Consider the following 60,948-nt stretch of genomic DNA (forward strand, 5'->3'; position numbering starts at 1 on the left):
AAATCCAATCATGATTCTTCTACCTCAAGATTATTGCAAGGCAAGAAAAAGAAAATTACTATGTCAAACAACAAATCTAGGCGATGAGTGAGATTAACAGGGTCCAGTCTTAAACTAGCTCCCACTGGAACTAAATTCAATAATACATTAAAAAAGTGGAGGGGAAGTTAGAGCAGGAAAGAGAAACTAAATAGGTCCTTTCCTCCATCTACTTTCAGACTTTCAGTTAACTAGATTCTTTTTGAAATAATTTGTTATTTTGATAATCCGAATCACTATAAAACTGCATTTGGGGTTACGCGTTTCTTTTCCTTTTTAAAAATATTAGAAATACTAATTCTGTTTTTTTTTTTTGGATTTTTGAAAATAGAAATGATATTTAGTATAACTATTTTTTAACAACAAATAAGAAAGTATGTTTGGCAGCGACTGCCCCTTCTCAAAACCGGCCTTGAAATGCCGAAAGGGTTCTTCGAAGCCGGCTAAAGACTGACGATGGCGAGGTGAAGAAGAAAGGAGAGACAATGAGCTTCAATTAATAACATAAGATCCAGCGGTTGTAGCCATCCAATTAAAGGCGAGGTGAGGTATTGAAATGTTGGGACCAATTGTGAACATGTACATGGCAGTAGAATCTAGCGGTGTTTGAGATGGAAAGGTTGGGACTGGTTGTGGACGTGTACATAAGGGTTGGGATCCAGTTTTTCTGGGTTGGATGATGCCTTCTCCGATCATCTAGATCCTTTCCCTACTAGAAAAATAATTTACAAAACTTCAACTTTTTATAGATTCATCATAAAATAATCGCCAATAATTTATGATTCTTCACTTAGCTTTGTTAGAAGGTAACCACTATACTTTGCTAACTTAACTTCATTCTTTTGATAAAGTCTTAATGCTAATTATGCCACACCCACATCGAAGAGTTTCCATATTGTTGCGGGATTTTCACCCCGACAACAGCACCCACCTGCGGGCGCGGAGCTCGCACAGGGAGCTTGGGCGTCTCTCACGATTTTGTCCCCAAAAGGCGCCTCGGTGAGAAGAGGTTATTGAGCTCCCCATTTAAGACACAGACCTTTCCGCTAAACGGTCGATGTGGGACTAAATTCGGTGCACCCCCCACAACACATATGGTACTATAATTGCTTATGTCTATATTCATGGCTATGCAAGCATTAGTTAATAACACACATATTATATAACCAATGGCTATACTACTTAAAATTTCAACAAGAAATTTTATGATTTTATTATCCCGCATGATGCAACTCAATTAAAATTTATCAATACTCATAAGCCGAGTGCATGCGTATCCAAGTCCGCGAACATGTAAAGAAGGTGACATCCCCACCGAAACGCTTCATGGGTAGGGGCATAAATGCGTTAGGGCCCCTACACGTCATTAAATCACAGCCAAGTCCCCAGAAAATTGGTGCGATTTGATTGGCCGCAAACGATGTCGATAAATACCTAGGGTTCTCTTCCTCTGGAAACCCTAGGGATCCACTAAAACCTTAATGGAGGAGGAAGCGGCGATCCTGGGGAGCGATCTGGAAGAATTCTCCGCCTCTGCCACCGTCGTCCCCTTCGATCCACCGCTCCCTCTCCTGAGAATCCCCGTGCCGGCCGGCCCCTCCGACGACCCGTCTGCCGGACCCTTCGTCCTCGCCTTTCGGGACGCTGGGAGCTGGCATTCAGCTTTTCGAGCCACGGAGGCTAAAATCATCGAGCAATGCGAGGTTCCTTCCTCCTTCCCTCACTGGATCGGTTTCCGTCTCGTCTCCTTAAACCCCAGATCGATCTAGGTTTCAATTTCTTCAGTTTTTATGATATGCTATTCCAGAATAGCTTATTTTCGCTGGCTTTTGCATTTGAATCCATCTCATTGAACCCATAACTGTTCTATGGAGTGCTAGTTCTTCTTTGGACGGGACAAATGTTTATTTTTTTTCGATTAAAAGGTTTTTAAATCTATATTATTCATAAATCCATTGTAAGATCTCAAGAGTCAGATAAAGCCGAAAACATTAAGATGGAGAACAATCAGAAAGAGCGACTTTGGATGGTAACACTTCAGATTATGATGCGAGTAGTTGATGTTGGATTTGGGGTTGAGAGACCCGTCCGTAGAATTTCTTGAAAGTGCAGAACAGCGTCTAGTTTTGTGGGCGAATCAAATACAAAATATATGGCACCGAGCTTCTTTATTATGGTGACATTGCACTTGAAGGCATGGGAGAGTAACTCCTCCTTGCATAGAGATAGAGCTTAATATTTATTAGGATACTTTGTTCTTTGCTTTTATTTGAACTTTTGTTTCCGCAGCTGGCCGAGCTGGCTGGCTGTAGAGTTGCCAGGCAGTAAGTTAAAACAGCTGCGCAAATTAAAGAGCACAAACCAGCCCTCGGCTGCTGAGCTTTTGTAGCCAGGATTGACAGTGCTCCACAATTCAATGCTGGTCGAATTAATGGTGTATATAGCTCAGAGTTTCTGTTCTGAGTGAAATAATTATGTATTTTGTGCAGAGTGTGAACTTCTTATAGCTTGAGCTGCATGGATATGCCCAAAATTTTGTGAAGGTTTGCTGAGAGGGTTGTTGATCAAATTGTGTCTGTAGTAACAAGAGAATAAGAAAAGCTAATAGAAATAAAATAGAGAGGAACTTTGAGACTTTTAAGTTCTTGGAACCTCTGAAAGAAGATATTCTGGAAGAAGATCTAATTATAGCTTCTACTTTTCTCAACAATATTGCAGCTTTACATTCTCCCTTCCTGATCATGCTATGCATAGTATCTTATCTGCACCTAGTTTTAGTTTCTAGATTGGAATTCTGTAGGACTTCTTTTTACTGCAGCTGACCAAGCTGGCTGGCTGTACTGGTGCCGGGCAGTAAGTTTAGCAGCAGCACAAATTAAAGAGAACAAATTTGTTCTTGGTTGCAGAGTTTTATTAGCCAGGATTGATAGTCTTGCACAGATATTGGAGCCAGGGTTGGTGATGTCAGAAGTCATGCCATACAAGTTAATAAAATCATAGAACCAGACTTAAGTATAGGCTGACGTTTTGAGTGCATACTGCAATTATTTTTCCTTACTTTAGACAGTTTTATCTTCCTGAAATATTTGGGTTCTTTAGTATGGAAATGTCATAGAAGTTTTTATATCTTTATGGATGTATAACATCAGGCACCTCCTTTTATAAGATAAATTAAACCAGACTTAGAAGAGGACTCCACCTCGTATGAGAAGACAGATTAATTATTTATGTACACACTGTACTCTCTCACCTGTTAATATTGGTGCAAATTTTTAAAGCATTTGGCTAAGTTCATTGAACCATATATATTTTCTGTTGCACTACATATATATGTAGATTTGTAAATTCAATTGCTCTAAGTTGGCTAAGGTTTGCTTAAGAGATGTTGGATATTTTTGAACTTTTGACTTTCCACTAAACACTTTGAGTTAATCTATATATTCATCATCAGTTGACATTATATATCTGTTTACCAATTAACCTGTGATCTTTATGGGTAGTATTTTGGTATTAGAATGTTGTGCAATTTTTGTGTTAGTGTGATAGCCATCTATTATCATTTGTGGGTCATGCTGTGTGTCTTTTGGTTTTATTTTCGGTATATCTGCATGAGTTGTATTTCTTGAAAGAGGGATCGCGCAGAATTAAGGCAAGAAGGGCAAACCAGCCACACACATGATATCAGACCTACATATCAAATAGATGCATCATGATAGCCTTTTTGTTAGTGTGAGGTGGAAAAATGTAGAACTTATATGTAACATATAATTCTCTATCTTGCAAATCTTGACACCTTGCCTACATTCGTATGAGAGACAATAAAACAGTGACAGGATTTTATTTCATAGACTGGAGCTCGTGTTGGATGCTCGATCAGTGCATCAAACAAATGCAAACCCCCATGGTCGAAAACTCTATTTGGAGTCTCGGCGGCAGATTTTGCAGAGAGAGAGAAATGCGAAGAGCGTGAGATGGCTTCCTGTCTCGCTGCATCTAAAGAAGCATGCATTCAGTTTGCAAAAGAGAGATGCTTACCTCCCTTCCGAGACGCAAGAATTGCAACAATCGATCTCAAGGGAACCATGCAGCTTGATTTTGGTGCTCCTGAAACTGCCAAGAACACATCAGAAGCCAGGTGTGCAGAGCCCAACTCTTTTTGTTTTCATCAAGAGACTTCCTATGATCCGGGAAAATTCATTCCTGAAATTACGAATTATCGAGGAAGCATCCTATTGGAGAAATCAGCTTGCTGAACATAGTTGAACAACGATGTAATGTTTGTATGGCTTTTCTATAGGAAAAGGTGAATAACCCGGGGCCAATGGGCTTGGGGAAATAGAAGCAGGGGACCCCCGTGAAGATGAGATGAATAACAATTCATGGGGAAAATAGTTCATGATCGTATGAGGTTTTATGTATGGCAGGCGATTTGTTTGCCACCAGCCCATAAACTGCATATACAACACAGTATGTATTGTACATTATTGTATATGTGTTGGAATGAGGGAAATCTATTAAAGTTTAATTGCTCAACATGGCGATCAAAAACTTCACGGCTTCAGATGTTGAGTTGAACTAGTTGATTTGCTCTCTTAGTTAGCAATGTAATTAGTAAACGTCATCAAAGATGTTTAGGTTTCGAATAATATTGTGCAAGTGGATCAAAATTGGGAGATGTAAGGATATGGTATGAATTTGAGTTGTAATAGATGTCTTCAAGGATGTTTAGGCATCTAGTAAGATTTCCCAAATGGATTCTAGCATGTCTTAAATGGATTCTAGTTCGGGGGATGCAAGAACATCATGTGAATTTACCAAGATTGTAAAACTATTATTTTTAGATATGGGGGTGCAAATGGGTCTGGTTGGGTTCTAAGTGACTTCGATCTGATCCGGTTTTTTGTTCAGATTCTAATTTTGGACTCAGATCCGATTTGGTTGAAGATCGGGTCGGATTTGGATCCGAACCGGAACTCTTTCTTTGTGCTTTTGGGAAAGAATTTGGACAAATCTAATTTGGTCATATCAGAATTATGAGGTGCTGGGTGATCCATGACTTTGAAAGACTTGCAATTGACCTCCAGTCAGAACAGATGACCTATGACTTACTAACTAAATCGGTCTACAAGCCAAATTTCATATCACACTATTTTTTATCTATATGACTGATTGGACGGAACTTGGTGTCTCCCAGCTCCCCTCTCACGAGGACAAAAAAAATTCCAGACCTTCCTCCAAAATCCAATTCCATTGCAGAAAACTGGCACATGACCCATATTCAGTTCAGTGTTCCCTCACTTTCTCCCTTCAAAAGTTTAAAAGAAACAAAAACCAAAAAACAGAAGGAAAAAAAAGAAGCCAGCTACCGAGACACCAGGGGTATCAACAGTGTAATAGATCGAGAGAGAATCCTGACGGGCCGAGGTTCCTTTGGATTCTATGAACCTATGCTTGTCCCTATCCTTCCACGCTTGAACCCTACTCCAAAATTGGGTGCAAAGAGAGAACTTTGCACATGCCACCAAATGCAGCATTCATAGTCAAAAATTATATAATCTCTAATCTATGCATTAAGTCATCTCAAATATACAGCTGTCATGCAACATTATAGTACGTTGAACTCGGGATGACATGATAAGGCCTGAAAAAGATATGACCATTTTTGTATGATATTTTAGGCATTCTATATCATCTTATAGCGTACTTTTTCTTATTTTCACCGCCAATGTTGAATTTGTTGGCGGGTGTAGGTCCTTTTTCTTACACCCTATGTGTATTACAGCGGCACCATAAATATATGAGTGTGTGTGGGGGGGGGGGGGGGGGTGCAATTTTGTTACATGCAAGATGTAAAGAAGGGACTTTACAGCCACAATCAAATTCAACATTAGTAACTGAAAAATGGAAATTTAAATTACTGGATGTAATCTAGCAGGTCTATGTATCAAGTCATCCTAAGTCTATAGTTAAAATGAAACAATATAGTTTGTTGATTTCAAGATGATTTGATACATAGACCAAATATCTCCAAAATATATAATTTTCCTAATTAGGCATTTTGGGATTCTAAAAGAAAGTTAAAATTTTAGTAGTCTAGTTTTGTTTGAACTCCAACCTGTAAGTCATTCGGGGCAGGACTACTGTATCTTATTTTGTTTAATTAAGGATGAAGAGTTGTGATTATTTTTTCTAATGGATTTTAATGGATGTTTGGAAGACTGATCGTCTTCTATAAATGAGGTGTGATTAGAGCCGAGTTAACAGAAGAAATCTCTCCTCTCTTTTAATCACCAACAAATCAGCAAAACTCTTTTATAGTTGACATTATTTCTGTTCTTTCTCATTTCATGATGGAATCGCGCTTGCCAAATATTTCAATCATTTTGATTGCCTACCGCTTGGCTTCCTTAATTCCACTTGTTCAAATTATCCTATCCCACTACAATTTATTAAATATTCCAGCAAAAGAGATGATACTTACCTTTATTAAGTAGAGCACATATGATATCTTTTTTCAAGCTTTAGTTCAACTTGTCATAATGAAATCCATTCAAATGTTCCCTCTAATATCTGAACCTTTAATCTAGCCTGGCGAAGCACTATTCACAAAAATAAAATAGCGCTGCAAGGTCGTATTATTGGGTAAACTGGTTAAGCCAAATAATTTTATGCTCATTCAAGTTACGAAATTTTGAGTAAGACATCTAGGTCTCATGCTGTTCCTTTGTTGGCAAACACATATCTAGCAATGTGATGCAATATATATTAATCCATGATATATTTTGTGGACAAGATTAGAAATTCAATAGGGACTGGAAGTCATATTTGCACATTAGATTGGATCAAATTAACCTTTGTTTTTTTTATTGAAGCATCAAATTGACTCGAAATAGCTCAAGGATGCATTGCTCACAAATAACAGTTTCCGAGCAAAATGGATTGCCGAAACTTTACTTAGCATGACATGAGTGGTGGTTTGGTGCTAGGGGACCTCCTTTTAAAAAATTGGTTTAGATTTAAGTGGAGAGTTGAAGTAAACAAACTAATATAAATTTCTCCCACCGAAGTTTTGAGGAGTATACTCCTCTTACATCCTCCCGGGCCGAAATCCTCACAGAAATTGAGGGTTGCGGCTACCTCCAATCTCCCCCGAAGATATGACCATCCAAGTCACGGAAGCGTTTAGGCAAATACTGCCGCTTCCATAGGGATCACGGCCACTACACGGAGGATTGCTATCAGCTCCGTGATAAAATCAAAGTGATCGTCCGCCAAGGCCTTCTGAGCCGGTTCGTTGGCGGGTCAACCAACAGAGTGGAGCTCGATGGGCAGACTTCGGGACCATCTGACGGACCCGACGATGGACGCCCCAGTGCGGGTATTATCAATACCCCGTCTATGAGTCTCACACGTTGATGCCTCCCTGGCCCCAAGGGGCCGAAAAGAGGCCACACTCACCGGCTCGAGGCTGGTGACCCTAGATGTAAATTACTCCCCCAAGAAAGGATCTTAGCCTCCTTCAGGTCAGGGCTTTCTCCCTCAAATCGTAATCTAATGAAGTTATCTTCCGAAATTTTTCCAAGGCGTCTCTGAAGTGTCCTAGGAAGCTCGGCGCACATTTGATGTCCTGGCAGCGCGAGTTATATACCGACAACTTTATAAAGTCGTCCCTGGAGCTTGCCTCGGGGCGCTCTGCAAGACTTAGCGAGAGCCCGAGGGTCTCGCAACTGCAGGTTCTGTTTATAAAGTCGCCTCTGGAGCTTGCCTCGGGGCGCCCTGCAAGACTTAGCGAGAGCCCGAGGGTCTCGCGACTGCAGGTTCCATCTACAAAGTCATCCTTTGAGCTCGGCTCGGGATGCCTTGCGGCGTCAACGGGGAGCCGAGGAAGAGCACCCCCGTCCGCAGAATTCTACAAGTACGCCCCTGATCTGAGTGGGGGGCATCTACAAAGTCATCCTTTGAACTCGGCTCGGGATGCCTTGCGGCGTTAACGGAGAGCCGAGGAAGAGTACCCCCATTCGCAGGATTCCAAGGATGCACCTCCTATCTTAGTAGGAGGGCAATGGCAGGGTTTGTTTAAACCTCGCCGTCCTCGGATGAGTTTCTAAATCTCGAGTTGGCCTCGGCCCTCGAGTGGATTTCTGCTCTCGGGTAGATGTTTATCCCCGAGCTTACTATTTCCGAGTTGGCTTCGGCCCTCGGGTGGATTTCTAAATCTCGAGTTGGCCTCGGCCCTCGAGTGGATTTCTGCCCTCGGGTAGATATTTATCCCCGAGCTTACTATTCCCGAGTTGGCTTCGGCCCTCGGGTGGATTTCTGAATCTCGAATTGGCCTCAGCCCTCGAGTGAATTTCTGCTCTCGGGTAGATGTTTATCCCCGAGCTTATTATTCTCGAGTTGGCTGCGGCCCTCGGATGTGTTTCTAAATCTCGAATTGGGCTCGGCCCTCGAGTGGATTTCTGCTCTCGGGTAGATGTTTATCCCCGAGCTTATTATTTCTGAGTTGGCTGCGGCCCTCGGATAGGTTTCTAAATCTCGAGTTGGCCTCGGCCCTCTAGTGGATTTCTGCTCTCGGGTAGATGTTTATCCCCGAGCTTATTATTTCCGAGTTGGCTGCGGCTCTCGGATGGGTTTGAAAATCTCAAGTTGGCCTCGGCCCTCGAGTGGATTTCTGCTCTCGGGTAGATATTTATCCTCGAGCTCATTATTCCCGAGTTGGCTTCGGCCCTCAGGCAGATTTCTAAATCTCGAGTCGGCCTCGGCCCTTGAATGGATTTCTGCTCTCGGATAGATATTTATCTCCGAGCTTACTATTCCCGAGTCGACCTCGGCCTTCGAGTGGATTTCTGCTCTTGGGTAGATGTTTATCCGCGAGCTTATCATTTCCGAGTTGGCTGCAGCCCTCGGATGGATTTTTAAATCTCGAGTCGGCCTCGGCCCTCGAGTGGACTTCTGCTCTCGGGTAGACGTTTATCCCCGAGCTTATTATTCCCGAGTTGGCTGTGGCCCCCGGATGGGTTTCTAAATCTCGAGTTGGCCTCGGCCCTCGGGTGGATTTCTAAATCTCGAGTTGGGCTCAGCTCTCGAGTGGATTTCTGCCCTCGGGTAGATGTTTATCCCCGAGCTTATTATTTCCAAGTTGGCTGCAGCCCTCGGATAGATTTCTAAATCTCGAGTTGGCCTCTGCCCTCGGGTAGATGTTTATCCCCAAGCTTATTATTTCCGATTTGACTGCGGCCCTTGGATGGATTTCTAAATCTCGAGTCGGCCTCAGCCCTCGAGTGGACTTCTGCTCTCGGGTAGATGTTTATCCCCGAGCTTATTATTTCCGAGTTGGCTGCGGCCCTCGGATGGGTTTCTAAATCTCGAGTTGGCTTCGGCCCTTAAGTAGATTTCTGTTCTCGGATAGATGTTTATCCCCGAGCTCATTATTTCCGAGTTGGCTTCGGCCCTCGGGTGGATTTCTAAATCTCAAGCTGGCCTCGGCCCTCGAGTGGATTTCTGCTCTCGGGTAGATGTTTATTCCCGAGCTTATTATTTCCGAGTCGGCTTCGGCCCTCGGGCGGGTTTCTATTCTCGGATGGATGCTTATCTCCGAACTCATCTGTACTCTCGAGTTAACAAGAGCCCTCGGGCGGGCTCCTATCCTTAAGTTAATCTACGGCTATTTGTTTTTCCTTCTACGATTTCGCTCTCCTGGGCAAGGCCTAAAGCGGCCCACACTATTGAATGAGAAGCTACGAGCTCGCCTCACGTAAGGCTTATTTTTAAATTGGGGGTATACCGAACCCGGAGATTTCTACAAGTACTAAATGCAACCGCTGCTATATGAGATGGGTCCGGATCTGGGCTACACAATTCGGATCTTGATGTCCGAGCATGGAGCAGAACAAACTCAAATATTACTGAAAGAGAAGAAATTTTATTGATAGTAAAGGCCGAAGACCGAATACAAGGGTGCTCGACCTTGTGGTTGGGAGAATTACAAAGGGCCTAAACGGCCAGCCTTACAAGAACAAAAATAAAAATTAGTCGACGTGGACGACCTCCACGTTGGTGTCAGCTACGGCCTCTGACTCGGTTGCGACCTCGGGAGTGCCGTCTCCGCCTGCTTCAGCAGCTTCAGCTCCAATGCCGGCGTCAGAAACGACTGTTGACTCCATCCCGTCGGCAGCTTCAGGAGCAATCTCCGGCCTGGCCTCGGCAGTGGCTTCCACAGCGTCCCCACCCGCCTCGGCAGCTCCATCCAGGTCTGGTTCGAGACCGCTGAGGTCGACTCCAGGGCAGAACTGCAGAACTTGGAAACGACAATTGTCGAAACCTTGGACCATGACAGCAGCAGCCCCTTCCTCCAGTTCAGCGAGGTACTTCTCCGACTGACGGAATTTCTCAACGGCCTCACGGGCGGACGATTCCACCAGGCTCTCGAGCCGCCCGACCTTCAGCTCCCGCTCTTCTGCCTCGCCCTGAAGGCTAACTAGAGCGGTTTCGAGCTCGGAGATATGGCTTGCAGAGGAAGAGCGAGCCCGGGAATGCTCGGCCTCCATGTCTTGGATCTGAGCCAGCCTATCCTTTATTATGGCCTCGGAAGCACGTACCTTCTTTTTTGTCTTCCGAAGCCGCTGTGCAGCGGCTGCAGCTTTCTCCTCGGCCTCACGCCGCTGCTGCTCAATGGCGGCCGCCCGATTTTCGGCCTCCTGCTGACGTTGCGCAGCAGTGTCTGCTCGGGCTTCGACCTCTTGCTCTTAGAGCTCGGTGCGCTCCGCCCTCAACCTGAGCGCTCTCAGCTCCTTCCGGTCGGCGAGTATGCTGGACATCAACACGTCGACCACGTGAAGAGACTGGCACAAAAAGAGAAGAGTGTCAGCAAAAATTGGGCATTCACAAAAGAAATAAACAAGAGGCAGAAGGACGGCATTACTTACCCGCACGCTCGCCGAGTAAACGTGATGGACGAGGTCGCCAAGGTTCTCCTCCATCAGTGCGCGGTCGCATGGAAGCATAATGCTGCGCACGAGCCCACGAGCAACCTCTTCGGATTCGAGGGCCGAATTGCCCTCAGGTGTACGCCGTGGTTGTTCCCCACCGGACTCGGGAAGCATCGGCTCGATTCTCGCCAAGGTCGGAACTTCGGAGAAGGTCGCAGCCTTGGCGCATGATGTAACCATGGGGGGGACCAGAGTCCCAGGCCCATACCCCAGCTCGAAATCCAGTCCGGATGGCTGGGTTATCGCGACGATCTCCAGGACTTGGTCAGCAGGTGCGACCGCCGTTCGATCGAGAAGACCCCCCCAATCGTTGACTGGGGCACCTCAGCTTCTTCTGCCGGCCCCCGGCTAGGTCTGGCCAGAGCAGGGGCGGCAACCTCGGGCTCACCCTGCTCGATCTCGAGGCCGGGGGTGACTCTTGCCTTCTTCGACCTCCCCTCAAGCTGGACCCCTTCGGGGGCGGCCCTCTACTTCCTATAAATGGCCATCAGCGTTTTGGTGTTGAAGATCATCCCTGCGATATCTGGAGGCAAAAAGTCTTATCAGCATATCCAACATAAAAAGGAAAAGAAGGAAAAGCCAAATTACTCTTACCCTTGGAACGAGCCGGGCTCAAGCCAAGATTCACTAGGGCCTTCTCGCTGAGCAGGTCAGGGAGCCGAGGAGTTTCTTTCAGTCCGAGCAAACTATCTAAGGTCTTCTGCTCGGACTGCGACAACTGCGGGAGCCTATTGTTCACCGAGGCCAGCGTAAAGCTACAGGTCGGATTAAATCTCCACGACCGCTCGGAGGAGATAAAGAAAAAATTATCCTTCCATCCGTGGATGGAAGTAGGCAGGCCCCCGAATAGCTTACAGCCTCCTCGAGGAAAGAAGTACCACCACTTTTTATCCACAGGGTTGCCTTTTAATATAAAGCAACTCCTGAAGACATTCACTAAGGGGGGCAGGCCGTGTGCCAGGCAGAGGGCGAGGAAGCCGATGATTAGCCTCCACGAGTTCGGAGCAAGCTGCGCAGGCACCAGGCCATACGCCGTCAGGAGCTCACCCACAAATCCATGCAGAGGAAACCTTAGCCCTACTTGGAGTGTATCTACATACACTCTGACCCAACCATTAGGTGGGTTGGTGACTCGGCCTCCGAGGTCCGGGAGTTCGAGGACAAACTTCGGAGGAATGAAGAATCGGGCTCGAACCGAGCCTAGATCCTCGTCGCTCATGAGCGAGCCAATTCCATACGGGCTCGGGCCCACCTCGAGTTCAACTTCTTCCACTTCGGAAGAGGCCTAAGCTCGCGATGGACCTACATCAAACATCGATGCCCTCGTCGGCGAGTCCATTGCCCTGGTCTTAAGATTATAAAAAAAGGGGGGAAGACGAAAGATTCTCCGAGCGATCGAAAGGAGGGATAAAATGCCTACCCGAAAGCTCGCCGGAAAAGGTGGATGGGCAGAGAAGAAGAATATTCGCCGGAAGAAGAAGGCAACAGCCGGCGCGAAAGCTGACAGAAAGCCCCCAAGAACGTCCGGAAAAAAGCTCCAACACTCCGGCAATGGCGGCTAAAGAAAGAGAATCAAGAGCTGGAGAGGGTCAAGTAATGATCCTAAGACCCCCTTTCTAGGCTTTATATAGGCCACTACAACGGCTCTGATCAGGCAACCTAAATAATCAGACGACCCGGGATTCGCCGCGTGGCGAGCCGTAAGACGGCCTCAACAAATCTCCCTGAATCGCCCTACTAAATGCTGATCATTATGGAGGGCGCTTCGAAGCTCGAAATATTGATGCTTGACCTCTTGCATTCCGCCAGACGAGATGCTTCGGAGAAGGGAGCATTAATGGTCGGCTTCTAATGTTCCGCCAGACGAAGTGCTTCGGGGGATGGGAAATTAATGATCGAAACCCTCCTCGTCCTACTCCAGCAACCCCCCCCCCCCCAGAAAGGAACGCCCACGTGGAACGCTGAAAAATTTCCACGGCGGATTCTACTCAAAAAAATATGGTAGCTCGAACCTCCGAAGTCCGACATCGAGCTCTCAGCCAAGAAAGGTGCCGAGGCATACCTAGTTTGGTACACACCTCTTTTTGCCTATGTGATTGAAGCACTGGACGATCAGGAGTCTGCCTGCTTCCATCGTCCGAGCAGCGAGGCAGCTCAACCTCAGAAGTAGGGGGCAAATGATGGGGGGGAAAATGGATCGTCCAGCCCACAACTAAAAGGCCGCCCAATTTCGGCTCAGTAAACGTCAACGACAATCAGCTGAATCTTCACTTCGGCTCAGAGTCAACTCGACTTCGGGACTCCGCCAAAAGCTCCACCAACTTCAGATATTCGCCGACTCCCCCGACCAAGCTCGAGGTGCGTCCAGACATTCTCCGACCCGCCCCGACCAAGTTCGGAGCGCCTACCCCAGCAGTACGCCCCGACCCTCGAGCTCGGGGCGCTCCACCGAGCACACCTCGGAACCCGGGAAGCCAAGCTACTTCTAGCACCCGCCAAGCCGACCTCGTCAAACACATGATGCGACCTCTTAACGAGCTCGGCCTCGCCAACGATTGCACCCATGTGCGGGCCTACGCCCACCTACGTGGCCGTACTTTACAACACTACCGTGTCACGTCTCCATATCCGGCATTCAGCAATCAGACGGCACCTTGACTACTCCGGCCATACCCTACCGTGATTGCCAACACCCTACCACTCTCAAGAACGGGCAGTACTGCACGCCACCAGCCAGCCTAAGCTGCGCGCCATCTGGCTCAGAGCCACGTCCCCCTCATAATGAGGGTTGATAGTGCCTCAGCCACCTGGGCCACTCCATCGAGACTATAAATAGCTCGGTCAGGTAACTTCTAAGGAACTTTTTCGGCTAGACTAAATTTACCCCACTCTAACTTGATCGTCGGAGGGCCCTCACCGGAAACTCCAGTGAGGTTTTGTGCAGGTCCGCGGCCATCGCACAGGAGGTGGCTCCCGTCTTCTCCTTCCGATCTCCGGCGGCTCCCTCGACTCCACCGGCGTGGTCACCCTCGGGCCAAATTTGAACCACAACAATAGCATAATAAGACATGATATAATATTGTATTATTAATAGTACAATATTACTACAATATAATATATTGTAATATAATATTATAATATAATACAACATATTAGAATCTACTCTAACAATATATTATATAATAGCATGGTATAATAATATTATATTATTATAGAATGTTATTATATATATTTAATAATAATATAATATAATATATTATCTTGTTATATTATTAATAGTATATATTATTATTATATATTATATTATCATAATATAACTATTATTATAATAATATAATGTTATGATTGTAATAATATGTTATATTATGCTTATAATATAATATTAGAATATATTATATTATAATTATGTATTACTACAATAATGTAATATATTATACTATTATAATGTAATAATATAATATTACATAATCTAATATATTATTATATTATATTATATTTATAGTATAATATATTATGATATGATATGATATGATATAATGTAAGATGTAATAATGAGATTTGTTAGTAGGTGTTTTGGTTATTAGAAAATTTTACTAAAATTAAAATAGCTTTCCAATATTGGGCAGAAAATATTTTTGGGGTGAAGCTCTAAAATAGAGTTTTTCCTTAATAGATATTTTCAGCTTTCTAACAAACCAAAACAGTTTTTCGATTGTTTATTAAAAATTATTATATCATTTAAAAGTATTTTTGAAGAGTTAAAAAAATACTTTTTGGTCCTTCAAAAATTTTGTCAAATAGGGCGAAATTTTTTTATCTTTTTTTTCTTTGAATAATTGGTGGTGGCTGGGTCTTGCCGTGGTAGCGATGACTTGTTTGCCATACGCGCCACCAAAATAGACCGGAGGCGATGACTGACTTGCCATGCGCGCCACCAAAATAGACCGGAGGTTCCATGTGGCTGGCAGCAATAATTGCATCCGGGACTGGGTCGTGTCTTTCGCGCGAAAGAAGGACTCGCCCTCCGTCTTGGGTTTTGTCGTGGTAGCGACTTATTGCCATCTTCGCTTGCACCGGCCACCAAAATAGACTGGAGGTTCCATGTGGATGGAAGCCAATTGCATCCTATTGTGAAAATCAAATATTGTGGAGGGTATTCATTCGCGTGGCTTTTCTGAGCCGACGCGATTTACCCTGGTGGGGGTCAACCGGAGTCAAGAAAATAAAAATAAAAAAAAGGACTTAACAGTGCTGGAAGCCTCGCTTGCAGCGAAGCGGCCGGCCCTTTTTATCAAGCATTATTGCAGATCCAGAGCATAGAGGTAAGAGTGATAGAGAAACATAGAGGAGAAAAAGAAGAGGAGGATGGCAGAGATAGCACTGAGCGTGGTGAGCTTGCTTCGCGAAAGCGTGATGACGATGCTATCGGAAGAAGCTCATCTCCTGGGAGGCGTGCGGGCGGAAGTACAGGGCATGGAGAGTGAGCTGGGGGGCATGCTGACCTTACTGACGACCGGCGAAGCTAGCAGAAACAAGGAATGGGTGGACGAGGTGAGAGAGCTGGCTTACGACACCCAGGACTGCATCGATAGCTACAGGCTCAGCATTGCCGCGGAGACAAAGGAAGACGGGAGCAACGGTTTCTTGGACAAAGCTCTCCACTTCCTGAAGACGCTACCGCGGCGCCGCCAAATTGCCAAGGAGATCCAGGCGATCAAAGAGAAGTTGGAGCGTCTGCACAATATAAGGTCACGGTACGAGACGCAGCCGGGCTTGTCGACCGGGCAAGACTCCTTCCAGAGGCGAAATGATGCCCGATTGGCCGCTCCCTGCTTCGACGAGGACCAGCTCGTTGGCATGGAGGAGAGGAAGAACGAGCTGATGGAGTTACTGCTCGGAGAACACCGCCAGCTCACCGTCATCTCGGTGGTCGGCATGGGTGGCTTGGGTAAGACCACCGTGGCCTGGAACCTGTTCGAGGACGAACGGGTGAAGGAGAACTTCCAATACACCGCTTGGATCGGCGTCTCCCAGCAGTCCGATTCCCGGGTGCTCCTCGGGTACCTCATAACCCTGCTTTTCCAGCAGGGTCATCAGGTCCTTCCCGAAGGGCTTAGTTTTATGACCGAGCTGCAGCTGGCGAACAAGCTCAAACGATTCCTCCTTAAAAAGAAGTACATGATAATTCTCGACGATGTCAGGGAGGATAAGGTCTGGGAACGCATCGCATGCGCATTTCCCGATTCCGGCAATGGCAGCAGGGTGATGGTAACCGCGCAGCGTCGCAACATCGTCTCTTACACCATCGGCAGTTGTGGCTACCGCACCCATGAGTACCTGCTGCCGGATCTGCGAGAAGATGAGGCGTGGCGCCTTTTTTGCAGGAGGGCCTTCCGAAACGACGCTGGGTTCGGCTGCCCGCCTTATCTGGATGAGGTAGCCAAGCGCATCGTCGATCGCTGCGCGGGGCTGCCTCTTGCCATCGTGACGGTGGGTGGTCTTTTGGCAAACAAGCCTCCGACCCTGTACGAATGGAATAGATTACACGACAGCCTCATCCCCGAGCTCCAGAGCAACAACCGGCTCACAAGCGTGCGGAAGATCCTGTCTCTCGGCTATGATGATCTGCCAGCACATCTCAAACCCTGCTTCTTGTGCTTCGGCGCCTTCCCGGTGATCAAACAGACGCGGCTGATGAGGATATGGATGGCCGAGGGATTCGTCCGGAACGTCGAGGGCAGGACGCAGGAGGAGGTTGCCATGGACTACCTCAAAGAGCTCGCCGACCGGAGTATGGTTCAAGTGTCGGAGTTGGGCCCGCTTGGACGCCCCAAATTTTGCCACGTTCATGGCTTCATGCGTGAAATCCTCGAACGCAAGTGCAAGGATCAGAACTTCTGCAGCCTCCTTCACGAGCAGCACGGCGGGACGCCGCCGGCAAACGGAAACAACAACCAGCGTGGCCCGGCATCACCGGAGCCAAAGTCTCGCAAGATCCGGCGCCTGTCAGTTCGTGGCAGCAGTCCGCAAGCGTATCAGTCCATGGCGTCTCTGCTGCGGCGCACCAACTGCGACTCCAGCCTCCGCTCCCTCATTATTGCAATTGGAGCTCGAACTCCAACCCTAGGCACCTCCCCTGACGTCTCTTACAAATTCGTGATGCTGAGAGTGTTGGATCTGGAAGGTACCAACGTCAGCGGGCTTTCAGATCAGATCACTTCCTGCCGCCTTCTCAAGTACTTGAGCCTGAGAAATACTAATTTGGATAGTCTACCAAAGTCACTGGACAAGCTCCTCAACCTGGAAACGCTGGACCTCCGAGGCACCCGGATCAGAGGACTGCCGGCCGAGGTCATCAATCTCCACCGTCTGCGCCATCTGCTTGTCCCCTGTCCGACCTCCTCCAGTCCAAAATCGAGAGACGCTATGCATGCAGCATGGTACAAATTCGCGGCGCGGCCGAGCGTGACGGTTCCCCCTGGAGTCGGGCGATTGAGAGACCTGGTGGAGCTGGCTCTGTTCGACATTGGCCACGGCGATGGCGTGGTGGGGGAGCTGCGGAATTTGACGCAGCTGAGGAAATTGGGCGTTAGATGCATCAGGAGAGAAGATGGGGAGCAGCTGTGTGCTGCTATCGAAAAAATGAGCTACTTACGCTCCCTGGTTCTTCACTCGGTGGGTACCGATGAGCCTCTCGATCTGCAATCCTTGTCCTCTCCTCCTCGGCTTCTCGAGCATCTATTTCTAGCAGGGCCGCTGGGGAAGCTGCCAACTTGGGCTCAATCGCTTCACTCCGTTGTGAATATAGTCCTCATGGGATCTAGGTCGAGGGAGGACCTGTTTGATGCCTTTCAAGGCCTACCGAATCTAACGCTTCTCTCCCTCACTGAAGCGTTTGCCGGCAGGCATCTATGTTCTACCAGTGGAGGATTCAAACAGCTCAAGATATTACATCTTTCCATGTTGAATAGGTTGGAGTCGGTGACAGTGGCCGAGGGAGCAATGCCAGCACTTGGATATCTGTCGATCTGGTATTGCGGGGCATTGGAGCAAGTTCCATCAGGTATTGAACACCTCTCAAGTCTCAAGGAGCTTCACTTGCTTGGAATGCATGAGGAATTTGTCAGCAAGCTGAGGAGGCATAAGGGGACAGACAGGGGGAAGGTCGAGCACATCCCGATCATCAGATCGAGTACCTTGATCAAATCGCAAGGTGGTGATCAGAGTCAATGGATAGACGACGATCTTTCGTCCAACATAGCAGCGGGGATGGAGGAGGAGGAGGAAGAAGAAGAAGAAGAAGAAGAAGAAGAAGAGAATGACGATGGCCGCATATGCAGTGGGCGGGAACAGGGACAAGGACACTGAGAGGGACTACTAGAGTATGGGGGAGCCTACGCAGAGCTGGGATATAGTTGCTTCTTCTATCTGTTATCCGTTCTCTGAAGTATAGTAGCTGTTCTCTTTCAGATACTTCACACTCCATCCATCCATCTGCTTCGGAAGCTGTTCTAAAGCATCGCACTTCAATCCGACATCTGAAGTTTCTAAACAGATCCTCTTCTCTTTCTTTAGCTGGAAATATCTTCTGAACACTGCGCCTACTCCTTCCAATCTATATCTCTTGCAGCAGACCACTGGTGATGCTTACCGTATGTTTTCCTGTCTTTTTTTTTTCTAGGTCCCTCATCGAATAGAAGGTGACCCCCTGCTGTACTCTTTCTTCCCTAGTTTGCAATAAAAGCGGGTGGCTTTTTTGACCTCCCTTACCCTCAGAGAGAGTAAGTTTTAACTACGTAGAAGCTGCCAAGCTTTAACTTGTGCCAGAAGTTTGAGTTTAAATCCTGCTTTCAACAAGGTTTGGGTTGAAGAATATTCAGGGAAGGCTCTGGTTGGTATTTATTTCATTGGCATGTCTATGTATATTTACAATTAACATGCAGGATTTAAAAATCTATTTAGCTTGGATCTATTTATCAGATTTTACACTCCCAAATTGTTAGCAAAAGTTTTCATTAATATATACATTTTTTGATGCATAGATTCAACATTCTAGTTAATGGGATTTGGCTCTCTTGGTTAGCATCCTTCCCCTTCTTACATACACTGGGGCAAGTTCCCGATTCGTAACCAAGTGATGATATTCTCAACCTATTTATCAGCAAATCTATACTGGAGACACAGAATCCGAGGAATGTGTGTTAATTCCCAATTTTTTTGGTTTTACTTCTTTGTACACAAGCATTTGCGAAATTATAGATTCAGTAAATACAGAGAGAAAGAATGTCAGGAGCTGAAGTATGCATATGTTTTAGAAAGAACTTATAGATAAATGCATTTACATATTTAGTGATTGAACAAGAGCACTTGTTGATCTTGGAGAGAAAATGGACAAGCCAGCTTAAAACAAAGCAGTAGGACCCCTAATTTGTTCAAAGGTCATTACTTGATTCAGCTTGGCTCGATTGCACCCCCTAAGTTTTCTTAAGTATCATCGCTTTGATAAAGAAGCATAAAAAAGTATTATTTTGGACTCTTGACTTGTAGTTTAAGCTATTTCTTATTTTCTAATAAAGGGGGGGGGAGGGAGTCATCAATTTGCTCTCCTACCCAAAACGAAAACAAAAAAAACCCGGGAGATATGAAAAGAATCAGAAATGGAAATTTGGAGCTCTATTTTTTTTTTTAAGGAAAAAAAGGGAAATTGAGAGATGTTAAAGTTAAAAAAGATTCAGCTAGAGGACTAGCAGCTGCAATGACCAACAATGTAGAAAGTTGACACCTCTCCTCAATCTATTGATGTAAAAGTCTAATATAAGGTGAGGACTGGTAGACACCCTTCTACTGTACTTGTACTTTTGTTGTTCGTTTATTTCCTTAGTGAATCGATTGGACTTCATCTATTTACCTCAAAAAAAAAAAAGATTCACCTAGAGACTGTCGATCAAATTCCATCTATAATAACAAGAGAGAAAAAGGAAATTTAAACTCAAAGTTGGAACCTACGAAAGTTAATTATATTTTTTCTCCAGAAAATATAATAGTTATTCATCCACTCACATCTGAGCATAAGACCTTTTTTTCTAAGAAAAAAAAAGGTGCTAACCAGCTGGCTAACAACTATTGGCTGCAATACTCCGAAGCAGGCAATTTAAGGGCTGTTCAAATTAAATAGCACAAATCAGCTCTTAAAATTCTAGAAGGTGACTCCAGAACAATGATATCATGGCCAATACTTAGGCACTCATTGCTCTGTGCATCTATTATCCAGCATATGGTTGGGCGGCATTTTATATAACAAAGCAGCTACCTCAGCAGCTCCATGATTTGATTTTGGCGGACGTTGATCGATGTATTTATTCTAGGGCTCATTAATATAGCCAACCTCGAAAAAAAAGAATAAGTGTTCCACATCAAATGGATCTAAGGCTGTCAATTAACAGAAGTCCAGACTATCTAGATTAGATCTTGCTTGGAAGTTTTCTTGTTTGATTATCTACTATAATATTTTCCTCGCTTTTTAGGTATATTTCAAATATCAAAGTTCTTTAGCTATATAGGGTGATGCACTAAGTGTACGGTATAGTTTCTCATGCTATTAACTTAATTTATCTTCTACTTTTTATTTTTACCAAAAAAAAAATTTGGGCTATATCATCATAAAATTTAATTATTTGGCATGTATCAATTTTTTTATTGATACTTCGGTCTCTTCTTTTGTATCCATATCTGTTCAAAATATATGAATTTTTATATTAAATTAACATCTATAGCCATATCTATACCTTCAAATAAAATAAAATATCTATATTTATATATATAATTATCACATAAAATAAATATGAATTTGGATATATTAGTATTCGATGTACAGCAAAAAAAAAAGCCATTCACAAACAATGCTAGTAAAGAATCGCCACTTATTTCTAGATCTATTATTCCAAACAATATTTTCTCTACCAAAAAAAATAAAATTATCACATATTTCTAGATACATTACTCCAAATTGTCACAAGCATTAGATTCGTGGGAATGATGAAAAAAGGTGCAATAACGAGGAATATTAAATTGGTGAAGCAATTGATGAAAAAAAAAAGGGGGTATGCGCTATCTTCTCCAAGAAGTCTACGATATATTAACGGAAATAAAATTGATGAAGACAGAGGTACGCACGATCTTCTCAACGAAATCTACGCATTGTTTCCTTTCGAATCCTACTTTCGGGACCGCCCAATCCAGCGGAAAGGCCAAAAAAAGGTCAAATCCATTCTCCGGCCCTTTCATGCAAAGGATCAAGAAAATACCCTCCTTTTCCACTTCATCCAGAGCCGATACGTCGACTCATGACTCCAAATATTCGAGCCAAAATCCCCAAAAAGATCGATAAATAATATATATATATATATATATATATATATATATATATATATATATATATATATATATATATATATATATATATATATATATATATATATATATATATACAATATAACATAATGAACTGCCAAATAAGTGATCATCAAGTCCCAAAATTCTCAGAGAACACAGCTTTTACTACCTTTTAATAATTCTTCATTGATATAAAAAGCGTAAAAGGAAAGATAAAGAGATAGAGAGAGAGACAGAGAGATTATGCAGATCTTTTTATATGTCTATTAAATATATTCTCAATTTTTCTTTGGAAGATATCGAGCTCGGAGCTCCGCTGCATCGACTTCATCGAACCGGTTTTCAGGGATCCAGCAACCAGTCTTGGGGTCTCTCATCCAGAATATCTCCTCCTTAGCCGGTCCACCAGACTCCATTGCCGCCGTCTCCGCCGCAGCCGCCGCCCTCCTCGCCACCCCAGGAACGGCACGTGCACTCGCCGCCGCCGCACTGTGACACCTCCGGCTGCAAAACAACATATAAAAAGATTAAGAAAAGAGAAGAGAACAACGAGTTAAGGTGCAACAACTACCAGTGGCTTTTAGTTACCTGAGAGAGAGGAGAGAGAAGACCAAAACCTTAGACATCGTGAGAGAGAAGAGAAAGAGAGTTAGGGAGCCACGAGGAAGGAGTGCAGAGGCTATGGAGAGGGAGGGGGGGTGTTTATAGAGGGAGGGGCGGGGTTTATCCGACTTCTGTTAGGAATGAGAAAAAGGAAAGGAGGGGGGAAGTTGTAGCGGGATTCTCCCGATCTTTTTCAAACTCTCTCTTCTCTGTTTCTGGTAATTTAGCTCGCGAGTCCTACGCATCCTATGTTAATGATTATAGATTGATTAGGAGAAGTATAAGATTAAGATAAGCATAAATCTTTTCTGTCTCCTGAGATTTATTTCACCATGTGAATCCTCCACACACCGTGTATAGGATTATATATTGATTAGATTCACTACAAAAAAAATTTTAATTATTATTTTTTAATACTCACGTGCTTCGCACACTTGGGTCCACCCTTAACCATTACATCAAGATTACATAAATCAAGTGCTTCTGATAAAACTAAAACCTAGCTAGGCTTGGTTTATTTAGGCTGATAACTGATTGATTTAGTTGTGGTGGTGAAAGTTCATCGCGGTTTAGCATTGAATTTCTTGAAATGTTCATAGCACCCGAGATATAGTAGAATACAACAATAAAATTCTATGATTATGGAAAAAATACTAGATATCATATATAGTATAATACAATAGTAAAATCTTATGATTTAATATAAATACTAATTTTGAATATAACAATCAGATCTAATGATTTTTGGAGATTGATTTGAGCTGATATATTAAGATTGTGCATGCAATATATGGCAACCATGATATTATACCAAAATTATGCATGTAATATGTGGCAGCTATGATATCTAATATCGTATATATAATAATAGGTGAGATTATGCCGGATTCTAAACTATAATAATAGTAGCTTCAACTTTTCTTTTTGATGAGAACGAAGGATCCAAAGAGATGAACCTTTTTTTTGGAAAAGCTCCAATAAGTTGGCTCGTTTTGGTAATTTGTGCATTAATTACATGTTGAGAAGTGGATTATAATTTACATACAAACATAGCCTTTTGTTTTTTAATGACTCCGTTTTAGAGGTCTAAATCAACCCATGCTAAGTTTTATATACATAGATATACACAAGCACAAATTTAGATATCTCTAAGTATTGTATGAAAATTATTTTTCATAGTAAAATCCTAAGGTGAGAGTGGCTTGCTTGTTAGCTGCAATCAAGATGCATCGAGACAGACTTTAACATGACAGCATATAAAGAAAAGTTTCAGGTTAATATGTTAATCCCAAAATATCATATCATTATTTTTACATTTATTAATTAGCAAGGGTATCTCATTCCTAGCATGAGAGTGTTGTTATGTTCTTTTGCCACAATGATCAAATTGCAACATCCATGAGAAAAGCCTCATCCTGGCTGTTGCTGTACAATCTTTTCTATTCAATTATCCTATTGAGTCAATTTCAATTAACAATTAATGAACGCAGGAGCCATGCCAGAATATGTGATACATGTGGGTGGCTAAGAAGACTTATCCATCATCAAGTCCCAATATCTTATAGGGAATTAAATTCTAACGTTGGCACCTGGTTTCCATCTAACTAGCCCGGCCTTAACTATAGAAAATGATTGCAGGAAGGAAGGAATTAGATGCCGCGAGGGGAAAAAAAGGAACTTTCTTCATGTTAAGCTTTATTCTCCATGGTTTTCATGGCGACCATGGTTTGCGGAGACCAAGTTGTTGACTCCTCAAAAAATTTGAAGTCACATTAAAGTTAGAAAGAATCTCTTTCTCGAAAAGAATACTACAGTGTTGCTAAATATAAATGTGCATGTAGGGTCTACACGAAACACGAAGCACACCAGTGCTAATTACCTGATATAGCACCCAATGTATTCCATTGTTGCCTAGTGATTGAAGGAGAATTTTATTGGGTTTTACAGGCTAAGTATGCTTTTCGTGAAACTAATAAAGCTACGGACTGGATGGCTGCTTATGCAGCCAGTCACTCTGGTAATATCCTGGTAATATCCTGTGGGCTGAAGTATGATCCATCCGTCTTAGCAAAAAAAAAAAGAAAAAGAAGAGGAGAATTTTATGATTCAGATTATGCGTGGACAGCATTGGCCTACTTGCCTACTTGCACATAATATAAATTAAGCGCGCATACATATGTAAAAGCACAAATCTGATCATAAAATAAGCATCTAAATAAAGTAGGTACATGTACAAGTCTTTGGCAAATTCTTTCTTTTTATCTTTTTGACCAATTATGCTCGCCAAACAACAGATGACAATATCTACTCACATTTGATAATGTGCACTTGGAAGTCATTTGGTTATATCTTTGCATTTCGCAAGTTTGGTCCAGGAATCACCATCTTCTCCCATTAGCCTCAACACGCCACTATTAACGAAATCACTTTAGGGTCCACTCAAGCAGGCAGGCTTCCACTTTAGATCACTTTTTGATGAAAGATGAGCCATCCAGCACCTGTGAGATTATTAGGTTTACCAAACAAATCAACTGTAGAATTACCCTGGTGACATAAGGGAATCAGATCCTTGCTTCTTTACTAATAAGTCACTCTACACTCATTGCATGATGCAAGGTCTGAAACGTTACAAAGCAGATTTTTTTTTTTTCCTTTTAAAAAAATATACTTTGGCTCCTCCAAATTTCTGCAAGAAATGTCTGGATCCAAAACTTTAGAAGTTTTGATTAGCAACGTCATGCAGTTATTTCACTAGTGGTCCGGCTGTTCATCTCTATTAGACAGCATTATAGGTTACAAACATATGATAACTAATCAACCTTATGATATTGCTACAGTATCCTACTTACTCTAATATTAAAAAAAATCCAATAATTCTACAATTGTGTGTAACGAGCCAAGCATGAAAAGATATTACTTATACGAGATGGATGCTGAAGGCGAAGCGCATCCTCCTTAAGGGAGACTCTGTTATGGTGATTAATTGAATACAAGATGAGGGGCGGAGGGGATGAAAACTCTTTGTTCTGCGACATCTGCAAGATGGTGGGGCATTGTAGCACCTTCTAGGCTATGTATGCATATTGGAAGGCGAACATGGTCATTGATTGGGTCGTCAGCTATGTCACCCAATATTTTGGAGAGGTTCTTTGGACACACTAGAAGTCTCTATCCCTTCACTCTTGATTCTATTGGCTCTTTTCACGCTAGAGTAGTGATCAATAACCCTCGACATGATAGTCTCCACCCTCGAAGTCGTGGCAGCGATGACGTGGCAACTATCTCCACCGTGCGCAAAGGATACGACTGTTAGATCACGATCGGCACAGCTCTTAAAGTATACGGAACTTTTATGCATCACCTCCACGCATCTCAAAGCGACAAGATCCGGCGGTGGGTTCACGCGAAGGAAGATGAAACCTTTTTCGCGCGAAAGATACGACCCGGTCCCTCCCTTCACCCGCATCGTCGTCGCCGGCATCATCTTCCACTCCCTTCCCCTCAGCCGCCTCGTCGAGCTGCTTGCCCTCGCCACTGACCACCCACCCCGTTCCCGCCTCTACTTCCGCCTTGTCCCTGACCGTCTCCACCACCTTCCTCTACTGCGTTCTTATCTGCGCCTCCACCCCGCCTGGTCCGCCGCCTTCTGCTTCCTCTGCCACGACGGCGATCCCTCCTCGACCACTTCACCTTCTCCCCCGTCCTCGCCAAGGGTGGTTGTTGCCGCTCGCAAGGAAGTTGTTTGACGAGATGCCGGCGAGGAATGTGCTATCTTGGAATCTGCTATGATCTAATGGCGGAAGGAGATGTGATTTCTTAGAGCTGCATGATTACAGGGCAACTGGCATCTGGAGGCAATGGAACTCCTCAAAGAGATGCATGCAACTGGAGAGAAGCAAGAGGCCCAACAAAGTTGCCATTAGTCTGTGTTTTTTTAATTTCTTCCAAAAATGGTTGTTTGGCCATAAAAAATATTATCTTATCTAATTAAAAAATTTAAAAAACTTTATTTTTTATTATTATCCATTATTTTTCTATTATAGCACTGTAACACCAGTCATTATTTCAGTAATTATTTTAATATTAAAAATTCAAAGAGTTACTATTGGAGACAAATAACAGCCGTTATAATCATCACAACGGTCAATATGTAGCATTTTTGCTGGGGGCGTAATAATGTGACGATGCATTATTTCAAACCATGTTCCATATGCATAAATAGCAAATATTTTTATAGACACCTTGTTTATTTAGTTTAGGCGTATTCTTGTACTTATATGTTAGAGATAACTATTTATATGTAGTAAAAAATCGCCACAAGCGGGCATTTGGTCTAGTGGTATGATTCTCGCTTAGGGTGCGAGAGGTCCCGAGTTCAATTCTCGGAATGCCCCTAATTTTTTTTTACAAAAACACCACTTACACGGGTTACACCCCTATAATTTTTTTTTTTTTAAATACCAATCACACCCCTATTATTTTTTTAATTTTTTCTTCATGCCCCCATTGTTTCCCTCCCTAGGGTTAGGGTTTTGGGCGGCTCTCCCCGTCCCTTCCCTTCCGCCGTGAACCAATCGCACCAAAGATCAAATCCAAGGGAAAAAAAAATAGAGGGAAATTCCTCCATCAAATGTTGGTGAGCTCCTTCTCTTCCCTCCTCTTCTCCATTTTCCCCCACTTTTTATGCCAATTTTTCCGATTTCTCACGCCCCCTAAACGTCTCAGTCTATTGCCGCCGGGGAAGAATTCCAGCACTTCATCCGGATCCTCTGCTCCGATATCCGCACCGTTCCTCTTATCAGGGGCATCGGCGATTTCTTCTCCGGAATCTTCTCCCAGATATCACAACCCGACGACTATCAGAGGTATCCTTTCTCTTTGATTCCACTGTTACAATCCTTGATTTGCTAAACTTGACCCCGAATGTGGTCTATTGTTGTTATTGATGCGTTTCTTTTTGGTTTCAGTCGAAAAATTGCTCCTTTATTTGATTTGAATTGATACAGCATCAGCTTTCTTGTTGAATTTAGTTATCATTATTTTTTTTTCATTACTATTTGATATATGGGTTGTCGTAGATCTGATGGGCAGCCGCCATTGATGGTCAAAAGCCCAGGACTAACTGTCGAGGAGCCATACCCCATCAATGTGCAAGACTGGTTCTTCAAGCAGGGTAGGCATGATAACTACAATGATGACAGCGATCCACGTTCTGTTTTCAATGTGTTGGATACCGTCCTCGTTGACACTATGGAGCGATTGAAGAAGTTAAGGTTGGTTTATATGTTTAGCTGATTGAAATCAGTAATTCTGTATGCTTCATGGAATGAAACCAAACTTTTACTTGCAATGAATAAGCTTAGTGTTTGCAATTTTGTATGCTTCTATGTGACATAAAGTTTCACTGCACGATAAGATTTCTGGCTTTTGCTAATGGATTCCAATATGTAGTTAGAAATTAGGGACAATCACAATGCTCGGTCAGGATTTGAAGTTCTAAATAACTTTATGTGCAGGAATACTGATATCTAATTTACTTTTTCACTCTGGTATGATGTATTTGCAGGGAAAGCATTGCCATTGCTGGGAGATGTAGCCTGTACAAAGGAGTTGCTAGTATTATGAGTTTAGAGGGTACTGCTGAACTTGATTTTGACAGTGATTATGCATTGATTAGGGAATTATGTGCTGAAGGAAGGATTGGAGTAGCCATGCAGCTTCACTCTGAATTACTCAGGAAAAATGCTGTTCCAGATCTTCACACTTATAATTTCCTCATGAATGGACTCTGTAAGATGGGTGACTTGTCAACTGCAACCTGGCTTCTTGAACTGATGTCGGATGTTGGCGTGCCCCCAAATGCTGTAACATACAATACTTTAGTTGATGCATATTGTCGCTGGGACAGTGTAGACAGAGCTCTTAATCTTGTTTCTTCAATGGCACAAAGTGGAATTAGACCGAATATAGTTACTTGCAATATATTAATTCTTGCCCTCTGCAATCGAGGTCTTTTGGATAGTGCAAAGAAACTTCTTGCAGATATATTGGAGGAGCATGGTGCTTCAGATTTAATTTCTTCAACAATACTGATAAATGGATGTTTTAGGAAGGGAGATATCATCCAAGCACTTGAGCATTGGAATGGAATGTCTAGGAAAGGTATTAGAATTGATCGAATTGCATATAATGTAATCATTAATGGGTTCTGTTTGGTGCAGGATTTAAAGCTTGCTTACAGATATGTCTGTGAAATGCACAAAAAGGGTTTTGTTCCAGATCTTGTGACCTATAACACTCTTTTAAGCGGTCTATCTAAGAAAGGGAAAATGGATGAGGCTTGTGATATTCACAGCAGGATGCTTCTTGTTGGTGTTCTACCTGATCAAATCTCATACAAATTGGTCATTCAAGGTCTTTGCCTACAAGGGCACATCCTACAGGCTTCAGAGTTCTTGCAAAAGATGTTAAGAGATTCCATGGTCCCAGAGCCTCTAATCTGGAATCTTATCATTAATGGCTATGGGAGATTTGGAGATGTTACCGGTGCTTACACAGTTAGAGATATGATGGTAGCAATGGGTGTGGAACCAAATGTCTTCACGTACAATGCATTGATAAATGCTCAAATAAAAGGAGGAAACATAGTTTATGCTCTGATGCTGAAGCAGGAGATTCTTGCTCGTGGGCTTTTTCCTGATGTTGTTACGTATAACTTATTGATTGCCGGTGCATGTGATAGTGGTTACATCTATTTTGCTCGCCAATTGCTCCATGAAATGTTGAAAAAAGGTTACCAGCCTGATATTATCTCTTACACTGAGTTGATCAAGGGCCTTTGTTTAAAGAGAAAATTCCAGGAAGCTGAAGAGCTGTTTAGCAAAGTACAGAAATCTGGATTAGCTCTTGATCACGTGCCATTTCACATTCTCATAAAACTGCTGTGCAGAAGGGGAAAACTGGCAGAAGCATTTGAGAACTATGAGAAAATGACCATGAAGGGTCTGGTGAGCCGCTATTCTATGTATAATTCATTATTCAAAGCTTTGAGGAGGAAAGGATATTACAAAGAGGCAGGTCGAGTATATGAGCACATGAATAGTTTTATGCTACATAGGTGTAAAGAAGGAGGTTGATTTGTAACATTATAGTGGAATTATGCAAGGTCCTTTCCTGATAACAAAAATGTATTATTGAGGATTGCATCAATCAAATGTATCATAGACCATTCTTTGTCACTTGTTTTCACCAAATTGGTGGAATGATTGCCATTATCTGGCTGTCTCCTGAAAAGTTACTGGAAACTTAGGAATCAGGATTATTTTGGCTATTAATAAGCAGACCATTTTGGGAACCAATTCACCTTGGAATTTGCAATGTTCAAAATTTGAAGGTTCAATGACCTCAACAGAATCATATTTAGGCTTTCAGATTCGATTAGCTTCCTTTGAATATGAAGGCTAAACCTCATTGTCATGAAAATTGGTTATGTGATTGAGAGTTGGTAACGACTGAAGTTCTTCCGTATCATTACAGAAGCTGGACTAGTGGTTAACACAGAAGAATCATGATCATCAAGCTGGGACAAGTCATGAAGACCTGCTTCTTTCAGATGCCAGCCTCAATTTACTGTAAGTTAGCAGTATAATTTAGCCTTAGAATATTTTTAACTCCTGTAGTAATATGACACTCTTTGGATTCTTGCACACAAAGTTATACATTCTTGCTTATCGATGCTATGAATCATTAGATGTAAGTTATGAATCATGTTAAAATTAGAAAGCTGACTGTTTTTATAGTTATACCAGTCATCATGTTAATGAAATTTAAATTAAGTTCCATATGTGGAACAATGATTATGTCCATTTGATTCTATGCAAGGTTCGTGGTAAAACTCATATTCAACTTTTATGCATTCACAGCATTGTTTTAGGGAGAAGTGGGGATGGGGAAAGCAATCTACTAGATTTCTCATATTTTAGAGAGCTGCGTCGAGAGGTAAACTTATGCCTTTTAGGATCGTTTGGTTTGTTCCTCACCGGAATATTTTTTTCTGGAAAGCCAATTCCTGGGAATATATGATTCTTGGAAAAATGGTTTTAACATGTTTGGTTGACCATGGAAAAGTGGTACATTCTAGATTGGCCTATATTTGGTTGAGCATCTACTTTTGTATGAAAGTTGTGTGAAATATCTATTATACTCGTAATAAAGGGAAATCCCTTATCTAATGGATTTTGATGGCTTAAGGGTAGTTTTAGAAAAAAAAAGAATCCCAATTTTCAACCGGTGGAAAAATAGCTTTTCTATGTTCCTTAGGGTTTTTCTTTCCCACGGAATATGGGAATGTTATTTCCATACAAATGCTACTTTTCTATCTCTCTTTTTTGAAAACTCTAACCAAACAAGAGGTGTTTCTTTAATTTTCCATTGACCACACTTTCTCCCCTTCTTTTCCCGCGAACCAAACAAGTCCTTGGATTTTTGAATTTTCTAGAAATTAATTTAAGGCAACCTTTACTAAATTTTAGTGCAGTTTGGATTAGTCTTTTGATTAAGTGTTCTGAGTCCATTTATATGATTAAATTTTTTAATCCATCATTTCTTGCTCCAAATTTATATGCCTTTTGTCATTCTTTCACGGGGTACTCACTTTCCTTTTCCTTTGTATGCAACTTTTTTGCTGTTGGTCATCTTATTGTGGTGGTATAGTAGGTTCAGATCTTAAGGGAGTTACTGCTATCATATAACAAATATCGATGAAGCAGCTGGACATGCTGATTTCATACCTGTGAGGAGCATTTGTATAAAGATGAGTTTATTCAACCATTTTTGGAGAACGAGATTTGTTATGTTTTAGAAGAATTATAGTTTTTGGTAAATTATGGAGTAAAATATTTAGTCAATTAGAGATATGCTTTTGAGAGGAAAGTCGAGCCCGGCAATGTTCAGCTATTTAGTATTTGCAGGTGTCCTACTTTGGGCAGTATCCAGAATTAAAACCTTTGTTAGGTTATTGTTTTAACTAAGAAAGTATCTTAGCAGGCTTTCATGTTGCACCATGTAGTTTTGTTTTAGAAGATTTATGGTTTTATGGTAAATAATGGAGTAAAATTTTTAGTCAATGGGGGATCCATTTTTGAGAGGCAAGCTGAGCCTGACAATGGTCAACTATTTTGTATTTGTAGGAGTCGTACTTTGGGCAGTGTTCGGTATTAAAACCTTTGTTGAACTAAGAAAGCATTGGAGTAGGCTTTCATGGTGAACTATGCCATTTCTGTACATTCGATGCTGAATTTCTGAATATTCTAATTCAGAATTTCACGTGCCTACGTAAATTGTAAAATGACTTGATGCATAGGCAAGGGTTAACCGAAACATGCGATTAAATCACATGCAACAATCAAGCTTCGCATTTCTTAAATTCCCAACTTTGAGTTTTGAAATGGGTGTAAAGTCCTCTTTTTACTCCTATATGTAGATGCATGCTTGCAAGTACAAAATAGAAGTTTCTTTGGGAGCCTTGGGTAGGAGTTGGGTTCGACGCAAATTGTGGTGGTTGGCAAAACCAAGTAGAAACTGTTGATGTAGAGAGGTTGCCATGACTTAAATTGACATATATATTTTTAGCACTCCATTTTTCAATTGCTTTATCAAGGGGATGGTTTAAAATTTTCAAACTTTGTGAGTGCAAAATCCGAGTCTATGTTTGTGGTAGTCATTACATTTTGCCAATTTTTAGGCATAGTCAATCATCAGTTTGTGTATTTTCTAATCAGGGTAAACAAAATTTGTCGACGAACTCTTCTTCCATCAGCAGCAAACAACGGTTTGTTTCAACGAAAAAGTAATTAGATCATTCATGTTGTGACCCTTTCATAAGTAGAGCATAGCTCTCCGAACATTCATACTCTTGAATAAACTTTATGATGTATTTGGTGTTTTTTGTGTAAACATTGATTTCAATTTATGTGTTGCATTGCAGAAAGATGCATAGACAATACATCAAGTTATACCCTGCGTGGTTTAGTTCTCTTTTAAAGAAGAGAATCAAGTGCGGTGCACCAGCTAGAAGTCGGAGATCAAGTTACAAAAATAATAAAATTAAGTTTTTAATCAAATGGAGATCCTGGCCATCAGTGCTTCGCTTATTTGTATCCAGTATGCCAACATCAGTACATGCCTGTTGATTGTACAATGAATATGGAGAATGAAAGTGTATTTATTACTTCATTTAAGTAAGGGGAATTTGATGCTAAGAAATTGTAATCGAATATTTCTTTATTGATTTGATCAGACCATCCATCTGATATTCCTTGACTTAGTCATTTGCATCTACATGCAGTTGAATTCAGATAGATAATGTTCATATGTCGACATGTACAAACACTTAATTATGCGGCAGTAAATATTTATTGATCTTTTTTCCCTTTTTTTTTCCTAACAGGTAAAGAATATTCGATGAGACGAATCGTAGGCAGAGAATAAAAAATGTAGAAAAAGGATTTGAGTAATCACATAGGACCAAATCTTATTGCTCGAAACAAGCCTGGAATTGTAATGAATAAAAAATCGTTATTAACCAACAGTCTAGAATGCTATTTTTTTTAAAAATCATGTATAAAAAATGATATACAAAAATCCCACATGCCATTTTGATATTATTGATGACGAAATCCATGTTTGATGAGCTCCACAGGAGCGGTGATAGAAATTGGAAAAGGAGACCAAAGGCGGGGGATAAATAAATTTTCTGATTAATGTTGGACTGAATTGTAGCAATCAACATCCGTTTTCCTGCGAAGAGTTAAATAAAAAAAAAAAAAGCCTAAGGAGTGGTCTAACAAGTCTGAATTTTTCTTTTGGAAAAATATAACCTTATGAAAAAAATGATTTTCTTCCCTTATTGGTTAATTACAGTTTTCTAACTTTTTCTTATCATTAGAATTGGACTTATCAAATACAACAAATATATATTCAAATCTTCTTTATTAGCAAGAGTGTATTTTGGACCTGTCAATTATGTTATTGTCAGCGTCTCACTCACCGGCAACCTTAGCTGAATTGGAAGGGAATTTGATTTGATGTTTTAGGATATGTTTTGTTGCAAGGAAGTTATGAACAAAATTTTAAATTTTTTTAGAGACAATAAGTATTATAAATAAATTTTATTTGCAACTAAATATATCATTACTAGACCATCAAATAATCTGATGCAGTAGGGAATATTGACCATGCAACAAGCTGCCTGAGACAAGTATGCTTTGGATTTTGCCTATATTTGTATGTCATGTGATGTTGATTTTTTTTTTTTTTGGTATTTTATTAAGTGACTAGTGGCTCAAACCATATCTGACTATCAAATAGTTTCATAAGCATCGAGCAAGATTAATACTTATTGCTCATAGCATGATATAGAGACATGGGACCACCCTGAAAGTTTTAAATCTTCTGATGGGATCACAACCTACCATCAAAGACTTCTTGTCTCGGTCGATGAGTGAAGGGGAAAATACAGAAGAAAAAGAGGATGCAAGGTGATGGGCGGTGGGGAAACGACATGGGCGGCGAGGGAGAAAAGAAACTAATCCTCTGCGGTCGTTAGCAGACGGTGGGAAAAAAAAGAAAAAAGCCATAGTCGGCACGTCAGAGAGCGAAAGAGGAGAGAGATGGGGAAACGTAAGCATTGGCCAACCGAGGAAGGGAGAGGGAGTACTTGGAACGTTAATTGTTGCAGTTATTTGCCTTCACGCCAAGGACAGCATTCATCTTTAAGATCTGTGGCGGTGGTTTGATAAATGCTTCTGATGTCATCCATGGGACGCCGTCAAACCAGTCTCCGTCACCCATACTAATGCGCCAAATTCCACCAATGGAACGCTCCAAAGCCAACCTATCTCGCACTCAACTCTGTCTCTTTCGTCCCTTGCGCGCACCGGAACTCACCACCCTCTGATGATTCTCTTTCTTCCACCCGGCAGGATTCCAGGGGAGAGGAACAGAGAGAGAGAGAGAGAGAGAGGCTTAGCTAGTGATGGGTGCATCTACTCTAAGTTAAGCTTGCAGCAAAGATTAGGAGGTACGTCATCTCTCTCCTCAATCTACTCTGAACTCTTAATTCAGGTTTTCTTGAAGATTGGGAAGGAAAAAGCAATGATATTAGTTGGGTTTCTCCTTATGGTTATGAAGATTTGCCGGTTAAGATTGCGACAGACTTTGGCCTTTTGCTATAGAAAGAGAAGAATTTAGTTCTTGGTGGAGTTAATTCTTTGGCAGGTGCTAAAGCTTCCATCTCTCTCTATATGTACAGGCGAACTGGTTTCTTTTCTGAATATAGTCATGTTTATTTTAATAAGAAGCAGTGACTTTCACTGATTGTATAGAAATAGTAAATAACTTCTTCTTCTTCTTCTTCTTCTTAATTCAGGTGCGCTAGAAGAATGAGAAGAAAAAACAAGGAGGTCAGTCATGTTTCTCCTTTTAGTTATTACGATTTGTTTGTTAAGATTGTGAAATACCTTGGTCTATTGCTGTAGAAAGAGAAGAATTTCTTCTTCTTCTTCTTCTTCTTGACTCTATCTCTCTGCGACAAGAGATATCTTCTTTTCTTATTGTTATCGAGTTCTAGTTTTGGGGAAATCAGGGAGCTGAATCATGAGCGAAAGGATATAGATTATAGAGGTTTTTTATTAGCTGGAATAAGTAGCAGGGAATTCTTTATAGTTGTCTAGGAAAGAAACAGGTTCAGGAATGATGCGAGAAATGAAGGGAGGTCCACATAATGGAATTTTTACTGTCATAACATATGGGACATGAACATGTAATATGGAAAAAGGAATGGACCTGAATAACCTGTGAATGCTTTTGCTCGTCTAACTTGGGATGTAGATTTCAGGAAATGTTCTTTTCTTTGCTGTTCTTGATGAATTTAATATTTGTTGCTTCAGTTATATCATGCCTCATTTGGTTGTCGTGAACTGATTAAAAGAATATGTTTTTTTTATTAAAAAAAAAATCTTTTCTCGTTTATGCTTCTCTTTTGATGTATCAAGTTCACTGAATGCATTTGCTACTCATCAAGATTGTCTTACTATATATGATCTCATCGACTCTGCCCTGTTCCTCACAGCTGTGTATTAGGTTGTGTTGTCGGTAAAATTGATTGGAGATTGGTACAACCATTTCCACTTGCACAGTCTCAATTGTGTGAGAAACAAATATGAGCGACGGTGTCATCAAGCAAGACAATTTAAGTCATTGCAGAGCCAATATGGTCTTGTTTTATAGGGGATGAGAATATAGGAGGCTTTTGCTTTGGATATCCTTCCCTTCCGAAATTAAAGTGTATGCGAAGAAAAGCCATAATTTGATGGAACGTTATAAAAACTCTGAACACCTCCATTATGATTCCACGGAGACCAGAAATGAGAGGCTTGGCCCTGCAAGCCAAAGGTTTATGCAAGGTCCATCAAATTCTGCAAACACCAATCCTAGACCTCCAGAATTTATTGTATCATATGGTGTTGGGCATGTATTAAATTACTCATTTCAAACTGGTGAGGAGTTTGCTCTTGAATTCATGCGAGAAAGAGCAAATCCCAGGAAGCCTCCTGTTCCAAGTACATCTGGAAATCAGATAGCTGGCCCTGGTTATGTGGACCAGAGGGTGATTATAGGTCTATCTCCCCTGGGACCTCAGCGTGCATCTGATGATCCAGTGCTTGCAACTAAAGATAGAGTTCAATCTAAGGAAAAGGAGAAGAAAGTCTTCGCTGAGACTAAAAATAAGGGTGATCAGGGATTGGTGAGGTCAGTATCACGTATCCCATCAGTTGGAGGGAATGGTCGAGGATTTCATCATGGGTATCCTTCTGGAGTTTCCAATATCTCATCAAGAAAGGTGAAGTTCCTCTGCAGTTTTGGTGGTAAATTTTTACCCCGACCAAGTGATGGCAAGCTAAGGTATGTGGGAGGTGAGACCCGTGTGTTTCGAATAAGCAAGGGCATATCCTGGCAAGAATTCATGCAAAAGACAAAAGCAATGTATAACGAAGCCCACACAATCAAATACCAGCTGCCGGGGGAGGATTTTGACGCCTTGGTATCGGTATCATGCGATGAGGATCTGCAAAATATGTTTGACGAGTGCAGTGTTCCAGACAAAGGTGATCGATCACAGAAACCCAGGATATTTTTATTTTCTTCAGATGATAATGATGACATCCATTTCAGTCTAGGCAACATGGAGGGGGATTCTGAAATTCAATACATGGTTGCCGTCAATGATTTGAAGGGATCTGGTGAAGTTTTGAGCCTATCTGGCTTTCTAAGCACATCAGCAAGTGACTTGATTCAGTTATTTAATACCGAAGTCGTAGGGGTCGAGAAAAACTCAGCAACTCTTTTAAGTACTCCATCCTTTCCAATCCAATCAAACTTGTCTACTGGCTTTGATAATCCACAACATCAGGACCATAAAATGCAAATTGCTGAAGTTGATGGGAATCCATACTATGCCAGTCGCCATATTGACGGTTCTAAACAAGACACAATTTCAATTTCATCATCTAGGCCTTCTGACTGTGGCAGTAATGTTCACTATTCACCCGCTGGTGAAACTTCTGTTCCGACAATCCATGAGTTAGTACATGTTCATCAAGGTGTGGCTGAAGGGCTGTATGGTGGTACCAGAAGTCAGGCTGAAGACGCGTCGGTGAAAGAGGTGGAATCAGATGTTAATGGTTTAGCCCACCAAAACAATGAAATCAAGGAGATACGACATGCGGCAAGTAAGTGCTCAGCACCCGCACTGCAGAATGATGTTTCAGTTTCAAACTTTATGCATGTCAAAGTATCCTGTGGATCTTCTCCACCAGAGAATGCAGCTTCTTCAAAATGCCATGGGAAACATGTAAATACCAAACAGGTGGTACCACCACCTGATACTTTGACTTCTGGCCAGAATTCTGCACCCAAAGAGGATGACAGTCGCCGCGCATCTGCGGGAGATTTTACTTCTGGATTTTCAGACTATGAGGCTAATGTCACTGGTCTTAGCTATGCAGATCCAGCTTCAAGTTCTTTACGATTTTTTCGTACTGAGTTGATTCCACGGGAACAGGCAGAAGCACTTGTTCGTCTATCAAAGTCTGATGATTCAGTTGGTTTCCAACAACTAGCACTTCACCCACATACTGGTGTGACTCAAGAATCATTTAAAGAAACTGTTAAACCTTTACCTGAAGCAAACCCAGTTGCACAAAGTGAAAAGTTCCCTTTAGCTGCAAAACCATCTGCTCCTGAATCGGCAACCATCATGGATGATGCGACACAGATCAACAAGTGTGAAATATTGGCTGATGCAGTTAATCAAATGAGCAAGTTCAGACCTTTATCTGCATCAGAGAAATCAGAAACTTCAAAAAAATTTTGTAAACCTGTGAGTGGCAACAGTTTCTCAACCAAGCAGAATAGGCATGATCCAGAAAAGGCTGCAGTTAATCGAGTTTCTCGTAAGTATGCAGCACATGGTCAGACGGATGACATGAGTAATGAAGAGAGCTATAGAAAGAGCTATAGAACTGGAAGGAAGATTGAGCAATCTGATCAGGACCCCCTGCCATTGCGCTTGGTTGGTGATAAGAATGTTGTAAACAAAGATAAGACCTGGTATGATTCTGATAGAAGCAGGAATTCAGAAAATTCCGCAGTTGTTAGTGAGACGGGTGTGGTTAAAAGTCATTTCAAAGAGTCCACTATTGATGGAGCAGAGGCAGCTGAAATGAAATGTTTATCGGCAGGCAGAGAAACTATTACCAAGCAACTGGAAAATCCTACTTCTTTGCATAAGCTTCACTGTGAGGAGAATATCACCAAAGCTAATCTCTCCAATGATGCTGAAGAATATGGCTTAACTTATGTGTGGGTGGAGAGCTATGCTGGAGTTGTTTCTCAAAAGGAATCTTCTGTTCCTCATGTTCAGCTCCTTGACACTTTTCCCGAAGCTATGACCATTGATAAATCCTCAAATGTAAGTGCTCCATGCAAAGATGACATTGGCATCGGCTTGAAGATGCAAAACCCTGAAAACTTGTCTTTCCAGAGAAAATCAGCTCAAGACAAGCCTGTAAATAAAGATGTTTTTCTTTTCGACCAAGACATTATCAGTCACCGTTCCGTGCATACCAGAACTGAAGAGGGATTTTCTAATGCACATCACTCTGCACCTTTAAAGGATGATGTTACTAAATTGTGTCAAAAGAATTCCCAAGTTGATTGCAACGAGAAAAGGCAACGAGAATCATCTGGCCCTCATGAACAGGATGCTAAGATGTTGCACCCAAATGATATTCCATCAGAGGTCACACAAACTCATTTACTGGACAAAGGTGGCGATGCCTTGCAAGCTGGGAATCCCTCGTCTGAATTCGGAAACAACTTAGGAACACTAATCTCGGATTGTGAGGTATGTATTTGTGCTCGCGGGCATCCACATGTGTGTGCATGTGTATGTTTTCACCTGTAGCGTAGTTATTGCTGTCCACCACCAGATCTCTGCAGACAAAAGTTTGCTAACTTATTTTTCCTATAGGAATTGAAGCCGGAGATTGGGCCAGCCGCTGCACCAGTAAATGATACTTTGCTGAAAGATTTTCTTCCAAGTCGCTTGCAGGTATATTACTTGGAGCACCTCTTCTGTAATGCACGCACTAGGAGCACTAATGCATGGCTTTTGAAAATAGTTAAGAGGTTTTCTTGCACTTCTTGATTGATAATTGGCATACATTAGCAATTACTGAATATGACTTGTTTTTCCTGCATTAACGTTACTTGTTTCACTATGACATATCATGATAATAGGTTGTGTTGAATGGTGGGAACTCAAGTAAAACTTTAACTGTTCTATGAGTTGTATTCTTACATTATGAACGGATAAGCACTATTCTTATTCTTTGACTTTTTCCATTGTTTATATTAGTATTACCTTAGTGTTAATTTTTTACTTTCTGCGATCCTTTTGATTGTAGCTATTTTTGGCTCAAGATTTCAGACAGGTTGCATGCTATTGTTGTTGCTATTCTCATGCATTTAATGGTTGCAGCAGGTGAAAAGTTTCCAATGTTCATATGCTGTCCATCTTGCTGCCATTAGATACTATAGAAACTTACATGTAGTTTTCTTTCTTCCTTGATCTTCATTTCGAAATATGCTTGTTTAGATTATTTTATTAGTTTTAAGATCTCTCCAAGTAGATTTCAAATACAAGGAGAACAAAAATTAAAAATATTCTTCTCCTTTATTTGATCGTTTGGTTATATATTGGTCCTTATCTATTTTACAGGAAAGGAATCCATCAGTTGGAGATGGGCCTTTCAGCTTGGTTCCTTACCCTGTCTAGTAGAACACCAAAATAGTGATTACATCAGAGGTTGAATACACCTAACTGCTAAACCTGGTACCTTCACTCATCAGAAATACCGCAAATCAACAAACACTTGAAAGAAAAACATTTTGCTTTAATGTTTCCTGGCATACTATAGTTTTAGTTTCTTTGTTTGAGATATGAAAATTTGTTAATTCCTTGTATCTTTTCTTCTTCTTCATCAGTGGAGGAAATTGAGTGCAATTCTATCTCCCAGTATTTAATGTACTTCTAATGCTATATTGGTTGGCACATGGCAGTTTCTGTGTGCACTGCTCATTTTAAATTCCAGGGATCCGTTCAGACAGCATCTGGAACATAAATGAAAGATGACAAACTCATTTAATATAGGAAGACATGGAGAAGTAGCCGGTCAATAAAATTAAAATCCTTTTTCATTTTTTTAATTTTTGAACTAGGACAGGAGGAAACCCAGCCGAAAATTGGGTGAATGCGGAACTTGAACCCAAGTTGTTGGTACCAATCTCCAATGACTTTACCAACTGTACTAGTTGGCACCCTCCAGTAAAACTAAAATCAGGGTTTAAAGTATTTCCCTTGGATATTAAAACTAGAATTATGTGCCCAGCCAGAATTACAGTATAAACTGTAAAAAGGGCTCTCAATCCATTTAGGAAAATGGAATACTAACAGCCACTTAGAATTGCTCATTTTTGCTTTGCATCGTTAATGAATATTGGTAGCACTTATTTTTGTGAATGATCTTTTATCAGATTGTAAAGAATGAAGATCTTGAAGAGCTCAGAGAACTAGGTTCTGGCACATTTGGAACTGTTTATCATGGAAAATGGAGGGGCACTGATGTGGCCATTAAAAGGATTAAGAACAGTTGCTTTACAGATAAATCATCTCCAAATAGATTGGTAAGCTTTTTGAGGTTTCTTTTTTTCCATTTCTAATTCTCAATGTTGAGCCATGGCAGAAAACGAGCTTATGTGCAAGCAAATGGAATTGATTGACAATGTTGAGCCCGAATAATTTTCTTTTTATAATTTTTAATATACATATATAAATAACAAATGAGTCCACTTATAGACTTCAGAGTTTTGGCGGGAGGCTTGTATTCTCTCGAAGCTTCACCATCCAAATGTTGTGGCTTTTTATGGGGTCGTGCAAGATGGACCTGGGGGGACATTAGCAACAGTAACAGAATTCATGGTCAATGGTTCTCTTAAGCATGTTTTACTACGCAAGGACAAGTATATACCCCCTCTCTCTCTTATCTCCTCTGTTAATATATTCTTATAATCAGAACTAACACTTTGGATTCTGGATAATTGGATATAATAGGTATCTTGATCTACGTAAGCGGCTTGTACTTGCAATGGATGCAGCAATAGGGATGGAATATCTACATTCTAAGAATATTGTACATTTTGATTTGAAATGCGATAATTTGCTTGTGAATCTCAAAGATCCATCAAGACCAATTTGTAAGGTATATTACATTTTTGTTGCTAAGAGAGACATAGTTTCAACTAAACTAAATGCACTTCATTAGTTGCATTGCTAAAAGTGACACTCCTTACGCATGCCAAGCGAATCATTTGCAAGTTGTCCAATGCCAAATATTCGGCCATCTGAGTTTTAGTATTTATCCAGGTAGGTGATTTTGGCTTGTCAAAGATGAAAAGAAATACAATGGTTTCTGGCGGTATGAGAGGGACACTTCCATGGATGGCTCCAGAATTATTAACTATCAGCAGCAACAAGGTGTCTGAGAAGGTATCATCCAATCTTTTTCATTTCGTAAGATACACAGTTACTATGCTTTTGTTATGGATTAAGCAACAGCACATTACTGTGCTTATTGTATACACTTTTTGAATACTGTCCCTGTTGCATATTGAATAAATTTGGACATGGCATGCATGCATGAATCTCTGATGGTATGACATATTTAATGCATGCGATCTCTATAATCGTGGGTAATGGCCAGATGCCTAATTGGGAAAAGTATTCAGTCCCACAATTGCTCCCTGAGTTCTACCATATTGAAGCCCAACAACTTTTGTAGGAGCTCTTCCTAGAACTTCAGAGAATTGTTATCAGGGGAAGTATTTGTTTAAGCAATATCTCTGTAGGAGCTCAAAATAAACCAATAGCATCAATCATGCTATTGCTAAATGAAGCCAATGGACTGTCAGTGGAATCTGGTCTCAGAAAGAAACAAGGAAAATGTTGCTATTGGTTTATTCTTAATTTTGACTATTTGCAAGCCATGACCTTCACTATCATTTACGTGCTAGTGATGTGTTTTTTTTCCTCCTCTTTTGTATATGAAGAATTAAGAATAAGGTAATTCAGAATACCCCTCCTTTATAATGATCTATTCCATTGATTATCAATTGGTAACCTGGTATTGCATGTCAGGGGCAAATTGACACTAGAAATCTCCTAAGAAAAAAGTTCACCCGCATGTTTGAAGTCTGGCTTACCAAGATTCGAAGGTTTGTTAATGTTAAGAGCTAATCTATAATGATGCTACAGGTTGATGTTTATTCCTTCGGCATTGTCATGTGGGAAATTCTCACCGGTGACGAGCCTTATGCTGATATGCATTATGGTGCAGTTATAGGTATGCTTTCAAAACTTCACTACTTTTTCAGGAAATTGTATTGTTTAGTTCATGATACTGGATGTTTGCTAGTAGTCTTTGCCAATGCCTGCTTTGGAGAATTCATGACCCTTTTGAACAGTCATACCCTAGAACTTTTAGATCTGAAGGTGATACTTCTTGATATCACTCTCAGGAATGTTGATCTTATGACCACTTAATGCTTTCCTTTTCTCTGTATGCAAGGACATAACTTGTTTGGGCTCAAAATTATGCCACAGTGCATACTAAACATAGGCTGCGGTCACAGCATCAAGAACTGATTATAGCCTGTGTTTCCAATTATGTGATGATGAGTTATATCATTTGGAAAGAATTCGTAAGGATGACTAAAGCCATCCTAGTTTCACGGTTCTGCTGGAATCGATTTTCCAACCAACAGTCCACTCCTCTATTCCCTATCTAACTAGTTAATCGTGTTGAGAGAGAGAGAGAGAGAGAGAGAACCTTGGCACAATGATATGGTTGATCCATTGTGACCTCCAGTTCGAAACATGGAAACAGCCTCTTTGGCGGGAGTAAGGCTGTGAACGTGCGACCTCCCCAGACCCCGCAATGGTGGGAGCCTTGTGCATGGGACTACTCTTTTTTTGGTGAGAGAATGAAAATAAACCCAACCTGTAGAATGTGTTTGTATGCTGATAGAACTATTAACCAAGTATGGCATTAGCTCTGTGATAGTAGCATCTTGAAGGGTTTTTCCTGCTTCTTCCCAAAGTGACAAAAGTTCTAGTGCTGAATTAGCTTTCCCTGTCTACAAACAGGAGGTATTTTAAGTAACACACTTAGGCCTCCTGTGCCAAATTCCTGCGACCCAGAGTGGAGAAGGTTGATGGAACAATGCTGGGCACCTGATCCTGACCAACGACCGTCGTTCACCCAAATAGCCAGTCGCTTGCGCTCCATGTATGTGGTGAATCAAAATAGATCTTCCAGCTGATGGGATTTGCCATAACTGTGGTTATGGTAGCCACTTAAGCCGTTCATTTTCTTTCCCCTCTTCTCTTTTCCTTTCCTTTTTTTTTTCTTTTGTATTTTGAGCATAATTTGGGCGTAAATGTGTTATGTACATAATCTGTGGGATGTGTGAGAGTAATGTTTTGGCGCTGAGCGTGACTACTTTGGAGCTGTGAAGGTCAACGGTATTTGGAATAGCTTCTTTTTTTTCCCTTCATGAGATGAGCTTTATGTATTGTTTCAACTGCTTAAAGATATTATTATGTGTTTGTAAGTTCAATTTCATGATCCCATTAATATGCTGTTAGTACTTGTTAGGGTAAATAAATAGTTTTCTTGCTCACAGAGACACACACACAGCGTATTCATTCTTTGTAATACTTATTAAATAAGAAGAGTTAGAACTAACTAGCTTGTACAACTTTTCTTCTAACTTCATCATAGAATATGGAACCATTTGATGTATTATCAAAGCTTTTTGCTGCTAAAACTTGGTGAAGTCTAGCATTCATACCCTGGTAGTGGATCATTATCACTCTATTGCCCGCACGAAACAGAAAAGAAAAGGTACTCAGCATCTCCCAGTTTCTGTAATTGCAACATTTGTTCTTAAAATCCGGCTTATGCTTCTACACCAATCCTCTGCTTCTGGATGTCTGCGATATACTTCTTTTAATCTTGCGGACTGCATTTCATGATCCTTTTCTCAAAAATGGTTCTGCTACAGTGCTTCTAAAAATTCATGCAGAATATTTTTTCAAATTTTTTTGGATCATATAATAAAACAAAGAGTTACCGTTGTCAGATCCTTTAATACAAATACCTTCCAAGGTTCAAACAAACCACTGGGTCCAATCCTGGAGCCAAATTCTTTTCATGCTTATTTTGCATGGCTTGTTGGGAGATTTCTTAGAACATTCAGAAGTCCGATCGGTAGCTGCTGGCAAGCTGCTCGGTAGAATTGCTATGATCTTGATGTCATGCTGGTAGAAAGAGAACCTTGTGTCCCACTTTTGTGGAAGATACTATACTTTTGAAAGAAAGAAAGTGGATATTGAATTAACTACCTTAGTTATGGTTTCATGTACGCATTGAAATTAGAAAAACATGCACGTATTATGCAAGCAGAAGTGCAAGTTGACTGGCACCTGCTGCAATAAAACACATTTAAAATAAAGCAATATGTATGAACATATAAGGGCCACATCTAGAATAGTTTTGAACCTCCTGATATGGAAGACATTTGCTTGCTAGGATGCTCAAAATCAACATATAAGGGCCTCTGGTGACCAACATACCATACATCAAATCCCAAGCTTAAACAAATTCTATAGGAAAACGCTTTGCGTACCGCTAAGCGTATCCCAACCCGGTTTTTGTTCCAAATTGCTTGGGTCAGTTGGATGATTAAGTTTTTTTTTTTTGATAGGACGGACAGGTCATACATATCTAGTATGAATACATCTTATAAAATCAAAAAATAAAATATCCTGAATCGGAAACCGGATGGATGATGCATCAGTCTATAAAATCTCATCCGAGTGTTGAGCTACATAAAAAAAACAACCTAGTCTACCGTCTCATTAGCTTCTCTGAACCATCTACCGTATTTGGTGCACAAAAACCTAGTTTGGCACTCATCCTGAATATGCATCCTGGATATGCTAAGGGGTATACCAAGGAGTGCTCCATTTTATAATGACATGGCTGCATGAGTTTGACCTCCTGTAACAACATTACAACTTGGATGTGTAAGCTTCTGTTTTGTGCTGTTAACAAACGACCTTCCAATTTTACCAGACAATGCAGATTAGGCACTGGATATGATCAAACCTCCACCAACAACTTAAAATGCTCCAATATACTTCGCTTCCTATGGCTGTGATGCTTCCTCTGCAACCATTCGGGAATCGGGAGGACAATTTTAGCACCTCAACACCCACTCCGTGCGCCAAGAGCCCCACTCGGCATCGCGTCCCTGGCAACTACATTTCTGCGGGGCATTGTCTCGAACAAATATCGAGCAGCAAACATCCTTTCGTACTTTGCGTGCATGCCGACCAAAGCAGTGCCCGTCGCAAGAAGATGGCCATCGCCAAAAAGACCTGGCCATCGCCATGGACCCAACGGCTAACAGGTAGGTCTTCGGCCTCAGAGCATGCTGAGAGGAGAGCGCGCAAGCTAATGTGATTAAGATGTCAAAGAAGAGAATCTAAGAAAGAAGAGAGCTTTTTTTTTTTTGCTAAAGAAAAAAGGGGTAGGGGGGAGGAAGGGACAAGCCCACCCCCGTGTAGCAGCCCCACTGGGCCCCCGCCCCGCCAAGAGAATGTTCGATGCGGGCAGAAATGGCCGTGTGTTGGGCACCCCGACCGGTTTTACTCATACCCTCCCCACCCGTAGGCCCGGCTCAGCTACTCCTCTGAGCTCTGGCTCGAGTCCCACGTGTGAGTACGTTACACCCGGCACCACCCCGACTACTAGCGGTTCAAGAGCAGTCCTACACCACAAGTCCAAGCAGTGGCCAAAGTAGTGAGCTCCGGTCCACAATTTAATCGTCGCCGCAGCGATTCGAACTTGGGACTTTGTGGTTAGAATTGCTGCCCAGTACTACTAGGCTACCACCTTGGTGGCAAGAAGAGAGCTTCTCCGAGATGCCCAGCTCGATGCAGAAGGTGAAATGGGACCCTTTGCGGTGCAACTTGTGCACCGCACAATACGGTACTAATGTGGATACATGTAGCCGCCATGTCATCCATCTTAAAGATGGACAGCTGTTCGAGATGGATGCTGTGGCAGCTATCCATAATTATACTATACTCTTTTTTTTTTTTTTGGCTGAAGCAAGCGTATCATATATCATGGGTACGGATACACCCAATAGAACCGACAGACAAAAGATTTCATAATTGTACCATACTTTGCGATGCAAAAGTTGCACAATATAGGATCCAAACTCTGCTACTGATTCATCTAAAATTGACTGACTACCGAGATCGAGACTATGTCGGTTCAATCCAACTGAGAGGCTCATATTGAACCGGGCAAGTTTACATGGCTAAATGATACGAGCATAATATGAAGCTCTTGACATATTGGGGCTTTAAGTTCTGCTCATTTCTAACCCTTTATTCCATGCCATCTAGTAAAAAGTCATATTCATATCACTCGAAGCGGGTTTGGAAAATCCAGCAGGATGGACCTGGATTTCTTGCTAGACTGGTGGATTGGACGGTCCATCTGGAGAGGGCCCATATCTACATAACATGCATCCATCCCAAATCTTATGGGAGGGAAAAAAGATCTCCATCGATTTTTTTCCTTCTTGCATACCAATAGGCCCACAAAATAGGATTGAGGCAATTAGGCTGAAACTTGAGCAGGCCTTTTACAGAATAAGGGTTAGATGGGCCAACATGCCCAATTTCTACAAAATATTCCTCTAAGAATATCCAAATAGGCTCTTAATTATGATTATTATCTTTAGTGACAATATTTTTCATTTTATTAAAAATCTTTCCCTTGATCAAATTCTCTAAATTTTTCCCCAAAAATAAAGCGATCCAGAACTATTCAATTACTCTCAAATTATACTTGAATATTACAATTTATTCGTGAATTTTTCATGATTAATATAAGTTTACATACTACAAATTAATGGTACCACTATTTTTTCTATTATTTATTATTTTTGCCTCTTCTATACTTATTTTTAAGTAAATAAATTTATAAATATTTAGAAAATATTATTTTTTAATATTAGTCATGTTTTAATTTCTTGTAAGTTGAACTATTTCTGAACGTTTGACAAATCTTTCAATTTTTTTCCAAATTCTGAATCATTATCTCCAGTCTAATTGTTCCGAAATTGCCAAACTTTTGACTATGTTATTGCCACCAGATGTGTTTATGCAGTGTTAGTGGTGAATTCTTAGTGAATCCCCAGGTATTTGGACTTCTCAAGTAATTTGTAGTAGGTGAATTTTTCCTCCCTTTCTTAAAAAAGAAGAAAGTAATAGTAAAGTTAAAAATAGATTGAGTCCAGTAGCAATTTGTTTAAAATATCAAGCGTGCATGGGATCTGGATTTTGGTAATTGGTAGTACTTCACGTGTCATAATCAATGCCATCAGCTTAGCAAATTAAGGAGTATCTTTCTTTAATAGTAATGTTGCCTCCTAGAGAATTGCTGATTTATGCTAATCCGTTAACCTTTTTTTTTGATAATAAGAAGGAGATGGTATTACTTATTCTTTTGGTAGGCTAGTCTTGGTCTTTCATACAAGAGAGAAGCTTCCAAGATAACTAAAGACATGTGGCGGAGGTCATACTTTTCAAAGTTAATAATAGGATAATTCCAAGCAAACTGATGGTAAAACTAGTCCTTTTAGTATAGCACTGTACAACTTGTTACATCACCTTAGAGTAATTTAAAGAGCTTTTCCCTAACAAAATTGCGAAAAACTAAATTGGAATACGACAATACAGAAAAGGGAACAAGGACCTGCACATTGATAGCAATAGGTGGAAATTTCATAATTCAAAAAATTGAATTCATGAGATTAGCCATTTGTTTAAAAGTATACTAGAATATGAAACATCCATGGCACAAGATAGGCAATAGCTATGTAGAAGCTTGATGAACATGCCAACCTTGAGTGAGTTTTTTTTTTTTTTTAATATATAACAGAATAAATAACTGAATTCCAATGTGAATGCATTTAATAGGTGTTAAGTTTGACAGGCATCAAATTGGGAGAATTAGAACATAGGAAGGCCAAGGCAAGTAAGATTACATGGACATCTTTAGTTCAAACCATCAGCTTCGACCTTTCATGGTTGGTTTCACACTCACTAATTTCTTTTATTAAGAATAACTCAAGAATATTAATGCTAATCAAGTGCAGAGATCTATTGTTTATATCCCATGCACCTAATATGCATGTGTCTTCCCTTTGCTTCTTTTAATCTAAAAAAAAAAAACCATCATGCTTTGCTTTTAAGTCTAATTTATCTAATGTAGGCCCACTACATACATGCAAAGCAGAGGAGCACTGCATTGAATAGTCACAAATTGTTCCTTCCCCTTCACATTAAATCAAACCTATAAAATTAATAACCTGTCTCTTCCGGGCCAACATTGTTGTGTACTAATATCAGAATCATCACTATATAAACGTAGACCTCATTGTTACAAGGGCCATGCCACAAATTTTACTCCCAAAAATATAGAAAAACCAAAGATCTCATAAACACCTCCCTTTCCCCAATACCTCTCAGCAAAATAAAATGCTGATGTTATACCGCCAAAATATAGCCGTTAAGAATCGCACGTACTTGTTTTTTCTTATCCCTTGCCAATAATTTTGTCTTTATTGGGATCTTCGTTTTAGATAAAGTAGCCCCGGAGGGACAACAGAATGCAACAACGTCTATTTTCACTCACGTGACTCCGGCGCTCGAGCACGTGCGTCGCCATCCCCGTTCCCAGCGACCAGTCCAGGAACAATCCCACGAACTAAATCCACCGCGGTCGATCCAGAGATCCGGATCTCTAATCGCCTATCATCCCTCGATCCATCGAAGGATTCGATGTTTTTTTTTTCCCCGATTGATTTGAAGAGAGAGAGAGAAAGCGTGGAGAAAGGGAGATAAAAAGATCGGGTTTCGTGCAATAACAGCAGCAGTAGCAGTCATGGATCCAATCGAAAAAAGTAAGAAAAGGAAGAAGAGGAAAAAAAAGGCCCCGGAAAAATCAAACCCACTTCGATTCATTTAAGAATTTCCTACAACAATCTCATCTTTTGCGACTTCTCTTGCAAAATAAACACAAAAAAAAAATCTTTTATGGCGAAGTACAGCAGGGGAAGCGTAGTGGAAGAGTATAATAACGTGGTGTAATTATAACACGTTATTGTCACAGATCTCTCCCCGAATCTTCTGGTCGTTCTCTCTCTCCACGGTCTTTTATTAATTCTTTTCAAAATTTATTTATTTTTTCTGGGGCTTGGATTCTTTAATTGGTCTCTCGCTTATTTTTGTTTGGTTTCGGTTTTTCTTTCCAGTTTCGCCAATTGATGGATTTTTTCTCTTTTTTTTTTATACTCCAAAATCTCACCTTTTTGTTTTTCTTTTGTATTGGTTTGACTGCGCGTGAGTCCATCGGGTTCGTTCGCGAGATTTAACGATGATGGTATTGGGTTCGTCTTTTAATTCGGGTCTCGGGTCTTCCCCTTTTTTTAGGATTATTATTATTTCTTCTTTGTTCTTATTTGTGATCTTAAGGAAAGGTCGCACGGTGCTAGGGTTTGTTCTTCCCTGTTTGTTTACTTTACTCTTCGTCGCTTCTTTGCCCTCTTCCTGGCCTCCGTCTTCCTGTTCTCCGACCTCCTTTCCCTCAAATCCATTGATTTCCCGTCGGCGACGTCGGTTCCCGGTCGATTTGTCGCGATTGGAGGGGTTTTTGAGGCGTTTGGACGAGGAAATTTTGGATATTGGTGAGGGAATTGATCTTTTTACGGATTTTCTTGGGGCCGGGGATTTTCTTGGGGCTTGGTGGTGGATGTCGAGCTTGAATTTGGGGCCCGGTGGATGGGAGGGGAGGTGTGGAGGTTTTGATTTGAGAGGGAGATGAGATAATGGGAATTTTTATATGCTTTTTTTAGTTTTTTGGTGAAAGTGCTTCTTCTTCTTCTTCGCAGTGGCATGCATAAAAGATGTTTCAAGCTCCAAGTTTTTCGAAACAGGGCTGTAGGCTCATTGCAGTCTCATGCGGGAAGTTCGCCGAGAGGAAAAGGGAGCAGGTGAAGCACCAGCCTTCGTATCCTTTCCCCGAGCTTGTATCGTCCGGCCGCCTGGAGGTCAGGTTTTTTTTTTTTTTTCCCCATGAATTCAAGATTGCTTTCTCAGAATGTTGTTGCATTCATACTCTGGAACTGGTGGGATTTTCTTTGGCCTGATTTTGAGTGAGTTTCCTGTGTAAATGCAGGTTCACACTCTTGTTAACCCGACATTGGATCAAATCAGGGATGCTCAGAAGTCATTGGATCCAAATATTTTGTACTTTCAAGGGGAACAACTTGAGAATGAAGAAGAAATTGGTTCTCTTGTTTGGGGAAACATCAATGCATCGGAGCCTCAAACATTTAGCTCCCTTATCGGCCCATCGTTACCTACCATCGTAAACTATTCTACAATTCTGAAATTGTTATACTATATTATAGTTGTTATTGGAGCCTGCATCCTGTTCTTTATGGTTCTATAAAACTAATTTGAGCATAATGTGTAGATACAACAAAGTTGGAGTTATATTGTGTGTTATGTTCATTTTTGTATTGAGATATGCATGGTCGATAAATCTGCTCGACTTAAATCACTCCTAGTTTGATTTGGGCTAAGTGTAGAAGTGGCGGTAAGTATGGTTCATTGTGCTGCAATTTGGTTAACTGGAAACTCCTGAAATAGCAGCTGTTTCCTTTACATTCTTTGTTTCAAAGTAAGAGAGATCCTAAAGCCAACACATTCCTTGGTAATTCTGTAGCTTGCTTTTTAGCTATTCATATCCTGTTTCAGCCACTTAGATGTTTACCCAGAAACGTAGGTTGTTAAGGCATATCTAACACATTGCTAATCTTTTGTTAATTTTCTTTTATTAATATGACATAAGTGAGACAGTTTCAATTTGAGACAAGTATGGCTATCATGGTTTGCACTAGGTAGGGTATAGCATCAGTCAAATATGATTATTTGCACGGAGCTGATATTTTGTCCAAGTTTTTACAAACTGATCAATGGCATTGGCTCTGTTTTTCATTATGAGAATGCTGAAGTTCGTTTTCTTTTCTTATCTTTTTTTTTTAAAAAAAAAGGAAAATCAGAAGGGAACAGAAATGGTAAGCCTATTAGGTCAGTGACAAGCTGAAGAGTGACCTGGTGCTATGCGGTGTAACCATTTTGTAGTGACAAAGAACTCTTGCAATTTTTCTTGCCATCCTCCACTTGGAAAACACCTGAATTCATCTTATCATTTTTTTGTCTTTATTTCTTTAATTATTATTCATGAATTACAAATAACCTGTCGATGAAATTTCAAAAACTTCAAACAGAAAATTTATTATTAAAATTATTCTCATACCCTCTATGTTATTCTATTTTATCAGGATTACCATTTGAGGGAGAAAATATACCTTGTTATTCACTTAGATACTACTAAATGCTACTACTTATAGCCAGAGAAAAAAACTAATTGAATGTTTACTGTCAGGCTTTGGGTTCTACTGATGCTACCCCAGCAAAATACTTGCACCTGAAACAACATAATTATGTACTAAAAGACACAGATATCGATACTTTTTGGTTCAAACATTTATATTTGGATGATTACATTTACTTCTTCGAGGAGGCATCAGAAGCCTTTACAAGAGAAATTATATCTTTTACTTCTCACCTAGTGGATAAGCTTTTGCTAATTGTGGCAGATAAATGATTAATCATGTTATATACATTAATCTGTTCGATCTTCAAGGGATAACCTTTTTGTCTCAATAGATGCTGAAGCATTAAACAACCTTTTTCATTTGGTATGCATTTGATTTGGTTGTATTCTGAGACTGGAAGCGATCTTCTTTTTTTTTTTGACCTATGCAAGGCACATGTAACCATCTCCTTGTTGCATTTTATATTTCTGTAGTCTTTTCTTCTCTTTTTGTTGATAAAATATTGAAATTTTTTCTTGCAACTTGTTTTAGTGGTTCTGGTGTTCTAACACTGTGTCTTCATTGTCATTTTTGCTACCCACCCAACCAAATGGGTACATATACTGCTTCTAGGTGTACAGCATATAAAATAATTGATTATATGGGCATTTATTATGGTTTGTGCACAATTTTATACCCGCCTTTTATGTCTGACAAAATGAGCTGTGGTTGCAGGTTTATCTGGAGGTCCCAAACGGTGAAAAAATTGCACAAGCACTTCATTTGAAGGTGATAGCTGGGAAATACCACTGTGCATACTTTTTTTACTACATTCTATTGTTTGTCTGTAATATTTTTAAATTGACCTTTTGTTAATAAAAACCACTCTATTTATCCTGCATTAAGCAGGTATTCACTTTTAAACAACTTGCTACATGGCCACTGATTGTTGGTGATCATTAGAACTACAACTGCACCCTGCTATTGCAGGTCAGGGTGTGAATACTGAAAAAGGGCTAGGAGTTTAGTTTCCCTTTCTTAGATATATACAGCTTTTCGCATGGAGGCACCATTATTTCTGAAGATCTAAAAAGTTACATTTAAATTGATTGGTTGATTCTCTCTCTCTCTCTCTCTCTCTCTCTCATGTAGCATTCATTTTTCTGATTATTCAATATATTTTTTTGAAACATACTATTTAGTCTAAATGATATTCACTTTCATGCTCCTTTTTTGCATGTGTTTGAGGCATTTAGGTGGGTGGGTTGTTGGGAAATGACACCCTTTTGTGATTTCAGATTTCATCTAGATATGTTTCTAATAGATATCAACAGACATTCTTTTTTTTAGTGTTACTGAGTTCATCCTCGATCATAGTGCTTAAATTGGATGACATGTTGATCCAAGGCATTTTTGTTTGTCAGGGAATTCCATATGTGATATATTGGAAGAGTGCATTTTCATCTTATGCAGCTTCTCACTTTCGCCAAGCATTGCTGTCTGTTGTACAGAGGTACTTTTGCTTCCCCCACTCCATGACAAATGAAGTTTATGTTAGCTTCATTGTTCTCTGTCTTTCTTTTGCAGTTCATGCAGCCATACATGGGATGCATTTCAACTTGCACATGCATCTTTTCGGCTATATTGTGTACGAAACAACTATGTTTTGCCAGCTGACAGCCAAAAAGTTAGTGGGAAACCTGGGCCCCGTTTGCTGGGAGATGCTCCTAAGATTAATATAACTCCTCCAGACAAAATTATGGATGAAGAAAAAGAAGAAGAAGAGGAAAGCTCATCTGATAATCTACCTGCTATAAAAATATATGATGACAATGTAGATACAAGATTTCTTGTTTGTGGATTACCATGCACATTGGTAAGTTGGATCTCTTATCTCTCGAGTCTACTGCTTTCTTAGTTGATTTGTCAATTTGATGCTTAATGTGTATTATTTAATCCTATCTTTTTCCAGGATGCTTGTCTGCTGGGTTCCTTGGAAGATGGCCTTAATGCCCTCTTGAACATTGAAGTAAGCATAATGAAGTAATAGTTATTTAACTGGTTAATCTGGTTAAGCTGAAATTCACTAAATAGTAGATCCAAGTCATTCTTAGAATCCTAGGATGGAACTAGTATTCTTCTGTGTGAAGCAGAATAATTAGTCAAGCTGTGCTGGCATGCCCATGCAGGGGCAGAACCCAGTTGGTATTCGTTGACAGTTTTTCCTCTTTCCTATATACAGAGTTATCACTTTTCCATAATGAAATTAATAAACATTAAAAATACAAGGTTTCAGGAGAACTATATATGTATATGTCTATGTATATTATATGCTTGTATGACAATGCAAATTGAGGAGTGTCAAATTGGCAGAAATGTCGGTGTGTAGAGGAGACAGTTTTTAAGAATTAATTGTTTGTTGTCTTTTAAGTGGCGTGTGATTTTTGTCTTTACTGTTAGCTTGGTGTTTTTAGTGACTGGCAGTAAATTTTAGTTAGTCTAGTATACTATTTGTGTCAACAAACTGCATTAAATTAGTGCAACTTATTATCTCTTTATTTTGCATTATAATGAGAAGAAGGATTCTAATAGAGTTGGATATATGCAAAAATAAAACTACAACAAGTCAGCAGGTTGGATGCAACATGAGTGTGTTATAATTGGTTGGCAATGTGTATATGGTAGAGTTATTTTCTTTTATGAGTAATGTATGTTTTGAACATTCATGCTCTCTATGCATGGGAACCACTTTTAGACAAGGATTTAAGTGCCTTGTGCTGACTAGTGGCTGGCATGGCATGTGTCGTGCTGCATTAAAATAAAAGGAGGGGAAAAAAGTGGACTTTTTGGCTTTCTACTGGTTGTAACTAGATGTCTCGATTCGTGACCCTGCGATGTGCAGGGTATTGTGGCACACATGCATGCCCAGAGCCAGCAACAGACTGGCACAAACTGGCACTGGAAACCTTACTTCTGGATCAAATAAATGGTTTCTAAGAAATTTGTGCTAATGCATATCAAGTCTAATGGAATAAAGATAATTCCTTTTTTTGATTGCTTAGAAATTGTTTCAGTTGCTCCCTCTGTTTCTCTCTTTCTATGCATTAAGAAATGGCAAATTATTGTTGCTCTAACATTTTCTTGCTGCTGCTTCAGATTCGTGGGAGCAAACTTCAAAATCGAATCAGGTATATTATGCAAACTAATGTTACCAGTTTTTTTGCCAATCAACCAATTATATGCTTGAGTGATCTTTATAATTATGTATCGCAAAAGTTCTTCAGTGATTTTTTTTCCTTTTTTTTATAAAAAGAATGTTTGATGCCTTATAATTATGTTTGCATTTCAATAACAAATCATGCTAACATGAGTTGATGAATGGTATTAAAATGCCTGACAGTGCTGCACCCCCTCCTCTTCAAGCTGGGGCATTTTCTCGTGGAGTTGTGACGATGAGATGTGATCTCACAACCTGTAGTTCCGCTCATATCTCACTTTTAGTGTCTGGTAGTGCACAAACATGTTTTGATGACCAGGTACAAGTTCAAACTGTTTTCTTTTGCTCATCGAGTTGTTAACCTCCATGATTCTTGAGCCATTTTCTTCTAATATGCAGCTATTAGAAAGCGAAATAAAACATGAGCTTATCGAGAAGAGTCAGCTAGTTCGTGCTTTTCCGAACTGTGAGGAAAGCAAGCCTTCTTTGTCTGAACCTCTGAACTCTGTTTCTATAGCTTGCGGGGCTCCAGTGTTTGAAGTTTGGATGAAGGTTCCATCTTGGGCTGCTCAGGTTGCTTTTTTGCTGACTGAACTTCTGACTCGCTTCCAAATATATTTCCATTCATCTGTAAAAATATTATGATTTTATAGTAAAGTAGAACTGGCCTTTACTTGAAATAGTAATTTTTTATTTCTGTCAATATTGTAACTTTTGATTCACTTCCAATATGAATTGATGCTTTCCGTTCATCTGTAAAAAGTATTATAATTTTATAGTAAATTAGATCTGGCCTTTACTTGAACTAGAAAATTTTTATTTTTGTCCATTTTTTTTTTGAGTGACAACCTTTAAATTTTCTACACTTAACATTCTCAATAGCTGAATCTTCTCACAAAAAGAAAAAAAATCAATAGCTGAAGATGAAAGCATATCTAATAAAAAATAATGTTGAAATCATGAATCCTTATATTGAACTGATGGTCCCAGTTAGTTTTTTTTTTTTTTTTTAACAACACAATGGCTTGATAATTCAATTCATTTTAATGATATGATACAGGTCTTGAGACAGCTTTCACCTGAAGTCTCTTATCGTAGCTTGGTTACACTTGGTGTTGCAAGTATTCAGGGTATTTCAGTTGCTTCTTTTGAGAAGGAAGACGCAGATCGCCTTCTATTCTTTTGTACAAAACAAGGGAAAGACTTGAGTTTACAAGATGGGTTGCTTTGTAGTGTGCCTTCCTGGTCGTCCTCTCTTATTAGAAAAAGGTCCAGACCTATTCCAGATCGAAAACCTATGACTTATAACAATACTTTGAGTGAGAATGGAGCAACTTTTTTGAAAGATGATCAGGATGTCAAGGAAGAGGCAAGTTTGGTAGAAGGGACTAACCTGTCCTCCATGGCAGTTAAAAAGAGATTGAGGGTTGCTGCAATGAGGCCAATTCCTCACTTTCGGCAGCACAAGTTGCTGCCTTTTTCTGGAGTTCCTCAGATTGATTTGAATGATGGAAATCAGGCCAAGCCTAACCTGCCAGTTGTACCTTCAGTAAAGCACAATATTGTTCCTCCTGCTCCTTCAACACACAGGAAATCCATTTCAAGTTCTTCCCATGCTCAGCAGATAATTTCTTTAAACCCTCTGCCAATGAAAAAACATGGATGTAACAGAGCCCCAATTCAAGTTTGCTCCGAAGTATGTTTTCCAATCCTCTAATTGTGTAAAAGAGCATGCATGTTCCTGCTTAACCTTTGTTTTTTTTCTTTTGTCTTATAGGAAGAATTTTTGAAGGATGTTATGCAGTTTCTAATCCTTAGGGGGCATAGTCGACTTGTTCCCCAAGGAGGAATATCTGAATTTCCTGATGCCATACTTAATGCAAAGCGCCTGGACCTTTTCAATTTGTATAGAGAGGTTTGCTTTTGTTCTCACATGCATATACAATATATAATTCTGCTTTGTGGTTACAGCATACATGGCTTGACTTAGGCGATCATTTATTTCCGTTCTGAAAATCTTAGAGAGTAACAATGCATATGCATCACTTGCTACAGGTGGTTTCAAGGGGAGGTTTTTATGTTGGGAATGGCATAAACTGGAAAGGTCAAGTTTTTTCAAAGATGCGCAACCATACAGTTTCCAATAGAATGACAGTGAGTATTTAATTCACCTATCTGATTCTTTTGTACAAATTGCTATTAATTCACTAGAAAGGAATTAACTTCTCTATGTATTTCATTTTGGGCTTTTATATCCATGTAATCGTTCATGGCATTTAGTTTGAGTATTTTAGAGATTATGTATTACGGTTTTTCTCTGAATTGTGATTTTGCTATAAATGATGTGCTTAAAAATGACCGAAACATCAGTGAGGCATCTTCTCAGCCAAAATACTTGCGGATGCAGCACATTTTTTGTTATCATTGTTAAGAAAGCAGTCTTCTTAACAATTTAAGCCTATTTTTGCCCTCTCAAACAATGTTGTGGGCACTCGAATTTTCTTGACATCCTCATGTTGCAGCCATGCATAGCAGAGATTTGTTGCACAAACGAACTGATGTCTTGACTACTCATTGTTTTTGAATCAGGGTGTTGGGAATACGTTAAAAAGACATTATGAAACTTACCTGTTGGAGTATGAACTAGCACATGATGATGTGGATGGAGAGTGCTGCTTGCTGTGTCGCAGGTAATAGGCATGAATTCTTTTTCCTTTTTTTCTTTTTTCTTTTTTGGTGGTTATATTCCTTCGATGCTCAAAGCTAATACTGATATCGAGTATTTTGAGTTTGTTACAGTAGCGCTCCTGGTGATTGGGTAAACTGTGGCTTATGCGGTGAATGGGCCCACTTTGGTTGTGATAGACGGCAGGGTCTTGGTGCTTTCAAGGTTTGATCTTTATCAAATCTGTTTTAGTATTTCATAACCTACTTCCCCAGCTTTCAGTTAAAATATTACACTCTCCGCATGCATTTTCTGACCTAGTGTCATTAAATCCTATTGCTTGCTAGAGTGCTCATATGTAACATAATTCCTTTAATCCATTAATATCTGCATTCTGTATGCCAAATTTGAGGTTGTAGCATCGATGGTACTTCATGCATCACACCATTTTTCTCATCATATTTGCATCAGGGGAACTATGCCCTTTTGTATGACAGCACTGATTAACTATAGATAGACCAGAGTGAATATCTTATCTTAAGACTTTACCATCTGTTCATTTTAAAATCTTCTTCGTAGGTTCTTTGAGACTCGTAACTTCGAATCCTCACTATTTGTTGTGGTGTGATGACAGGATTATGCAAAGACAGATGGGTTGGAATATATTTGCCCTCACTGTAGTTTGACAAATTTTAAGAGAAAATCACAGAAAATGGCAAATGGGTTTTCGAATACATCCTCCATTCCACGACACATGTAATCTCTTTCTTTTACTTCCCCCCTCTCTTTCTGCATAAGAGCCGAGCCCCCAGTTTGTGGAAGGGTTGTAATTTGTATAATCCCCATTGTTGTTTCATTAATGTTAGTCTAGGCTGATATTTTTAGATAGCTCCTGAACAACTATACAGAAGGAATATAAGAGAAATGTTCATTCATACGGATGCTGTCAATCCCATCGTTTTCTTTCACTGGTTATAATGCACTTGCCAATGCTCTCAGTTGCTAATGATATCAGACTTAGAATAATTTAACTAAGCTATAATTTATTCAAAATGAAATCAATGAATTTCTAAGGAGATGATCATGAGCTATTTTCTTTGTAGAAACATAGATGGTTGCCAATGATTTTAGATAAAGTTCAAATTATGAGTCTGGTGCATGTCCAGGTGAAATCCAAAAAGGATCCCGATGAGTACAGGTTTGCAGGTATTAGTGGCAATCCTATCAACATGGATGGGACAATGAAAATTAAATATTTCTGCAAGAAATTGTATTGCCGCAAGAGAACATAGGTCTTCCTTTGGAGATGTGAAGTGATTCCAGCTTATGGGAAGAAAGTTTGCGAAGTGATTCAAGTATGCATATTGAATCTCTTCAATTCCATCTCTCCCTCATCAAACCTACTGAAAAGTAGCATAAGGTCATTTTCTAATAATTCCCAATTCTGTTGATAGAACAGCATTGGAAAGCAGACAGGTTTAGCTTTGAACGGCTTGGCACGAGCATCAAAAGTAAAACTAGCCCCATTTGGATACAAGAAATTCCAGCCAAAGTTCATTAAGTTGTTTGTTCTCTTCCTCTGGTTTCATTTAACTGAGCCTCGAGATTTCTTCTTAGATCCCAGAATTCGTTTGAGATGCTACCTCCTTCCTCCAACCTGTCTATTGTGTCGATTTTTTGTGAGAGGATGTTCTTCACTCGTCTTTTTTTTAAACTTTCAGCTCCATCGACTGAGGTTTAAGCTTCTGTCTCAATTTCATGAGGTTCATAATCCATTGCTTCTCGATGTAATTAATATCTTCTGCTTTCATCCATGTATGGCAAATTATGATGTCCAGCTCTTCCTCCTTAGTCCAGCATTTTTCAAATCTAAAATATTTTTATAATCCATTGCTTCTCCATGAATTAACATCTAATGCTTTCATCCATGTATTACAAATTATGCTGTCCAGCTCTTCCTCCCTAGTCCAGCATTTTTCAAATCTAAGATACTTTCGAACTGGTGGTCTTTTGAATACATGCAAGCCAATTGAGACACGATTCAGGCATGAATTTGGAAAAGTTGAAGGAAACTCATGCAGATCGTTGGAAACTTTGTATATATTCATTCATCTAAACAAAGTCGTCTCATATGTAGTCTTGTTGTAAGCTAGTTGCCTTCTGACTAACTAATTTATTATTCTTTTCGACTGTTTGTTTGATATGTTTTTCCATGTGTGCGGCCTTGATCCGCGACTGGCATTTTTGCACAAATAGCATTGGAATGCCTCAAGAAGTTGCCCAGTAATAAATCTTAGCACAAAGATTCATGATAACCCTTTTTTTTTTCTGAAAAATCAACAAATATAGAAGTTGCTATTTATTTATTATTTTATTTGATTAGTGCTGTATAATACAAAATCACAGCTGTTATGTCCTATCACTTATAATATGAATGACTCTGTTTTTTTTTTTTTTAACAGTAATGGTTCACCAGGGCCTCTTTCTTCCTTCTTTTTCTGCTCACTCATAGAGGTGCGGACCCCTGCAAAGGGGAAGGGAGTCGACTAAGTATCTCAACCATTGGCACGAATTTCGCCCATATCCGATCTCTAATTCTTGTTCACCTCGAATGATCATATTGGTGAATTGTGACCACGTACGGTCATGTCGAGTGAGCAAGAGCTCATCACACAGTAAGTTAAAAAAACTATTATTCACATAATAAAGTATAGATGATGATTGGGGATGGCGTGGGGGTTTCGCCTACTCAAAACATAATGTATCAGTATGTGAGGCAGAACGAAGGTTCCTTGCACTTTCAGTTGAAACATAGTCGCACCTAATCTTCTTGTCTTCTGTCCAGTGGGTTAAAACTTAAACGAGATCCAGATGAAGGCCTACCTTGTGAGTGAAAGGCCACAAGGGCGTAAAAAAAATAAAAAATGCGAGGCCCACCTCAAGATATTTAGATCGCAGGGAACGCGTAGGCCACGAGCTTCAACATTTCACGTCGTGGTCATCACATGATGGTGCAATGATTCTTGGGTTGAATTGGTCTTCTGGCTCCTTCGATGAACTCGTCAACTTCATGCCATTTGCATCCGCCGAGTACAAGTTGGGTTATACGTAAAACAATTGGATGCCTGCTGTCCTCTTTGTCTCCGACATCCTTTTCAATCTTTATTTTCAATTTTCTCTTGATATCATATTAGCTTGCGTATCATTATATATTTTTATCTATAATGTATTATAATTACATACATACACGCTTAGGACACCATGTCGCCATAGCTACATGTATATATGTATATATGTATGTATGTATGTATGTATGTATAAATCTTGTTTACAAGGTTGTGGTGCTTACATGAGCTGCAGGTAACTGTAAAAAATACAGAAAGACATAGGTGTCAAGCTTCAAGATTAAGCATGCTGGTTTTTTCAAAATTTTGATTTTATAGATAAGAAGGTGGTTGCATGGATCTCACCTCCTTTTGATTCATGTGCACCATTAGCCCAATGTATGCAATTATTTATTTATTTATTTCTTGACGCATTAGCTCTGCGTGGTGATGGCTGACCTTATTGTTTTTGTGGCACTATAAACTCTCTACTTTATCAAAAACAAAAAAGTAAATAAATCGAGTGCAATAACCAACATCATTTCAAAAGACCACCCATTATGTGATCAATCCACGTCGTACAAATTCTCGATCCTAAGTATTTTCTAGTTGTTAACAAACGTGTCTTAACTCGCATTAAATTTTACTGATCATACTTATAAGAGAAGAGAGACCATGGGTGTATTTACAGTCTTATGGGCACTTCCTCACTTTAAAATGAGATGGTTTCAG

At 40.4% G+C, this 60,948-nt stretch overlaps 5 protein-coding genes and 1 non-coding gene across 11 annotated transcripts; all 6 read left to right on the forward strand.

The window, feature by feature from the left end:
• Window positions 1-1,444: 1,444 nt before the first annotated feature.
• LOC103702548 (uncharacterized) lies at window positions 1,445-4,706 on the forward strand. Of its 2 annotated transcripts, none has more exons than XM_008785025.5 (2): window positions 1,445-1,742; window positions 3,888-4,706. In XM_008785025.5, the coding sequence occupies exons 1-2, from the start codon at window positions 1,521-1,523 to the stop codon at window positions 4,290-4,292; spliced, it is 627 nt and encodes a 208-aa protein (XP_008783247.4). In that variant the 5' UTR covers window positions 1,445-1,520; the 3' UTR covers window positions 4,293-4,706. The 2 variants fall into 2 exon arrangements, 1 of the variants encoding a protein (XP_008783247.4); XR_015967514.2 differs by having other exon boundaries at window positions 1,599-1,808; window positions 3,888-4,061.
• Window positions 4,707-15,284: 10,578 nt separating this feature from the next.
• Window positions 15,285-18,798, forward strand: LOC103702538 (disease resistance protein RPM1-like). Its single transcript, XM_088701646.2, has one exon. It carries the CDS (start codon window positions 15,393-15,395, stop codon window positions 18,393-18,395), a length of 3,003 nt encoding a protein of 1,000 aa, XP_088557772.2. The 5' UTR covers window positions 15,285-15,392; the 3' UTR covers window positions 18,396-18,798.
• Window positions 18,799-26,344: 7,546 nt separating this feature from the next.
• TRNAP-AGG (transfer RNA proline (anticodon AGG)) lies at window positions 26,345-26,416 on the forward strand. The gene has a single exon. It is a non-coding gene; the product is annotated as a tRNA-Pro (tRNA).
• A 74-nt stretch (window positions 26,417-26,490) lies between these two features.
• LOC103702527 (uncharacterized) lies at window positions 26,491-32,344 on the forward strand. Its single transcript, XM_088701650.2, has 5 exons — window positions 26,491-26,658; window positions 26,748-26,887; window positions 27,101-27,295; window positions 27,589-29,653; window positions 32,008-32,344. The coding sequence occupies exons 1-4, from the start codon at window positions 26,653-26,655 to the stop codon at window positions 29,156-29,158; spliced, it is 1,911 nt and encodes a 636-aa protein (XP_088557776.2). The 5' UTR covers window positions 26,491-26,652; the 3' UTR covers window positions 29,159-29,653; window positions 32,008-32,344.
• Window positions 32,345-33,771: 1,427 nt separating this feature from the next.
• LOC103702502 (RAF-like serine/threonine-protein kinase 24) lies at window positions 33,772-43,319 on the forward strand. 2 transcript variants are annotated; one of them, XM_088701647.2, is made up of 11 exons: window positions 33,929-34,101; window positions 34,212-34,298; window positions 34,450-34,483; window positions 35,152-38,487; window positions 38,614-38,694; window positions 40,179-40,328; window positions 40,501-40,664; window positions 40,756-40,903; window positions 41,068-41,190; window positions 41,956-42,043; window positions 42,847-43,319. In XM_088701647.2, exons 4-11 carry the CDS (start codon window positions 35,392-35,394, stop codon window positions 43,020-43,022), a joined length of 4,026 nt encoding a protein of 1,341 aa, XP_088557773.2. In that variant the 5' UTR covers window positions 33,929-34,101; window positions 34,212-34,298; window positions 34,450-34,483; window positions 35,152-35,391; the 3' UTR covers window positions 43,023-43,319. The 2 variants fall into 2 exon arrangements, with proteins under 2 accessions (XP_088557775.2, XP_088557773.2); XM_088701649.2 differs by lacking the exon at window positions 34,212-34,298 and having other exon boundaries at window positions 33,772-34,101.
• A 5,035-nt stretch (window positions 43,320-48,354) lies between these two features.
• Window positions 48,355-58,047, forward strand: LOC103702478 (AT-rich interactive domain-containing protein 4-like). Of its 4 annotated transcripts, none has more exons than XM_008784925.6 (16): window positions 48,355-49,532; window positions 49,737-49,895; window positions 50,024-50,215; window positions 51,966-52,019; window positions 52,655-52,743; window positions 52,818-53,106; window positions 53,203-53,259; window positions 54,387-54,418; window positions 54,631-54,766; window positions 54,847-55,020; window positions 55,508-56,143; window positions 56,225-56,362; window positions 56,503-56,601; window positions 57,037-57,137; window positions 57,247-57,337; window positions 57,747-58,047. In XM_008784925.6, the coding sequence occupies exons 2-16, from the start codon at window positions 49,752-49,754 to the stop codon at window positions 57,870-57,872; spliced, it is 2,358 nt and encodes a 785-aa protein (XP_008783147.4). In that variant the 5' UTR covers window positions 48,355-49,532; window positions 49,737-49,751; the 3' UTR covers window positions 57,873-58,047. The 4 variants fall into 4 exon arrangements, with proteins under 4 accessions (XP_008783147.4, XP_008783156.4, XP_008783173.4 ...); XM_008784934.6 differs by having other exon boundaries at window positions 48,460-48,749; XM_008784951.6 differs by having other exon boundaries at window positions 48,505-48,978.
• Window positions 58,048-60,948: the final 2,901 nt, after the last annotated feature.

The sequence above is a fragment of the Phoenix dactylifera genome, chromosome 7 (genome assembly GCF_051530095.1).
Source record: "Phoenix dactylifera cultivar Ajwa chromosome 7, Ajwa_hap1_PhDact_Kaust_v1.1, whole genome shotgun sequence".
Lineage (NCBI taxonomy): Eukaryota > Viridiplantae > Streptophyta > Magnoliopsida > Arecales > Arecaceae > Phoenix > Phoenix dactylifera.

Excerpts from the sequence above, each read along its gene's own strand:
- LOC103702502 (XM_088701649.2), top strand. The coding sequence starts at position 35,392 with ATGGAACGTTATAAAAACTCTGAACACCTCCATTATGATTCCACGGAG. Across the intron at positions 38,488-38,613 it reads CACTAATCTCGGATTGTGAG|GAATTGAAGCCGGAGATTGG; the intron begins GTATGTATTTGT and ends TTTTTCCTATAG. Across the intron at positions 42,044-42,846 it reads GCATTATGGTGCAGTTATAG|GAGGTATTTTAAGTAACACA; the intron begins GTATGCTTTCAA and ends GTCTACAAACAG.
- LOC103702538 (XM_088701646.2), top strand. The coding sequence starts at position 15,393 with ATGGCAGAGATAGCACTGAGCGTGGTGAGCTTGCTTCGCGAAAGCGTG.
- LOC103702478 (XM_008784925.6), top strand. The coding sequence starts at position 49,752 with ATGTTTCAAGCTCCAAGTTTTTCGAAACAGGGCTGTAGGCTCATTGCA. Across the intron at positions 54,419-54,630 it reads AAACTTCAAAATCGAATCAG|TGCTGCACCCCCTCCTCTTC; the intron begins GTATATTATGCA and ends AATGCCTGACAG. Across the intron at positions 56,363-56,502 it reads TTTTCAATTTGTATAGAGAG|GTGGTTTCAAGGGGAGGTTT; the intron begins GTTTGCTTTTGT and ends CACTTGCTACAG.
- LOC103702527 (XM_088701650.2), top strand. Across the intron at positions 26,888-27,100 it reads CAACCCGACGACTATCAGAG|ATCTGATGGGCAGCCGCCAT; the intron begins GTATCCTTTCTC and ends GGGTTGTCGTAG. Across the intron at positions 27,296-27,588 it reads GAGCGATTGAAGAAGTTAAG|GGAAAGCATTGCCATTGCTG; the intron begins GTTGGTTTATAT and ends ATGTATTTGCAG.
- LOC103702548 (XM_008785025.5), top strand. The coding sequence starts at position 1,521 with ATGGAGGAGGAAGCGGCGATCCTGGGGAGCGATCTGGAAGAATTCTCC. Across the intron at positions 1,743-3,887 it reads AAATCATCGAGCAATGCGAG|ACTGGAGCTCGTGTTGGATG; the intron begins GTTCCTTCCTCC and ends TTTATTTCATAG.